Source organism: Gavia stellata, chromosome 12 (assembly GCF_030936135.1).
Source record: "Gavia stellata isolate bGavSte3 chromosome 12, bGavSte3.hap2, whole genome shotgun sequence".
Taxonomy (NCBI): domain Eukaryota; kingdom Metazoa; phylum Chordata; class Aves; order Gaviiformes; family Gaviidae; genus Gavia; species Gavia stellata.
Genome location: NC_082605.1, coordinates 3,202,742 through 3,273,461, shown reverse-complemented (window position 1 = coordinate 3,273,461; position 70,720 = coordinate 3,202,742). Strand labels below are relative to the sequence as shown.

The following is a 70,720-nucleotide window of genomic DNA, read 5'->3' as shown; positions in this document are numbered from 1 at the left end:
AGGTACTGTGATCTTGCTGAGGTCAGCATCACACCCAAGACTCAGAAAGGCTGACTGCAACGGATGAAGTCATAACGTTAGAGCTGAGTATGTGCTGATTGGTTTGCACAACTCCTCTCTAGGTTATGGAGTCAGGTAAATTTCAGACAGGAGGTTTTAGAATTAAAGAGTCAGTAGACTTAGATATAACGGTAGGATGGGGAAGTATGTGAAGCAGATACAAAGCTTAAAATTGCCTTTAGATGCAGGCAATGCATCTAAATGTTTTTTAGGACCTGTATTAGTAGAAAATGTACTTGAGCAATCTCTGTTTCAAATGAATGATTAGCATGGAGACACTTGTGTGAGCCGTTTGTTACACTCTTTAAAACCTTGTAGTTTAGCCTATGCTGTATCAATGATACACTTTTGAAAACTGGAAAGACAGAAATTTCCCTGTCTTCCTCACTTTGTCATCTCTCCCACTGGCTCCCCTATCTATCTAGAGGTAATCCAAAGAGGTATAGAGTACCATGTATTATTTACCAGTGTTTTCCTCTGGAAGACTCTGCGGTGGTGGGGAAGACTCTACCAAATTTTAATCATTTTCACACATTTTTCAAGATTAATTTCTTCCCCCACCTGGTTAGACACACTTACTTTACATTGGGACAACTTAATAAAACTGATTCAGCAATTTCCAAGGATGACCCTTGCTTAGAAGAAGTTCCGGTGACTTCTTTTCTGGTAACTCCAGTGCTCCCATGCTTCAGGGTTAAGATTTGCCTACAACTGTGGTCATTCCTCACTTCTGAGTGTCTCAAATATAGAACCTTTGACAATGAAGTATATAAACTTAGCCACCTCCTGTGAAAAGTTTTGTTTATATGTGACCCGCCTGGTGTCACACAGGTGATCTGTGACACAAACATGGATAGAATTCTGTTACCCAGGACAATGCTCAGTTCTCTGAGCCAAGAAATTGTCCTTTGCCTTTCCTGTAGTCTCCTGTCTCGTTGTGCATCTCCCAGCTTTTCCAACAAGGTTCCATTAACATGCAACCCCAATTCACTCCAAGGAGTCTGGGAAAAAATAGCATTGAATTATTTCACTAAAAGCTATTTTAATTCTGTCCACAAGATGCCTAAATTAAGGTTGTATAAGCAAAGTTAACTCTAGCATGTCCCAGCTTTGGCGTGCCCGGTCTGCAACCTTTTGCATGTATTCTAATAACTGGGTTTGTTTGCTGGATGACTTTTGTCTAGAAATTCACATGCATCATCAACATTCTGCAGTTACTGTTTCCTGCAGTCTCAGTGCTCAGATATGTGGGCCTGAAGAATTAACAATTATATTCACCAATACTAATGGACTGTCCAAAAGGCACTTTCCTGTCTTAGTAGAGGGAGGTTTCATTTCATTAAATGAAAATTTAATGGAAGAGCCGACTCAGACCTTCCCTTTATACATGTACAAGAGGAAGAGATTTCTGTGTCCACCAGATGAGGAATGATGAGCTGTTTGATTAACATGCCTCCCTGTTCTTTCTTCAAATTGAAAACCTGTCCAGACTTGCTGGAATCATTGCCTTTAGGGAGCACAGATTTTCAACTCCATGCAGAAACAGTCTGGCTATCAGTCGTGGTATTGCTAAGAGATTTCAGTCATCAGGACCATCTACAACACAACTCACAGATATATGAAGAGTGAGTTACAGTCGGCAATACAATGGAGGTCCTGCATTTCAATTCTCTCTTTCAAACCAAATGCATGGAGCTTTTAATAACTCACGTAGGCTGGCAGGAGTTTCATGAGCACAAACCTGTTCATCAAGTTGACTAATTAACGTATTTGTTTCTGAATGTTCCAGTGTCAACGTTAGTCACTGTATGAATGTTTGTAACAACAATAGGATCAGGCAACACCCAAGGTCATTCCCAACTCAAAATATGAAAATACATTCTTGATGTACTTTCCATTTGCTATCGCTTTTATCACTTTTCCCACTTTGAAGCTGACTGAGAGCTGCTTCCAGGAAAATGATCATGGCCCTAGCAGATAACGTGTTTCATCCTGGTACACACTAAAGAGAAAAACATGGTAATTTTTTAAAAGTAATGTCTCCTTTCTTCAAAGGCCGAAATCAGTTAATTCTATTTATTCTTAGGTTTACAGGAGTATCTGATTTTTCTCTTAATTTCACATACAACCTCCTTTTTCCTATCTTTTGCTAAATACCAGTATTGTGCCATTTTCAGGCTCACATGGGTAAAACATCTTTCTAGATGACTCGTTTTATTAGTATGAACAACCTTGGAGATGGATGTTTATGATATAATTATGCCTAGACTTTCAGTTGCCTGAATCTTAAAGGAAGAATTTTTTAAAATAAGACTTTAATATGAAGTGTACCTGTTAAAGATGGTGATAATAGTAATAATCTGAGGCTAAGATGACTTCTTGCATATTTAATTACTATAATATGATATGATCAAGTAGGATGCCGGTAAGGAAAGACAAACCATACTTTTGAGCAAAGAGAGGCTTTTTACTCCGTTTTATTGAATAATGAATGCTGCAAACAAATACCATTTCTGCACCATTTTCTTAGGTGACTCTATCTACTTTTATAGCGTTTATATAAATTATGAAACAGTCATCATATATAGTATATGTTATACCATCAACTTGGAATTAGAGATGTCTTGAAAACTAACTGTCTGAAGTTCTGAAATCCATATGCACAACTCGGTATCATTTGCCAAATAGACCAGTGATGCTTAAATTACTCAGGTAGTTGATTGAGAATCCCCTTTTGGAGTCTAAATAAACACTTTATTCCACCCATCTGTAGCTGACACTGAAAAAGAAACTTTGCTGACAGCTCACTTAAAAATTACATTATAGGTGGTGTATTCCTGCATTTTACTATTCTTGTAAACTCTTCCTAAAAGAACTAGAATTAAAATACTGGCCAAATTTAATGAACAGAACTTTTAAGCAGATCCTGTTTTCTACCCAAGAGACTATACTTCAGCAGTGATCCTGTTTATCTTCTTCCATTCCCAAGATGTTGTAAAGTTGGGCTAATAGTCGTGAACCACTGGGAAAAAAAATGCCTTAAAAGTGTGAAGTCTTATTGCTCATGTAGTGAGGTAAGAAATTCAAACAGCATTTCCACATGTTCTGAAAGACTTGGATTTATCCTGACTCCTCCATCAGCCTTAAGACTAAAATCTTCAAAAAATCACTTACTATTTTGCATTAAGAAGTCATCTAGTATTTAACCCATACTTCAGGCAGACCTGTTCCTGCTCTCTTCCAAATGGGTATCCCTTTTTATTAGGGACGATTTTCTTTCCCTCGCTATGAATGAGCTCTCCTTGAGCAGTAGACTGGAGAGTGACTCTTCACTTCTGTTCCTTATAATGCAGCTTGGCCAAGCTACAGAACATGCAAGAAGGAATATCTTTCTTTTTACTTGTTTGTTTCAGCCAGTTTGGGCTATAATGGTGCTTAATCCTGTAATTTTAATAATAGTATTTTTCCATTATGAGCCATGTAAGCCACTTTTCTGAAGTGAAGGACTAGAGATATGTTGTCCTGTTGTGACATTGACAAAGCAAGACAGGACTTTAGTTACAGATCACAACCTATGTGCAATACTTGGGACAAGAATCTTTTGCACTATGTGTGATTCTGAAGTCACACAAAACATGTAAGTGGGTTTTCCAGCCACTCCAAAGAGACCACACGGGAAGAAAAAACAGCAGGAGAGACAAAATGTCACTGCACACAACATTACAAAATAGAAATAGCAGCTTCTCCACAGGCCTGATGCTTGGAAACCTACCTCAGTTTCCACTGAATACAGGTTTAAGGAATTCCAGGAGGCTGATGAGATAAAACCTATGAAAACCTATGAACCTATAAACCTATGAAAATCCAGGACTGTCCTTCTCAATGTGCTATGTTGACACAGCCCCTGGTCTACAAAACACCATGCTGGCTGCACTAAGAGTCTCTTAGCTTTCACACATGCAGATACCCACTTAAGAGATGTCCAAACACCCTGAGATATGAAAGGCCAGAGTGATGGTCGTGTGCGTTCAACCTGTGAGTATCACAGGAACAGAACTGAAGCTCTTAACTGTGTCAAGTTTCATTTTATCGCATAGGAACCCTGCTTCTCCCCAAGCAATGAGGAGTGTATTGTGCAACATACGGCTCCTGTCTAGACTTTATTTGCTATACACTAGTACATCTCCACCAACCCTTCTGCACCCGTGTCCCTACACACACATCCAATGCCTAACTGTGACCCCAAACAGTTTTGAAGTTGAGTAGCAGAACTGAATGTATTTAGTGTGAGAAGGAAGGTCTTTTAAGAAGTGCACTGGGAAACATAATTTGAAAGGTCAAATGTTAAATGGAAGTCCTTTCTGCATTCATACCAGAGATGAGTTTACATAAAAGTATTAAGGTAAACTGTATGTTCCAGAGAGAGCTCTTCCTAGATTCCCTAAGGTAAATGTACCACAAGATTTTATGAATAATCAACTCGAAAAGCTGGAAAACAGAAGAAAATTATTTATTTATACAGAGCAGATCACACATATTGTGAATTACGAACTATGACTTTATATAGAAGACCATATGTGCTCACAAGTAAATCCTTTTCTGAAACTCAAGACTTAGGTAGCTATCCTCTAAGTTAAATTTTACACGTTAGTGAGAAGCAGCTCAGGAAATGAAGATAGTTCCTTCCCAAGTAATAGTCTTGCTTAAAACAGTGAAATGCACTTACAGGAAATGAAAACAGCACTGACCACAGTGCAAAAGTAGTGCAGAGCATATCCTGAGCTGAGCCTTTATGAGTAGCTTCCACAGGGCCTGGCTTATGAAGGTGGCTTTAATTCAGCATTACACTCTGAATTTAGGGATGCAGGGCCACTTGCCTGTGTTCTAACAGCCAGCAAAACCCAGGACCTCTATATGTTTTTGCAATGTCCGTTTGCATTTCGGGGACTGAAATCCTTAAAACAACTTGTGAATATCCCAACAGGAGAAGAGCAGAAGCTGGCTGTACATGTTGAGAAGAAGAAAAAGATGCTTCATGTTTTTAGGATGATGTCACTTAATAAAAGCTTGCATTGAAGCTGATGATTTTTTCTATTTGGTTGAAGCAAACAATTAGATCTGTAAACTTAGCTTTGTTGTTACAAACAGATGGAAGATTGTATTATTATACAATTATGAGGAGAATATTGTTTCATTCCTATCTAATTCATATGGAATTGACATGAAAAGAGCGGAAGTCAGGACAACTTTTCGATTCTTGGAGAAGTAAGGAGGGGGTCAGCAGAACTGCTGCCTTGGACTTCCGGAGGGCTGACTTCGGCCTGTTTAGGAGACTGGTTGATGGAGTCCCTTGGGAGGCAGTCCTGAAGGGCAAAGGAGTCCAGGAAGGCTGGACACTCTTCAAGAAGGAAATCTTAAAGGCGCAGGAGCAGGCCGTCCCCATGTGCCGGAAGACGAGCCGGTGGGGAAGAAGACCAGCCTGGCTGAACAGAAAGCTTTGGATGGAACTCAGGAAAAAAAGGAGAGTTTATGACCTTTGGAAGAAGGGGCAGGCAGCTCAGGAGGGCTGCAAGGATGTCGTGAGGTTGTGCAGGGAGAAAAGCAGAAGGGCCAAAGCCCGACTAGAACTTCATCTGGCTACTGCTGTAAAAGACAATGTTTCTATAAATACATTAGCGACAAAAGGAGGGCTAAGGAGAATCTCCATCCTTTACTGGATGCGGGGGCAAACATAGTGACAAAGGCTGAGGAAAAGGCTGAGGTACTTAATGCCTTCTTTGCCTCAGTCTTTAACAGTAAGAGCAGTTGTTCTCCAGGTACCCAGCCCCCTGAGCTGGAAGACAGGGATGGGGAGCAGAATGAAGACCCCATAATGCAAGGGGAAATGGTTAGCAACCTGCTACACCACTTAGACACACACAAGTCTATGGGGCCAGATGGGATCCACCCAAGGGACTGAGGGAGCTGGCGAAAGTGCTCACCAAGCCACTTTCCATCATTTACCAGCAGTCCTGGCTAACTGGGGAGGTCCCAGTCGACTGGAGGTTAGCCAATGTGACACCCACCTACAAAAGGGTCGGAAGGAGGATCCAGGGAACTACAGGCCTGTCAGCCTGACCTCGGTGCCAGGGAGGGTTACAGAGCAGATCATCCTGAGTGCCATTACATGGCACGTACAGGACAACCAGGTGATCAGGCCCAGTCAGCATGGGTTTATGAAAGGCAGGTCCTGCTTGACTAACCTGATCTTCTATGACAAGGTGACCCACTTAGCAGATGAGGGAAAGGCTGTGGATGTAGTCTACCTAGACTTCAGTAAAACCTTTGACAGTGTTTCACATAGCATTCTCCTGGACAAACTGGCTGCTTACAGCTTGGACGGGCATACTCTTCGCTGCGCAAAAAAAAACTGGCTGGACGGACGGGCCCGAAGGGTTGTGTTAAATCCAATTGGTGGCCGGTCCCAAGTGGTGCTCCCCAGGGCACCGTATCAGGGCCAGTGCTCTTCACTATCATTATCAATTATCTGGATGAGGGGATTGAGTGAACCCTCAGTAAGTTTGGCTGGAAAGCTGCCCTGCAGAAAAGGACCTGGGGGTGTTGGTCGACAGCCGGCTGAGTATGAGCGGGCAGTGTGCCCAGGTGGCCAAGAAGGCCAACAGCATCCTGGCCTGTATCAGAAATAGTGTGGCCAGCAGGAGCAGGGAGGTGATCGTGCCCCTGTACTTGGCTCTGGTGAGGCCGCACCTCGAATACTGTGTTCAGTTTTGGGCCCCTCACTACAAGAAGGACATTGAGGTGCTGGAGCGTGTCCAGAGAAGGGCGATGAAGCTGGTGAGGGGTCTGGAGCACAAGTCTTGTGAGGAGCGGCTGAGGGATCTGGGGTTGTTCAGTCTGGAGAAGAGGAGGCTGAGGGGAGACCTCATCGCTCTCTACAGCTGCCTGAAAGGGGGTTGTAGCGAGGTGGGTATTTTCTCAAGTAACAAGCGATAGGATGGGAGAAAACAGCCTCAAGTTGCGCCAGGGCAGGTTTAGACTGTATATTAGGAAAAATTTCTTCACCAAAAGGGTTGTCAGACACTGGAACAGACTGCCCAGGGAGGTGGTTGAATCACCATCCCTGGAGGTATTTAAAAGATGTGTGAATGTGGTGCTTAGGGACATGGTTTAGTGGTGGACTTGGCAGTGCAAGGCTAACGGCTGGACTTGATGATCTTACAGGTCTTTCCAACCTAAGCGATTCTATGATTCTAAGACTTTTTACCTGTAAATCTTCACCTTTAAAATTCCAAAGACAATATGTTTGCACTGTTGGTGAACCTCACAGTATCTGGGCTTTTTTTAACCTTTAACATTGCCTCACCTGTATTATTGCTCTAACTTCTAGCTTATGACATAATTAAAGTAACTCTATTAACTCAGCCCTGCAGAATATCTAACATACACATCTTTATCGTAACTTTTAATTCTGATATGTCTGCTCTGATGCTTTTTTCTACCTTCAAGCGAAGCATCTTTTTATGACCTTTTAACTCATCCTCAGCTTGTAGTTTCTCATGCAATTAAATTGAGACATGCCTATTTTTAGCACATAGAAATATTCTAGGAACTACAGAACTGTTTGTCGTCTCTGTTGGTAGAGCCTGATTGTTTTCATTTGTTAGTGGGTTGAAATTACCATGGAATTCAGTTATCTTTTTGTTGTTGGTACTATTCACATTTTTCAGATAATTTCTGCCTTGACTGTGAGTTTTTTACGCTGCTCCTTCCTGATGGGTATACCCCCTAACCTGGCTTTGCACAGCATTAAGCGAACATTTTTTTTTAATCATCTTTTGGTTATCAAAAGAGTATCTGTGATAATAATGTTTCTACTTCTACTTAATAGTTAATGAAGCTGAAAGGATGCTGTCATTTTTATATCCACATTTCAATAAGAGGTGGGATAACTTCACTTAGCTCGCTCTCATATATGCTGTGCACTATTTCAGGTAAAACACCACCCTGGAAAAAACAATAAAGCAGATAAATCTTGTAATATTAACACAAACATTTTTCCCATTAGATGTCTATCTTTCTACATAGAATTTATGTCTGAAAGGAATGCGGCTATAATATTTTCCATTAAATTATCATGCTGCTAAATCTTTCTTGGCAAAGATTGTGATAAGGTGAAACAACTCAATTGCTTGCTTGACAGATTATTCCAGTAATAATGTAGAGGGGAAAAAAAGTTCTACTCATTATTTCAGTAATGAGATGGGGGGGGGGAGTTTTAATCCCTTTTGCTTTGGCAGGCTGCAAACAGGACACCAAATGGGATATATTTAATAAATAAACACTGTGAAGTCTCTGATCCACCTACAGCCAAGTCCTTACTCAGCCTCCTCTTACTGAAATCATTTGGAGTCTAGTCAAATACGGATACAGAGCTCATTTCATTTTTGGATCCAAGCTGAGTATTGCTGCGTCCAAACTAGGTTAGGCACCCGATACTGGGGAGAGGTGGGAATGCGAAAGGACAAAGCAGCTTTGTTTTTCTACTTCTCTTCTAGGCTTTAGCTGTCTTGCAGTCAAGTCCAGTTAGAACAGTCTATTTTCTCTGCTTACAGTTGCCTCTTGAAAATTTAAAAAAGCTGTTCTAGCATCTGGATATCTCTGGGCTGCCGCTGCACTCCTGAAATACTATTTTTTGCCTAAGAATCTCTTTCTTCCCCAGAGTTAACTGGAATAGCCATGTGGGGATGCTCTCTAAACAAGGTAAAGTCTCTGGTGTCCAGTTACAGTTGCTTGACAGCAAACATACGCTGATACAAAATGGGCTGATTATGAATCTCAAATGTAGACTTGATAATCCATTCTACACAATTCAGTACGATTGCCCAGCAAAGAAAAGTTTTAGCTATTGGGTCTGATACTCCTCTGGAGTCACGGATCAGGAGGCACCCTGTTGAAGTAAACAGAATTGCACAAGCATTCAGCTGATATATATACATCATGGATGACTCAGACTCATGTAGTCTGCTCATGTTAAATTAATATTTTTAGTTGTATTTGGAATAAAACACTACATAGAGATCCTCTGTCACTGGTTCCTAGTCAGCAAAACTTAAATTTTGGAATCATTTGTGTAAATCACTGGAAGAAGTGAGAAAAGCATTTGAAAGCAAGCAAGCAAGCAAGCACCCAGGGCTGCAGATTGACTGCAGCAGATGCCTGAGGGTCAGACAGCTGATAATATACTTCAGTGTGCTTCAGTGCATTCCCTGGTGCAATCAAAGGTACCTCTTGACCTTGGCTTTACATTGTAACATTTTACCCTTAGGGCACTGCACAAAAATAGAGGCAGAAGCACTACAAAATCTGACCCTTTAGTTGAATATTCTATTTTAGAAGGATACCAGAACTCCATCAAGACTGTGTACACATAAACATCTACTATTATTATCATGGTATAGTGCCTAAGCTACTTCACACTTCAGGTTATATAGGTCATTCTTCAATCTGTTTTATGTTTGTGGTCTTACTGCCATCCTTCAGCGAGGACTGCTCCATCACGCACGAAATAGTTCTTTTCAGTGTCACACAAACCATCAAATATTAGTGCAGTTTTTAACACTCTAGTCAGCTTAACAGAAGTAACAATTGGCTTAATGGTACAATTGCTGGTGTGATAAAAGGAAATGATAGCTTGAAGATGGAAATGATGCAAAATGTTGAAGTATACTGAGCAGCTGGGAGCCAACATGTTATTCCATAAAAGTAAAACTTTTACTTTTAAAAGAACAGCAAAAAGACATTTGGGTGTTTTTTTCATGTCAAAGAACATGCTTTGGAGAATATTTATTGAGACATTTTCTCACTGTATCTCAGTCTGGTACACTGGCCATTTGTTATGTTGGATATGACTTCATGGTGCCTTCATATGCAGCTTGTATCTTCCCATTTTCATGTGACACCAACCAGCTGCTGCAGGCATTTGCCCTAACTGAGTCCTGAAGACTTCTGCCCTTCTTCATACCATGTAAGCTCTAAGTTTTTATTCCACGGGGCGTTCTGAATAACCAATTTCATGTAATTTATAAACTTCATTGGACACGTAAAAAACCTGTCTGTCTAATAAGTCATTTGTATCATCACTGAAAAATCAATGCAGTCACTCACTTAAAATACATTAAATCTTAAAGGCACAGCAGAGTCACTAAGCACAGTTAATAATGTCAGGGCCATGAGTGTACTAGTAGACTTCAGTTGCTTCGACCAGCTTTTCCTGGTGCTTCCACCCACACCCCTGCCCATGGGCTCATCTCAGCCCTGGGCCCTCGGCCCCAGCCTGAGCTGCGCGGTAGGGGTGCTGGTCTCCAGCTCCATGTACAGCTGTGCTACAGCCATGTCTATGCCTGGCCATGGACCTCCCTGATCGGAGCCTGGTCTTCCTGGCTTGATCTCAGCCCTGCCTTGCCACCATGGATGTGCCTGGCCATCACCAGACTGCATCTGACTCTGTTTACTGCTACTGGTCCTGACCCTGATCTGCAAATTGACTTCCTGGCATCACCTCAGACCTACCTCCTCATTAAGAGCTTGTCTGATGATCCGGACTCCTGGTTGACCCCAGCTGCCATCCCTGGGCTTGCCCTGCCTGGGTGCTGTGAGGCTGGGCCCTGCCACCTTGGTATCATGTTTGGGTCCTGGCTCCTTGCCCTTTGGGGAGCAGATGGCCCTCACTGGTCCCTGCCAAATAATACATGCATTGCTGTGTATATTTGTATATCTCTAAAAAAGTATTTCGAGAGCGTATAGTAGTTTTTCAGACATGTTTAAGGGTTTATTTCTCTTTAGAGAAATAGAAGGATGATTGTGTAGCTGGACCACTCAGTTAGCAAATGAAATTCTTTTTGCTTGACTCTAAATGGGGGTATCTGTGCAACAGTCATCAGCTAACTAATCATTCTTGTATTATTATATACATTAAATAAGTAATTATTTGAAATCTCATCAGCTGATTATAATAAATCAAAATGAACTAAGCATCTGGAATCAGTCAGTATGATTGCTTCTCTTCAACCAGAATAATTTTACCCCAGAAGACTGTATGTAGCTAATTTAGAATAGATGTACTCTCCAAAAAAACGGATATATAAGCCTGTGAAATAATTCAGCCATGAAGCTTGAATATAAATATGAGTATTTTATAAAAGAAGCAGGCAGATCTTTCCTGGTATCTGTTGCATCATCCAGGGGATTATGCCTTCTGTATTTCAGAAGTCTCTTAAGATCACCACTGAAGCTTCCTGAACCATCATTTATATGGACAAGGATTAATCAGAGTCAGTCTTTCCTTTCTCAATATGCCAGCTGATTTCACTGGGTGTTTTATCCAGCCTCTTTTCAAAACAGTTGACCATGACTTTTTAAAAGAAATTATAAATATAGAGAGCTGACTAAAGACTCACTTTGTTTCTTTCAGCAACAAATGATTCTCTTTTTGCAGAAGTAATCTTGATGGACGTTGCTGACCCACTGGGCTTAAACCAGGTAAAATACATTTCCCTTATGCAATACTGTAATACAGAATGTCACAAGGAGTCTATTGATCTTAGAGGGATAATGTCATTTGCCGATCTTTAAAGACAAATACTTCCCCCCTTTGTTATTCTTCTACCATTGGAATTTAATTTACTGCAGAGGCTAGGGCAAAGCATTCAGGGGCAGAACTGTGCAAAGATGGGTGTGTATTCCTGTTCTGCTATGGTCTCCTGTTAGAGGAAATGAATGATTGGGGATGGGGAAGGAATGGGCGACAGCTATCGCTTGTCCTGAAACTGCTGCTGACAAGTTGTTTTCAACTAAACCATACTCCAAAAGCAGTTTCTCTTTTGCAAACTTATGATCCATAGCAATTATTTTAGGTCTCCTTGGTTTTGAAAAATCCCACAGACGAAATGCAGTAAGATTTACTTTAACAATAAAAATATGTGGCTGAGAAGCAATGACACTTGCCGAGCAACTGAAATGGTTTTCTGCCCACATGTCCAACTACTCAGAGGAAAACAATGCGAGAACAGTGGTTGCAAAATGTGATTTGTTGTTTTATTTGGTCTTAAAATGATTTGGCTCTTCATCCAACACTTCTAAGAACTGTCTGCATTGAGAAAGATATATTGTTGAAACAATAGATTACCTTCAACTATTACTGTACTTGAGCTCCTTTGAGCACTGTTATTCATAAATTGTTCTTGAGGTTTGGAATTTTTGGGGCAGAGCTAGCACAACGGAGAAGTCTGGAACTGACATAAAATTGTCTTTTCCTTGAACATAAGAAATGTAAAGACTTTGTACTTCTACCTTGTTTTCTGTCTACTTTTTTTCCTGCAGGAAGTACTAACTAAGCCAGGAACAGATGTCATGCCTCTCACTTTTGTTCTTTAACTGCAAGACTATCCTTTGCTTAAATATCAAAGAGAAACCTGCAAAACAAGAATTGCAAGCTTTATTAAGATACAACAAGCCAAATTAATTCTTGAGGTAAGTACACAAACCAAACAAACGCTGTTAGAAGACTCTCTTTGTTATCTGCTGGGGGAAAATTTCATCCACTATAATGAAACATAGCTAAAAATATCCTATATTATAAGAAAAGAACACTGGAACTGTATTTGAGGCAGTACACTTAGAGAGGATGATTAATTGATTTGTCACCAGCAGTAACACTTCTTGAGTAATGCATTTTCACTCACAGTTGCACCCTATTTCCATTTCTACTAAGGGAGAGTCCAGGATACGATTTGAAGTTCCTTCAAATAAAATAAACAGGTTTGATTTGTTCAGGGGAATTTACTGGCTGTATCAGTCACAAAAACTTTCGATGACAGTAAGTCTACAGATTGCCACCAAGAGTAAGCTTGGAGTTTTCCTAGCCTCATGGACAGTACCAGAAGTACAACCAGCAAAACGCAAGAAAAAGTTAGAAAAGTTGTATTACAATTGTTTCGTCACTCTGAAATTCCCAAGTTACAAAGATTCATACAACAGCCAGGTTCTAGTACTTTAAAAAAAGTAAAGATTTGATGAAAAAATTGAAGCTATATTCTTTTCTTTCTGCATTATTTTAGTGACACGGATCTGTTGTTTGGTTGGCTTTTTTAATGCAGCATAGGCACACTCGTGAGTTAGAAGCTCTGAGCACTTCCTTAGCTACACACATTATTTTTCTTCCCTTTATCACCTGAAAAGAGTAGTAATTAAAACTAAGACTACTTGTGAACAGGATTGTAATGTATCCAAGGCAACCAAAGGCCATGAAAATTATGCTGAACTATGACAGTAGAGATGAAAAAAGTAATTACTGGGAAGAAATGTTGTTATGAGTTCAAAGCTTATTGGCAATGTTGATGTTTTTACAGTGCTGTAAAACAAATACCAGAATGAGAGCTGGCAAAAGTTTTAGTGAGACACTGCAGTGTAACATGCAGAGATAGGCCCGAAAGGCTCGTCCCCTTTTCGAACCTCGATGCTGATGCAATCCAGCCTGCTTTAGTTCTGTAGAAAATAGGGCATATTATAAAACACACAACACAGACGTGCAAATACAGCACGCAAAATACAAATAAAACCAAGTAAAGGCCATCTTAAATGAACTGCACTTAACAACAGGGGGGAAAAGACATACATTGTTACTCATATTCTAATAAAAGAAACCTAACTATAGTGCTATAATATTAGATTTACAGCTCGAGGAAAGGTCAATCCAAAGTGTCTCCACGATCAGCCTCGCACCGACGTTTTACTCCTGAGTCCCAGGGCCCGGTGGGGCTTTCTCGCTCTTTTAACCGACGGACAGGAAGGGAAAGACATTTCAGCACAACGTTGAAATGGCGGAATTTTAAACAAAACAATGATGACCGAATGAGTGGAGTAATTGTGGGTCTTGATGGTGTATTGTACTTCCTAGGACATTCACACAGGAGTGGGTTTGGTGCAATGCTTAGTCGCTAATTCATTTACAAAGTTCCTAGGCAAAAAGGGAGAGGCTTTATGTAAAAATCCTCATCGCTGAGTACTAAACTAAGTAGTAATATTATTTATGGGATTTGTGTAAGACATAGATTCTAAGAGAGTAAATTTTGGTCGGTAATTCAATTCAAAAAGCATTTTCCTTCTTGTGTCTTTTGGCCGCAATACGTGAGAACATCAGCCGCCCTGTTAACTGGCGTCCTCATCAGCACTAGGGCAGTCACCGGCGCCTGGTAAAAACTGACGGCCGTTTGGTGACAGACACCACCAAACTCCGGCGCGGCCGGTCCCCGCGTCCACCATTTCCTAGTGCTACCGGCAGGCCGGCAGCCAACCCCTCCTGTCAAGATGGCGGCCGCCTCCCCGCGCCACTGCCGTAGGGAGACGAGGCCGCCGCCGCCGGCGGGGCGCAGCCCGGCGCTTAGCGCGGGCTCCCTGCCCCGGCCCCGCCGTGCCCCAGGGCTGCCCCGGCAGCCGACGCAGCACCGCCGGGTTCGGCGGCAGGGCTGCCGCCTGGGGAGCGGGGAGGAGGCGGGGAAAGCCCCGCGTCGGTGGGTGAAGAAGGCGGCTCGGGGACAGGGGGGTGGCGGCGAGTCCGACGCAAGTCTCGGTGGGGCGTGCGGAGCCACGCGGGTTATTACCGCGGGGCAAAGCCGAGGCCAGGGACATGCGGGCCGCCCGGTTCGGCGTGGGGAGCGAAGGCGGGAGAGGAGCGAGGGTGCGGGGACGAGCTCATCTCCTCGGACTAAGATGGAGGCGGGGCGGGCAGGCAAACCCCGCGCAGCTCCCGCCGGTCGGCCAGTACAGGGGCGCGCCGTTCCGCTTGATTCCGCCCGGGGCTGAGCTGCTTCCCCCAGGGCGGCAAGCCCCCAGCAGCGCCCGCCCCGCCGGGACTGTAACCCGGGTGGCGGAGCGGCTTCGAAGGCGGGGGCAGCGGCGGCGCCCGGCCGCCGTCCTCCCCTCTGCTGCATCACCGGGGCAGCCCGGAGTCCCCTCCCGCCCGAGGCGTCAGGCGGGCGGCGAAGCTCTCTGAGCGCCCGGCACGGCTGGGGGGGGGCGCGCGGGGAGGAGGCCGGAGCTGCCCGGGCGGTGAGTCACAGCGCGAAGGGCAGGGAGGTGCCGCAGAGCCTGACAGGAGCCGCTCCATCCTGCGGCGCCCTGGGAACAGCCACCAGCCAGTCCCCCCGGCCCCGGCCCCGGCCCCGGCCCCGGCCCCGCAGCCAGCGCGTCCCCGCCGCTGACGCCCCGCGCACCGCCCGCCCCGGCGCGGCACAAGCAGCCAGGCCGGCGGGGAGCCCGGGGAGGCGGGCCCCTCCCACATTTCGACTGCGATGGTTGGGTGTCCCCGTCCGCAGCCCCCATTGGCCCCCTGGAAAAGCGGTTTGCGCCCATTGGCTGAAAGGTGGACTCCAGTGAGCCGTGCGCAGAGTAGTAGGGAGGGGCGGGGTGATCCGGGAGGAGAGCGCGTGGGGCCGTGTGCAAACCGCGTGTGGCGCAGCCAGAAGGGACCCGGGAGCAGGCGGGCAGAGCGGGAGCAGCGCGGCCTACTGTCGTCCGGGCGGGCTACTGCCGCAGCGGGGTCGAGAGTCCGCAGGTAACCGCCGGCTCTGCCTCGGCGGCGCGGGGAGCTGCTGGGGCCGAGGGCGGGGAGCGAAGGCAGAGCGCGGAGGGATGATGGCGCTGGCGCACTCCGGCCTAGTGCGCGGGAAAGTGGCGGCCGCCGGCCCGCCCGGGCTGGGGCCCGGTTCCCTGGCCCGGGCGTGGGGTGGCGGGGGGTGGATGTGGAGCGCTGAGGGGGGGAGCGGGGCGCCGCAGGCCCCGCGAAGGCGGGCGGTGGCGGCGGGTGAGTCAGGCTCTGGCGGGTTCCGGGAGGCGCTGAGGGAGCCTGCGCTGCTCTGGGGGAAGGGAGGCCGGAGCGCTGGGGCGGGGGTGGGTTGTCCCGGCCCGCTCGGTCGCGCTGGGAGCGGTCTCCTGCCGAGCCCGCGGCCCGGCGGCGGCGCTGGGCCTCTTGGCCGGGGGCCGGCGGCGGCTGCGGCGACGTGTCCCGCTGGCTAGGCCCGCGGCGCGGGGGCGGAGGGCGGCGTGGTGGCGGGGGTCCCGCTTCACGGGGCCGGCCCGGCGGTGCGGGAGGGGACAGCCGCCCTGTCCGGCCGTAGTGCGCGGGTTGGGGTGTGCGACAGACTTCCCCGTGGGTGAGCGGCTGCAGGAGGTCCGGGGAGGAGAAGACCTTGTGAGACCGGGGACGGGGTGGACGGTAGCTGAAATAAAATTGTTTGTTCTTGTTTGTCTTTTTTTAATTTTTCTTTTAAACCTCCGCCGGACTCCTCTTCGCCGTGGCTGAGCGGGGAGGCTGGCGGAGCGGCGGCGGCGGGGCCGGGGCCCACCACGTGGCTGCCCCACGTGTGAGGCTCTGCCGGAGACAAGAGGGTCGAGGTGTTGCAACTATTTGTCTCCGACCACAGGCATGGATGGTGGCCTGCTCCAAATCCAAATGTGACCTATAAATGGATAGGAAAAATAGCCTGTGACATCTACAGATCACGGACTAGTGGAGCAGCCTTTTATTTAAGTTCCTGTCAGACGTAGTTCTCAAGTAACCGCTGTTACTCATTTAGTATCCAGAATTGTCGTAAGGAATTATTAAGCTTAATAGTGGGTTTTATTTTCACTTCAGTACTTGGTAAGATCCCATTGCCACGCAGTCTTACGGTTGCCTAGTCCATGTTTTCTTCCTCAGTGCAAACTTGCCTAGAGAAGCAATCCTGCATCTGTCTTCGAAGCGAAGGGGTTGAATGAGTTCACCAGGGCTGTGCAGCAACCTCGCGAGTTACAGGCTTAACCTACCAGTTTTTTTAAACTGACTTTGTTAATGTCTGGACTGAATTTTATGTTAAAAAGTTCGCATGTTGCTGATGATGTTTACTTCTCTTTAAGTTTAAAACTTTGTACAGATAGCAGTAAAAAATAGAAGAGGAAGATGGTAGAATGTGCATATTTGGTAGATAATCTATGGTTTCTCCCACTCAATATTAACTAGTACAGATAGGCAGAAAGTGCTACAGAGTCACCTTTTTGATGAACTTTTGCTCTCCTTCTGATTTGCGTCAACAAAGCTATCCAAGAATTACTAGTCTAATCAAAGCCATGTCTTTTTGACCTGGTTTCTGGCCCCCTCAGCAGGGATCCAAGTTCTTGAGTTTTAGTTAATGTTCAGCATTCTTGGATCAGCTTGGCTGTGGAATGCATTGAGGGGACCCAAATGGAGTGTAGGGCTTGGCTTTCCACTGCTGCAGGTTTTCTTGATGTTTCAAACTACTTCCTTTTACAATTAGGGTATTGTTACCTGGTGGTCAGAATACTTAATTTTCTATCTTTTCTAGAGAGAAAAAGCCGGAGACGGGAGCATCACTAACTCTCTCTGTAGCATGTTTTCAGGTTACTGATGTGGAAATTCAGCCAGCTGAATACTGAGTAGCTTTGGTGACGTTCACATGTCCTGTGTTCAAGAATTGTCAAAATGTGCTGCTTGGGGAAATAAAACTCCTCAGGGGTAGCATTTTTCTTTAAATGAGTAATATTTTGACTTCTCTTTTGAAACTAAATGCGAGGAGTTCTGTTAGCAGTCCTTTCTGCCTTTCCATTTCTTTATCTTACAGGAAAGCAAAGCTATGCTTCCTATTACATAGGGGTTTCGCCATGTTCAGGCTGTCTCTGGGCTGGCTTGTCGAATTCAGGTGTGGTGTTGTAGGTTGGTCATCAACAGCTTAGAAAGAAACTGCTGACTTCTCAATGTTTGCCTCTTTGATATAGCTGACTTGCCAAAGAGCTCTTAAGTATGTTGGCTTTAGCAGTGGTTTTTGTCTAGTCTGCCCTTTGATTGAAGGAGTGAAGTCCTATTAATAACAAATTGAAGTGATACTTGTAGATCAAAAGAAGCACCTGGTAAGTATAATGAAGATAACTGCCCCCCTTATTGGGCTGTTGAATTCTAAGGAACTGCTAGTATCCAGAAGAACCGTGAGTAATCTTAGAGGTGAAGTTCAGCTTCCTTTCTACTATGAGGAGCCCAAGTTTGTTTTAACACACAGAAGTAAAACTAACTTCTTCCTCAGAGGGCATCTAGGCTAAAAGCCATAAAATGAGGAGCATTGCAGTGGAGCTTAGCGGTAGTTCTTCCCATAATCAGGTCTAAGATGGGCTGCTAAAACAGACTTGGATATTCTTGAATCTTGTGTGTGAAGACTGGAGATGAATAGCACCTCCCCTGTTTAAAAGGGTTTGAATATGTATTAACTGTAAAATCACAGAAAGACATGGTCTTCCACTTTGAAGAAACTTCAAAGTTTCTCGTATTGCTAGAAGAATCACAAACTTTGTCATTTTGAAGTTTGGTGGTAAAGTTGCACTCAAAAGCTTCAAATCTGACTTAGGAAACCACCGTGTGGCACCTCTCGCTTGGATCTTTGCACTGTTATCAGCCCATGATCTTTAGCAGTAGACCGATCATACAGAACAAAGTCTATAATTCATTCTTAATGTTTTGGTGAATAGCAGCAAGGTGATTTATTTCAGCTTCAAATTACAGTTACGGAGCTCTGTAGAAGGTAGTCATTTACTTGAATTTCTCTCTTTAGTAGAAATGTTAAGGTTTGAGGCAACTAGACTTGTGTTTCTTCACCAGTTTTGGCATCTAATCTGAGGCAGTGGCTTAGGATATCTTGCAGAATTTGACCTGCCTCAGAAATGCTAGATGAGGCCATAGTTCTAATTTGTTTTCCATTGTTACTGTTCCTGCCCTGGTGAGGTAAAAATCTAGTTCTGGGATGGGGGGGAGGTGGGGCAAGCTGCTTTGTAGAACACATTTGAGCTGCAGAAAACACTGATAGATGTGACTGAGTGAAAACTTTCCAAGAAGACTTAAACAAGTAGCCTTCTTGCAGAAGGCTTACTTAAGGTGGCCTTGATAGATAAAAGGAACTGCTGGAAACTTGCCTGTGATGACAAAATGGAGGAGTATTGACTAATAGAGGAGAACTTGAACTTGGGTAGTTTTTACTGTACTCATGTTTGGGGTTTTTTTCTCATGGAAATAACTGAAAAATGTAATGGTGTCTAAACTGCTTGGAGGCTATCCATTTAAGGACTTGTCTTCTGAACCAGCCTTTTCTGGATATTGCTCCTTAAAGGTGGCTGTTTGGTTTATCTGAAAACTAAATCCTTATATTGGTTTTTAAAACAGTTTACCAGTGGGGAATTTTGTCCTGTGTAAGGCTTCTTAGAATATGGGGCCAGTAAAACCCGTGTCAGCTGCATCCACCTCTAGCTGGTGAACTTGTATTCAGTTTCAGATCCTTTACAAGAAGAATGCAGAAGTTAAACATTAAAATACTGGTGAGAAAAAATTCCAGGCAAACTGTTTGCTAATTTCATATACTTAAGGTATCTGAAGATGGAGCAGCGTGCTTTGTAATCATACTTCTATAGCAGCTGTAACCTTCAAATATCTCTCACTTCAGGGGAGAAAGGGGCCTCTGAAGGTAAAGGGTTTTAAATTAATTTCTTAAATAGTCTTGAAGGATAGTTGTACAGAGACCATTGCTTGGCTTTAGATTTCTTACTCAGTTTGCATAATCTTAGTTTGCCAATTTGCTATATAGCAGAGGAAAAGAAACTCGTGTTTTCCTCTAGAAGGAGCAGTTAAAAAGGAAGCAACTTTGAATCAGATGTAAAACTTCTCTTTTGAGATTTCTTTGGGGCAGTGAGGAGTGAGCTTTTGTCCATAATGCAGATCCTGACCCTAACTGGCAGAGTGACAGACTAGATATGGGCTGACAGATTAATCTTAGTGTAAAAACTTTTCCACTGTGTATCTAAAGCAGGTCTAGCTCCCCTATTAAACATTTGTCTTTTGCCATGTGTTAACCTAACTGATTATGGTAGGTTCTTCGTAGGGGTAACTGCTGGCAATATTCAATCCTGTCACTTCATGCTGTAGTCTCAAGTTAATGGTTTGGAATGGAAGTCTGGTAGCTATTAGTATCTCTAAAGTTGTATTGCAGTTCTGTTACAGCAGTTGGCGTACTATTTTGCTCTTTTAAACAGGTCTTACATTGCTGTTCTATGATGTTCTAATGTGAAGACTTTAAGAGAGTTGCAGGTTGAGTGGAGACTATATCTTGGTATGTAATTCAGAGACTCCATCTTGTCCCTCTTGAAACTAACAGCAGCATCAACTATTGTGCCTGAGCCCAGCTCCTGCAGTTGGCTTTGCTTGTGTTTTTCCTGTTCTGCAGTGTCAACATGGTTGCTATGAAAACAGGCATAAACAATAGCACACTGAGTGCCAGCTGCTGCCACCATAGTAGACAGCTCTTCACCCTTGGGTGTCCTAATAAGACGGTTTGAAATCTTGAACGCTGAGATGAAGCAGAGAAGACTGGGTTATGTGTAAAATCCAAGTATATCTCTTAAGCGCTCAGACAGCGGTTGTTTTATTCTTGTTGACATCTGAGATCTTCTTGCATCCTTTCCTTGCAAAACTTCACTTTAAGAGCAAATACTGTCATCTGGTCCAGCTGGAAGGTAGATGTGGGATTACAGAAGTAGCATATTAAAGTTTATATCTCTTGTACTTTGAATTCTCAGGCTTCTACTGTGGTTGGAAGGATGGATGGTCACTTCTGTGCTGAAGGTGATTGGAGAGAGAGGAACTGTTTTGAGGGAGGAGTGACTAAAAAGCCACAGTAAATTTCTTCAACATTAGAGTAATTTAAAAGTAACTCTTAAGTAAGAATTCGTGTTTAGATATATGCTCTCCATTTAAGAGCTAAATGTCAGGATGCTAATTCTGGTTCCGTCTTGAGGTCACGTGTTGTTGTTACTGCTTCTGTAGTGGCTTTCTTCAGGATGCAACTCGTGAACGTTTCTGGTAATCTGGAATGCTGGATGGTTTGGAGGGGAGGGAAGCATTCTGTAATGTAAATTGTAGGGTTACAGGAGGATTATCTTGATGGGGGATCAGGTAAACTGACCAAACATACCAGATAATGATTCTACTTCTGTTGGGTTAAGAATAATGAATTGGGAGAGAGCATGTGGAGTGTTTAAACTTTAGCAGACTTCATCAAAACAAAGCTTGACATGCATATTTTTAAACTGGTGTACTTTAAACTTGTTGTCAAGCACGCCTTAGAAAAGTCTCCAATTTAAATGTTTAACTTCCTTGTTCTTCTAGTTCTAGAAGTCTTGCGTAACTATTTTACAGCTTAGGGGAGTTATGGTGCTGTGACCGCAGTCTGTTTAACCTACCCCATCCTAACCACTGCTTCAGTGGCCTGTAGCAGACTGACTTTCCTGCTCAATGAAATGCATACCTCTATTCCCCAATATGGGCAAAAGAAGTGGTTTATATTGTCTCTGACAGGCATGCCTATCTGATGTTTCCCTAGCATTCTAAGGATGTTTTCCAAGTTAGCCTTCTAGATATCTGGCGAGCGTCTGGTGTCTTTCAGGGAAGCCAAATGTCTCAAACATCTTCTTTTATGTAAACCTGGGGGTGAAGTATGCATCCTGAGCTATAGGTTAATATATTGAAGTTGTAATTCTTGTTTTCAAAGTTTAACTGCTATTTAAGTCATAAAAGAACTTAAGTCTTCAAATGTTAAGCTAATATACTCTTTAAAGCTTTAGGTTTAGTACTGCCTATTCTTACAATTAGCTTCCAGAACGAAGATTGATTAGTCAATAAATGTAGTAGCTGCCAGCCAGACACTTCAAGAGAAAGTGTAACGCTTACAGGAAGAAATAATTTGTAGATATAACTACTGGCTTTTGAGCTTAACTCTGAGGAATAAGGAAGAAGGTGTGTTACTGAAAGAGAGAAGAACAGTGGGGCTGGTAAGACAATAGATAAAGGGGTCTAGTACTTTTTTCCTCACTCCTAAGCATTTTGTAAGTTTTTGAAGTGAAGATTGGCTACAAAAACTAATTAGAGGAAAAGATAGATAGTACACTGTTTCTTTTGGCTATTCAAAGCTGCCTTACTCCAGGCAAAGCAGAGACAAACTTTTATTTCCTGCAGTGGTTTTAATAGTCATGATCAGCTATTGTACAAGAAAGTGTTGAGTTAGCCAGAAGTCCTGCCTGGTTTTCATTGCCTTTGAGGGTGGGAAACCTCTAAATCTCTTATTTTTATGTAGCCTTTGGTTGGGGGAGTGGAAGGTGTTCTAAAAATGTCTCTCTTCCTCAGGTGGGCAATCTGCAGCCATGAGCAGCAACGAATGCTTCAAGTGTGGACGTACTGGCCACTGGGCTCGGGAGTGCCCTACTGGAATTGGCCGTGGTCGTGGGATGAGAAGCCGTGGCAGAGGTGATTGATAGCTGTGGTTTTCAGTTTATTTGTACAGTAAGATCTCTAGCTGACTGTTCTGAATAGTGTGTAAAACTGGCTTTGTTAGTCTGAAGTGAAGAAGTCGGGACACAAATTGGTAATAAATTTTGCTGATTCTTATCTCTGCATAAGAATGTACCGGGGCCTCTGAGAGCGAAGTTAATGTGTCAATTCAGTTGGCAGTGTTCTTGATTAACTCCTAAGAATATTCTGAACTTAATCCTTAAGCCTTTTTTCTTCTGTTACCCATTTCAAGCAGGCTTCCAGTTCATGTCTTCATCTCTCCCGGACATCTGTTACCGCTGTGGTGAGTCTGGCCATCTTGCCAAGGACTGTGATCTTCAGGAGGATGGTAAGTATCACTAAATATTCTAGCTCTTCAATCACATGGACAGAGATCTGTGGTTGAAGAGAAGGATACAGTACACTGATCATAATTCACTGGGAACAAGCTGTACTTGTCCTTCCTTAGAAGCATGCTACACCTCACTCTACCAAGGTTTTATAGTCTTGTTTGGTATGTTTTTCTTATTGTGGAAGCCTGCTATAACTGCGGTAGAGGTGGCCATATTGCGAAGGACTGCAAGGAGCCGAAGAGGGAGAGAGAGCAGTGCTGCTACAACTGTGGCAAACCCGGCCATCTGGCTCGTGACTGTGACCATGCAGATGAGCAGAAGTGCTATTCTTGTGGAGAGTTTGGACACATTCAAAAAGACTGCACCAAAGTGAAATGCTATAGGTAAGAACTGACAAGAGACAACTGCGAAATGTACCTTAAATGACAGATGCATTCTCTATCTTAATTTCGGTCAGGAAATGGAGCTTAAACTTTGACCAGGTAGCTTGTTTCTTTAAAAAGTTAGCTACTGTTCTTCAAAACTAAGACTTAAACACCTGTTAGCAAAGTCAAGTAACAGATTCAATGATGCGCATCCATCCCTAGATGGCCAGAACAACGCAGATGTTAAATCACTTAAGCTGTACAGGAGAAAGGGCCGAATCTTTCTGCAGAAGGTAACAGGAAATACTTGCCTACAGCACAAACTTAAACCAGAGTTGGGTACCCTGTATCTTATGCTGGCACTAACAAGCTCCAGCTGTACAAATCAGCTGACTGGCACAGCCAGCCCCAGCAGGAATATACTTAAGATGTCTCGGTTATAGGAACCGCACATAGAAGCAAATGTTAAATCAGTCTGAAATGCCAGTTTCAAAATGCTGTCTGGTTTTTGAATGCAGGCCTATACTAGAAATGGCGTGTTCTAAGTGCAGTATTCTTCACCCCCACCAAGGTTCCCTTCTGTGGAGGAAGGAGAGGGAACGTGGTGCATTTTGAGTTAAAACTCTTAAAACAAGGCTAAACTGCAGACAGAAGCATCAGAGCAGGCAAAACCTGACACGCAGTAAAAAAAAAAAAAAACAAACACCCCTCCCCCCCGAACTTCCGTATTTGATGTACGGTGGTTTTGGCATATATGGTGATTAATGTGAGTTGATAAGTTGGGGAACAGTTCCTTGCTCTGGTGAAGACAGAAACTTGTCTCATGTCAAAGAGTTTTGGAACACTGAAGCAGAAGTCTTGAATGCAAACCTAGTGCTGCATGAAATTTAAGTAGATAATGTACTTGACAGAATGGGATTGCTTTGAGTAACTGTTCTGGATGGTTTTGATAAAATCATTTGCTTTTTCCAGGTGTGGTGAAACTGGCCATGTAGCCATCAACTGCAGCAAGACCAGTGAAGTCAACTGCTATCGCTGCGGCGAGTCAGGGCACCTTGCACGGGAATGCACAATTGAAGCTACAGCCTAATTATTTTCCTTTGTCGCCCCTCCTTTTTCTGATTGATGGTTGTATTATTTTTCTCTGAATCCTCTTCACTGGCCAAAGGTTGGCAGATAGAGGCTACTCCCAGGCCAGTGAGCTTTACTTGCCGTGTAAAAGGAGGAAAGGGGTGGAAAAATCAACTTTCTGCATTTAACTACAAAAATGTTTATGTTTAGTTTGGTAGAGGTGTTATGTATAATGCTTTGTTAAAGAACCCCCTTTCCGTGCCACTGGTGAATAGGGATTGATGAGTGGGAAGAGTTGAGTCAGACCAGCAAACCCTCTCTGGGTTACATGGAAGTGATCCTATGCAGGAGGAAAGAAATTCTGGAAGTGTCTAAACTTCCTCATAACTTTAATTTTATTACAATGGCCTTGGATTGTCTGACCTCAGTAGCTGTTAACACCAAGTAATATCTGTATCAGGCCCTACCTAGAGCATATAGCTGAGTGGGAGTAAACAAACAAGATGCACATGCCTGTTAATGGCCATGAGAGAGAGAGAGAGAAATCAGGAATAAACTTAAAAGTAACAGTAATTCAGTCAGTGAATGTTCATGTTGGAGATACAGAACGTAATGGGAAGCTTTTGAATAAATACTTCAAAGTGAATCTGAAACCCAGACATCAGTGCTCAAGCATATACAATTTGGAGCTATTCAGGAGTTGCAAATAAATGCATTTTCACAGAAATCAAGATGTTATTTTTGTATACTATATCACTTAGACAACTGAGTTTCATTTGCTTGTAATCAGTTTTTAAAGTAAGATGGTAAAAGCAATTGAAGTCCTAGAACATAGAAAATGTAATTTTAAACTACTATCAATAAAGCTGGAGGAGGAAGGGGAGTTTGGCTAAAGTTCCTTTTGTTTATTTTTGGTTTTCATGTACACAGTGCAAAATAACATATTAAAAAGGGGTATGTGGAGGTGTAAAAAGTTTAGTTTGGACTTTTTTCTTTTGTACTGTCTTTTGTTAAGTTTCCATCCGGTAGCATCAAACTGTGAATACATTCCGTATGTGGGCCGCCTTCCAGACTATTGCGTATCTGCATATGTTCATGTGAGTGGATTGCGTGGTCTCAGAATGGGCTTGTTCCATCTATGCTGATGCAGTTAAAGCATTTCTTTAAAAATCGTTGAAGGCACAAGAGTTGTTGAAGGCACAGCGAGTTCCAAATCTGGAGTAGTTTAATGGTCTACTAGCAGTACTTCAGGCTTCACGGATGTCAGTACACTAAGAACTATCACTTAAAACATTTAGTATTACAGGCGCTTCATGTTACCGTGCATTGTTCTGTGGGGCTTGACAAAGGTTTAGTAAACAGTTATAAAGTTACACAGATGAAAAGGAAGCTGATGCAGAGTGTATCTTGAGCACATCCACCCGAGAAATGAATAAAGTCATCCTAATGTGCAAGAAAAACAAGGGCAGGAGTACTTGAGTGATCAGTGCTTCACCATAAGGCACAACTGTGGAAGGCATGTCTTTAACATCTGGTGTTCAAGGCAGCTAATGACAGCTTCAGCTGGAGTACCTCCTGAGCTTTTCTGTCGTCAGGAGCTCCGGCAGATCATGTGGAATCTGTCCTGTTATGATCAGGAATAGGGTACTGTAGTCACTTCGTCTTTGCATCTTTACACACACAAACTAAAGGCTTTCCTTGCTTTCAAGTCCCAAAGTGGTTTTCATAGGCTATGTATGCTATAGTGGTGAAAAAGCTGCCTGTGATGATGGGGTGGTTGTACGTGGGTCTCTCTAAAGAAAGAGAAGCACCAGACTGATAATCTACAGCTATGCTAAGGTAAAACGGAGTTGGTGCTCTTATTTGTCTTCTAGGTCTGTGTCACAATTAACCAGCTAAATGTGACATTAACGTTTTCAGCTATTTTAGAAGCAAGGCTGTGAAACACGATGCAGTCATGCAGTAATGCCCCTCAAGGTTGGGGTCTTCAGGAACAGCTCAAGCCTGTGGCTTTCAGCCGACTGTTGTGCACAGGTGGGGCTTAGAGAAGAGCAGTAGGAACTCCGCAGTTGATCACCTGGAAGATCCCGATGAGGAGTCTTACCCGGGAGTGTTTGAAACTGTAAAAGCAGGCATATTACCTGATAATCTTTGGGTTGTTTGAGGTAATCTGATACCTAAATTGTGCATGTCCAAGAAAATGCGACTCATAGCTGCCGTGTCACATCAGGTAAACTGATCAGATTGTTGCTGCTTTGCAGTAGGCTGCTGTAGCAATCCGGAGTTCCTTAACGCTTAATGAAATAAAGATTTACAAAGAATGGAAGTTTTTCTGCCTGGGTTTGATGTTCAAAGCCTGTGGAAAACATTGAGCCACAGTTCAGGGAGAAAAAGAAGATTCTCAGTATTGAGTACCGGGTGGCTGGGGCCCAGAGGAGGTGGCTGGCAGTAGCCAACCTGAGCAGGTTTTAGAAAGGCAAAGACAGAAGGAAACATGCTGTTGGAACAAGTCTCTATTTGAAGTACTTAAAGAGGGAATGTTTTTGTACTGCTTTGCCTAAGCAGAAAAAAATCCCGAGTACTTGCTTCTGCCTGGTCAGTGTGACATAAAGATGTAGAGGGCAGGTCCTGCAGAGTGCAAAACCAAAATGAGATGGTGACTGCTGCTGCAGTCGGTCGGGATTGTTTGGCAGGATGCCTTTCGTCCAACCTGTTTGCTGAAGAGAAGAGCAAAGCCTTTCAGCCCTTGCGGACCTAAGGGCTGGGGAAGAGGGTATTGCCTGAGTTGTGTGGGTTTTCTGAGTGGTGTGTTTTTTATTTTTTCTTTTTGATAGCTGCTGTTAGAGCGTGAATGTTCTTTTGAGCCCTAAACACAGTTGCCAAAACCCTCGTAAAATCCACACTTGTGTTGTCTTGGGGTCGCGTGGATAGCCTAGTCATAGCATGTTCTTCTTCAGCCTTGCAGTAGGTTAGCATGGATTAAATGTGTCTTTAAATATAATTATCTTAGTCAAACTGTAATAAAGCTCGAAGCTCTGTGATTAGAGATGTGAAAGTCTGGGCCTTAACCTGTAGCTAAAAAAATGCTGTGTCAAAGACCTGCAGTGCTGATGTCTTCTGTAGTCTACTTTTCCATTCCTCTAGAACTTGGCGATTAAGCTTGGTTATGGAGATCCTGCAGCTACTGCTTCTTAGTACTCTGATGCTGAACTGCTTTATTATCACCAAATAATTTGTGTGTGTCTGAAAAGTAGCAGTATTCTCTGAGAATTTTTTTTTTTTTTTTAACAAAGAAAATGGGATTTGAAAGCTGAGAAATACAAACGGGGATGTAACTTCAAAAAGGAGAAAATCACTCCAGCGGAGGTATCTCCTCCTAGTCACGTTTCTGTAGAGAACAGTTTAGAGTATCGGTGCTGCTAATTCACGTGCCGGTTGTTCCAAAGTTAACAAGGCAAATGAGATTTCAGGAATTGTGCGGACTTGGAAAAACCAAACCGAATGTTTTATTTGTTTCGTGTTAATCTTTTTGACTAACAGCGAAGCATCTCCTTGTTCATTTTGAAGACCGATGCCCTGACAAACTCCAGTGTAGTGGTTTTCATGGATCTGGTGGATTATATGGATCAGGAAGGTAGAGAGAAATGTGTAATAGATTATTTTCTAGAGACAGGGCGCTCTGAAGGGCTAGCATTTTCTGGAAAGGGAAATTTTATTTTACTAAATTATTGGGGGTGATTGAATAAATCCTGATTGAAAACCAGTCTTCCCAGTGTGGTTTTTGGACCAACTGCAGAGGGTTGATGTAATTGCTCCACCGACACGGAGATGCACGGTCTGTGGACAGTGGAATAGAGGCGCCTTTGGTCAGTAGGCTGTGGAAGAAGTCCGGACAACAGCAGAATCTACATTTAAAAATAACAAGGCACAGAAATCTGCGGTCTGTGAGTATAGAGTTACTTGTAAAAATTGTGGTTTGTGAACAGCAGTACACATGTACATACAAAATAATGCCAGGTAACGGATTTGAGTTCTTGGTGTACCAAGCGGCACAGAAGGACCATGGGATTTCCAGCCCTGTGTAGGTGGCCAAGAAGGCAACCAGCATCCCGGCCTGTATCAGGAACAGTGTGGCCAGCGGGAGTAGGGAGGTGATCGTGCCCCTGTACTCGGCACTGGTGAGGCCGCACCTCGAATGCTGTGTTCAGTTTTGGGCCCCTCACTCCAAGAAGGACATTGAGGTGCTGGAGCGTGTCCAGAGAAGGGCGACGGAGCTGGTGAGGGGTCTGGAGCACAAGTCTGATGAGGAGCGGCTGAGGGAGCTGGGATTGTTCAGTCTGGAGAAGAGGAGGCTGAGGGGAGACCTTCTCGCTCTCTACAACTGCCTGAAAGGGGGTTGTGGTGAGGTGGGTGTTGGTCTCTTCTCCCAAGTGACAAGTGACAGGACAAGAGGAAATGGCCTCAAGTTGTGCCAGGGGATATTCAGACTGGATGTTAGGAAAAATGTCTTTCCTGAGAGAGTGGTGAAGCACTGGCAGAGGCTGCCCAGGGAGGTGGTGGAGTCCCCATCCCTGGAGGTGTTCAAGGAGCGTGTGGACGTGGCACTGTGGGACATGGTTTAGTGGGCACGGTGGGGTTGGGGTGATGGTTGGACTTGATGATCTTACAGGTCTTTTCCAACCTCAGTGACTCCGTGACTCCGGTCGGGAACACGCCGGGGCAGGAAGTTCGCCGTAACCCGGGGGCAGCGGGCACTGCCCTCCCCCGCGCTGGCGGGGCCGGGCCGGGCCGGGCCGGGCCCGCCGCCCGTCGGCCCAGCTGCGCGGCGGCCGTGCTGCACCCGCCTGCCCCGCGCGCGGGGACCCGCCTGAAGGCCTCAACCCGGGCGGCGCCTTCGCCTCCCGCGGGCGGGAGGGGGCGGGCGGCGGCGGCGCTGCTCGCCGGGGAGTCTTCGCTTGTGCGTCCCCCACCGTTAGCGTATGGCGGGGTCTCGTCCGGGCCGCGCCGAGTCTGCAGCGAGAAAATACAAAGACGCGCGGAACGGCGGAGCTCCCCGCGGGACAGCGCGCACCGCCGGGCCCCGAGTCCGCGGGGCGGGGAAGGGCCGCGCGGTGGCGCGCGCCGAGGGCTCCCGCACCCCCTGCCGGGCGCCCCGCGCATGCGCGGCTGAGGGGGGGGGGGCATCTTCGCGTCGCCTCGGGCGGAACACGCACGCGCAGTAGGGCGAGGCGAGCAGCAGCCCGCCGCGCAGCCCGTTGGTGCGCGTGCGCAGTGCGGGCCGGATTCAGTGCCGGGGTGACGGCGCGTCTCCTTCCGGGGCCTCCCCGGCGCGGTTGGCGGCGGTCTCTGGCGGAGCGGCGCGGGGCCGAGGGCTCTGGTTGCCGCCATGGTGAGTGCGGGGCCCCGGCCTCGGGCCTTCCGCCGGTGCGCCCGCGTTCCCCTCTGGTGCTTTTGCCCGGTGACGGCAGCTCCGTGGAGAGCGGGCCTGCCGTGCGGCCGGTCGCTCCTGCGCCGGGCCGGGTGTCCCTCCGCCGCCCCGGCCGGGCTGGCGGCTGGGCCTGGGGAGGATGAGGAGCGAGGAGGGGCCCTGGTGTCCGTTCCCTCCTTCCAGGCGCTTAGAAGCGAAGGGCGCCTCGGCGGGTCCTGGGCGGTGAGGCGCTGCCGGGCGCCGTCACTAACACCGCGTCTCTTTTTTCTCTTTCAGGCTCGAAACGCGGAAAAGGCCATGTAAGTACGGCGGCGGGGGGCGGCCGGGGCTCCCCGGCTGGGGCGGGCCGCTGCCCGTGCTCATACCCCCTGAGCGGGCACTTCAGAACAAGCACCACTTGCTTTGGCGTTAGGGTAGAGGCCTTCCAGCCCTGCGGGTTCCGGAGAGTGATCTGTGTTACCTCGAGTTTCTTCTGAAGCAGCACCATCACGCTGCTGCGTTACATCACGCACATCTGCGACCCTGGCTGTATGTCAGAGACGTCTGTGGCTCACACCCACAGAGCCACACTTGCCCAGTGGGACTCGCTGTTCAGCCTTTTTTAAAGCACTGGGAGTTTAATAACGCTTTTTGGTACTTAGCTGCACGTGCCACGCTGGTCTGGAGGCAGTAGGAGTAGGAGGGATGCGCGGTGTCTGAACGCAGGTGGTGGGTGGTGTGGAGCATGCATAGCTGTGCTGCGCTAACCCGTGCAGGAGGGAAGCTGCAGCAAGGGCTGGATGGGAAATGCAGTGGAATATGTTCTCATGATCCTTTATGGGTTTAGGCAGCTCCCGTTTTTTGGAACAGAGGAGCCAGGCTAGATAGGAATCTGTCAGCATTAGTTTGAGTAGAATTCTTCTTGCTTGGGAGTGGCTTGGGCTAAACCAGTGGGTTTTAACGTATTTATTTTTGTATTGGCTTTCTCAAGTACTTTTGAAAAATGTTTGCAGGCCGCATATTTAGAACTACTAGATCAGAGGCTTTTTAAATATATTTGTCTCATGTTTGTTCTTTTCCCTGAAATACTTTCTGAGCTTGTAATAGTAACTCAGAGAGAGGCTGAAGAGCCTACAGCTGCCTGATGCCTTGCGAGGTGCTCTCTTACAGGGATCCCATCCAGTGCATCTGGGATACTGGACTGGATGGTGTGATTTTTATTCTGGAAATGCCTCTGCATTAGCAGATGGAGCCTAGATAATTGGCTTAGGTGCAGGGTATAGGTATGCTGTTAGAAGGTATTAAATGCTCTCAATTGTTTTGTGCTTTCTAACGTAACTATTAAATGTCTAGTGAATAAAAAACCCTATGTATTAAACAACTCTAGTCTGTGTAGTCTCTGCTCCGTTGTGAGAGACTCAGAATATTTTGGTGATGTTAATAAACTTCATTACTAACTGCTACTTTCCTTTGTGAAGCTTTTTTTTCTCTTGAATTATTTGTTTGCTAGTTGATGTCTCCCCTGCTAAGATATGTAAACTTTATGCTTGTACTTATAACTTGTTGACATCCTTTTGCTGCTGATATCTAATATGCTGGCACATGCTAAACAGAAAAATTAATTAGCTGCTTACCAGGCTTTATATTTATCTAAGAAATTAACCACTGAGAATTTGTAGTGTTGAAGAAGTCGCTAGCTGGGAAGAGCTAGTCAATGAACGTGTTCAAGCTTTTGTTTTCTACAGACTGTAATTAAGTCCATAATAAACATCCAGAGCAAAACTTGTTCCTGTGGAATGTAGATTTGTAAAAGTAAATCTGCTTCCTTTCTTGTCTTTAGGACGGCCTTGGCAAGATTTCGTCAAGCTCAGCTTGAGGAAGGAAAAGTTAAGGTATGATGTAAAAACCTAAAGCTTTGTTAGCTCTAATCAAGAGTGGAACGCGAGCCGTGTACAGAGCTGCGTGACAGTTGCCGGAAGGGTCGTATGCCAGATACAGGTATCCTGTAGGAGCATGACATTAGTCACCTGGAGAGCACTTGAAGGAGGGACTGTATTTCACAGTGGTGCAAAACAGGAATGGCAAATAGAATGTTCTTAACTAAATAACCTGTTTAAAAATTTACGGATATGCATGTTACAGAGGTATGTTGGCTTGGCTGTCGAGAAGAAAGTGAAAATTGAACATCACTTAATTTTTTTTATGTCATGTAGGTAGAATATGTAGTAGTTTAAAACAAACAAAAAAAAAATCCAAACTACAGTAATGCTATAAATAGAGGCAGCATGCTGGGCAGAAAATGAAAATTATTTTTGAGACTGAAGTTATCTCCTCCTGCAACTACTTAGGCAAATTGACGCCCATACACTTATTTTTACTGACAGCAGTCACAAGGTTTGGTCGGATTTCTTCCCAGAAGAGGTAGAGAAATCCTCCTCTTAATCTTATTCATGGGTAATATTCTGACAAAACAGTAACCACAAAACAGAGGGCCTTCAGGATCGTTGTGAGCTCGAGGCTTGCATGAGACATAACATTGACATGTTATTAACCCAACACATAATAGCTGTGCATCTGTTCATAATTGTCTTCACTGTTGTGCAGCTTTTTTTTTTCATTGGTGTAAGACTGACAAAAAAATGGACTTAGCAACTTGGTAATTTAAAAAAACCCCACCACTATAATGAAAGAAATAGCATCCCTAAAGCCACACAGAGCCTTAGTGGCTCATTCTCAACTATCTCTGGATATTCCTGTGCATTTTTCACTGAATGGTAACTCAAATTGTAACAATATTTATGTGGGGATCAGAGTGTTCTCAATAACTTTTTTGGACAGGTTTATAATTTTTAATTTTGGCTAACCGACAAAGGAATTCTGGAAACTAACTGAGGTGTCCTATGTTTGCACCTTAAGAAATGAAGTTACACAAGTGCGAGGAATGTGAAAAACTGAAGTGGAAAATAACAGTTTGGGGAAGCTGTAGTGGAAAAGATTCTGTGAACAGCAGCCAGAGAATAAGATGGAATAGAGATTCTGGTATATTCTTTGAAGGAAGGCTTTTTAATACATAAAAGGTAGAGCTGTGGAAGTACTGTAGGGAAAGGGACAAAATAACTGCACACAGAGTCCTAAAGGTAAGATGAAGTATTTAGTTTGGGTAAGCGAGTCAACGGAATGTGAAGAAGGTTGGGAAAAAGGTGTTTTGGATAAACTGTAGTTGGGAGAATATAAAACAAAAAGCATCTTGGAAAAAAATTACAGTATTTAGGTAGTAGCAATTGAGAAAGAAAGGCCTAAACTTAATAGCTGCTTGGAAAACAGTGGGTTTTACTTAGATGCTGGTATATTGAAAATGACGTTGTAATTCAGCTGTCCCAAATGGAACATTATTTGCGTTGGCGAGGATTGTGGAGTGTCTTGAATAAGGTGAATTTAAGTAGATGGTTATATTCTGTGATAGTTTAATTTGGCAGGGCTGTAAATCGTCATTGTTTTCCACTTGATAAAAATTGGTGGGAGCAGAAGACCCTGGAGCTTGGTTGCATAGTTTGGGATTAATCAAGCAATAAAGTTTCCATGAAATGCTGTGAATATATTGATGCTAGGTTAAAACTTCATGGTTTGTGGCTTTCTGTCAAACAGGAACGAAGACCTTTCCTTGCATCAGAGTGTAATGAATTACCTAAAGCTGAGAAATGGAGGCGACAGGTAATGTCAAGCTATGGATTTTTCCAATTCTATAGCAGGTAGAACTTTAGCACTTCCTATTTAGACAGCGTGCTTACAGATGTTTTTCAGACTTCTTCAGTATGCTGACAAAGCACAGAATAATTTAGATTGAAGATCATACAATTCACCACGGTGTTCAAAGCAGGTCCTACCACATCACGTTGGCCAGGGCCATGTCCAACTGAGTTTTGAGTATCTTCAGGGATTTGGGGCTTTTTGGGGCCCCTGTTCCAGTGTTTGATTACCTTCTTAATGATTTTTTTCCCCTTGAATTTAATCACAATTTCTGCAGTTCCAACTTGTGTTTGTTGCTATTGTCCTACTGTCATGCACCTCTCAAACACTCTGGCTCTGTCTTCTTTATACCCTCTGATAGGTAGTTGAAGACAGCAATAGGTTATTCCCTTGTCTTCTCTTAAGGCAGATCAAACCCAGTTCTCTCTCAGCCTTTCTCTGTACTTGACGTGTGCCTGCCCTCATCACATGTACTGCTGTAAAAATGTTTCCTTGGTTTTTAAGCCTCTGAAGTACTATATTTGTGTCTGAATAAAATCTGTGTTGATATTTGAAATTGATAGGCCCAGGTCCCTTTTCTAGATCAAAAAGCCAACTTAAAAGTTGGATCTTTCTAGGTTTTCTAGCCTTTTTTTTTTTTTCAGAAATTCACTTCTGTGTTCTTATTTAACTAGATCATTGGGGAAATTTCCAAGAAAGTGGCACAGATTCAAAATGGTAAGATTTTTCTAATTACGGTTTATTTCTTTGACTCTGCACTTCTAAGCAGTTACCGTAAAAATCACATTTCATGTGAACTATACTGTTTCCATTGCATAAATTCTGAAATTACTCTGGTGCTTCTAGTGAGCTGCTTAATGTATTGCCTTTTTCCCTCTAACAGCTGGATTAGGTGAATTCAGAATTCGGGACCTGAATGATGAAATAAACAAACTTCTGAGGGAGAAAGGACACTGGGAATTCAGAATAAAGGAGCTAGGAGGTCCTGATTATGCTGTAAGTGTAGATTATTTTGTACTCCATGGTGGTTCTGCTTACAAGTAAAGTGACTAATGAGAAAAATCTGCGCAACGTTTAGTTAACTACGTATTACTTGGCCAATGTTTATTAGAGAGGAACTTGATTCAGCCCCTAAAAATGTTAGGTTGTGTTAAAAGAAATACTTGTTTCCATGATGAGCAAATCAGACTTTTCATTTGAGACACCGGTTCAAGGGGTCTTACCTTCCCGTTAAGAGTTTGCGGCAATGATCTGATTTTACCCATCGTTAGGTGTTGGTTTTTTATGCTGTATGAGTCTGTAGAAGAGTTTTCACTTGGCTCACCTAGTTACTGCTGAAAACGTAATAATGAGACTAGCTCTCACCAAAACATCAAATATATGCTTATTGTTAGACTTAGTAGTGCTTGTTTATCTGATACCTGAATCTACTAGTACAGAGAGTAAAACAGGTTTGGATATTTTGTCAAAGTGAATCAAGTATGAGCGCTCTATGGTTTGCGTGGCCGTTTTAACTGTGATTTTTGTGGTTAAAAGTAGAGAATATGTATAAAAATGAGCTTTTAGGGCATTTTACTTGTGGGGTTGTTTACACTGGTACGGCATATCCCCTTTCTCAATCTGTTAATCTATTAAGATGCTCAGGAAAACAGGAAATACAAGAGGTTGGAGGAATAAAATTTAAAACAATTAACTCTCTTTATTTTTCAGCGGATTGGACCAAAAATGTTAGATCATGAAGGGAAGGAAGTTCCAGGAAACAGAGGTTACAAATATTTTGGAGCCGCAAAGGATTTGCCAGGAGTTAGAGAACTTTTTGAAAAGGAGCGTAAGTAAATAACAACTCTTCCCAGACCTGAATCTACAGTCTCAAATAAAATGTCTGCTGTAGTATGTGGGGAATGCTAGTAACAGCGTATCCTGGCCTATGCCTTAGATCAGCTAAATGAAACTCTGAATGTAAGTAATTAACTAAATATTATTTATTAGGGAAAAGAACACTTTTGGCTGTTTGCAATTTAAAGAAATGTGGAAAAGAGTAAACTCTGTTTTCTGTGGGGAGATCAAAATAGTAAGGACTGATGTTCTATAAAAACCTTCCAGCATAACAGGTTGACTTTAATGATAAGTTCTAAATAGTACTCTGAGTTCAGAATTTGAAAAAAAGAAAAAAGAAAAAAAAGGAAGTTGGTTTGAACATAATTTTAAAAGCAGGAATCGGCTTTCACAATAGGAAAAACTAGATGTAAGTGGTGAAAACTTTATATATTGATTTGTCGTAGAGTAAGTGGGAATTACTTGGACCTGAAAGTGAGGCAGACCTACTCTTTCTTATCACCTCTTTCTTATTTGCCACCTGCAAAGAAGAATTATGGGAAGTACTACATAATCTGAGGGAGCTTGGGACAGTTTTTTTTAGTTGCTTTTGTTTCCGGTCTTGCTCAATACTGGGACTCCGGTACAGGGGGGAAAATGACCGCGTGCATGACCGAGTGTAGAATTGCCACAGGGTGGGAACTGTGCAATATGAAGCATCGGGTCACGTATTCAAACGGTTTTGTGCAGGCCAGAGTAAAATATCAGTACTTGTTAGTATTAATGCTTATAATGTTAGTATTAATGCTTAGAAATACTGAAGGGGTGGGTGCCAGGAGGATGGGGCCAGTCTCTTTTCAGTGGTGCCCAGTGACAGGACGAGAGGTAACAGGCACAAACTTGGTCCTAGGAAGTTCCATCTAAACATGGGGAGGAACCTCTTTCCTTTGAAGGTGGCAGAGCACTGGAACAAGCTGCCCGGAGAGGTTGTGGAGTCTCCTTCTCTGGAGATATTCAGCACTCGCCTGGACACATTCCTGTGCAATCTGCTCTGGGTGACCCTGCTCTGGGGGGGGTTGGACTAGATGATCTCCAGAGGTCCCTTCCAACCCCCGTCATTCTGTGAGTCTGTGATGCTTCTGATATTGGCAGCAGTTCAGATCATCCATTGGTAGTTGATAGGTTGCTGTGAGGTTGATAAGATCCAGGAATGCACAGCAAGCTATCAAGATGGATCTGGATGAATGACAGTCGTGTGTTCTTTCAGCCCTCCCACCGCCTCGGAAAACTCGAGCTGAGCTTATGAAAGCCATTGATGCAGAATACTATGGCTACAGGGATGAAGATGATGGTATTCTGGAGCCACTGGAACAAGAGCATGAAAGGAAAGGTATGTGAAATTCAAAACCTGCATAAATGGGCACACGAAGGGGTGATGATGGACTCTGAAGTTAAGATACCTTCCCCCCCCCGTGAGTGTTGTCTTGTGCTTAGCTGTCAGATTTCATCTGTCACGTAGGTATCCAAATCACTGTTGTGTAAAGCATTTCAGGGGTGAGGCAGTGTGCTTTGGAGTTTGCTTTCATCTTTAGTACTGTAAATGATTTAATATTGTCAGCAAGTGATTCACTGTTGAAGCAAAATCTCCTTTTTCCCCCCTGCCTTTTTCATGCTTAAGAATGTAAGAGTAGGTTGCAGCAGGGAGATCTATGGAACTCAAGTGGTTATCTCCCTCCTTTATGAAAACTGACCATATCATCTGTTTCCTGTCTCACCTTATTATTTATCCATAAACATAGCTGTTTAGTTTTCTTGGAGATTAAAGGAGACCTTCTGGAACCCCTGAAGTTTAGGTGGGCTATATTAATTTATCCGCATCATCTATCTCGGAACTTCAACACATTTGTGAATCTTTTTTCCTTTGAAACCCATACTTTCTCAATAGATAGTATTTATCCATGTGTTTGCCTGCTTAGTTCTCTAGTTTTGTTTCTACTGACTTGCCTGGTAAAAACATCAGGATTATGAGTCTAATTTCTGAAACCCTCTTTAAAATTCAGCGCTGTGTACCATCTTCTGGTATTTATGTAGCTTTAAGCAAGAGGCCACCCACCACCTTTAAGAGCTTAGCTGTTTTCTAAATAGTTCTTTCAGTGTTTCTGGTGAACGTTGTCTGATCCTGTCAATTTGTTGCTGTTTGCATAGTTTGTTTGTTTTATAATCTCTTCTTCTGAAGCTTCAACTGCAGGTAGATCCTCAGTGTTCTGTAGGAAATGTCCTGGTATAGGAACCCTTGGCAGGCTTTTCCACAGAACACAGCAGATAAACCAAACAGGTTTTGCTTAATAGTGCTTCTTTTTGTATACAATTATTTCTCTGGAATTAGAGAGAAAAACTTCAGACAAAACTGCAGGAAGTGACTTGTTAAATGATTGTAAGTTGTTGAGCTTGTAACTGTTATCTGTACTTTAGTATCTCTTGGCGTGGTCATCCACTTCTTATATTTATCCCTTTTGCATGTGTGAGATCGTCATAGTATTGTGTGTTAGAGATCATGCCTTGTCAGTTAGGTTATAGGACAGGGAGGAAGAGGGGAATAAAGGAAATATTTTGCTTATCTGTGTCCTGCGGCACAGCTTAGAGCCTTAAACCAGGTGAGCAGTAGCTGGCTGGCAGACAGTTGATAGCGTAAAAAGGGAAGTTGTGTGGTGCGGCACTCCCAGAAAGGCATCCCACTCTGTGTTCATCTTGCACACCTTGCTATTTGCAGATAGAAGAGGTAGCTCGTCTGGATTCATACGGTTGTTTAAGAAGATTATCATCTTTGGTGCCACTTGAAATAACAAGGCTAGAGATGCTAACAGAACCAATAGGTGTACTATTAATGTACAATTAATGTACTATTAATGCACAATAGCGAAGATTCTCTTAGGGTCACTTGCTGTCTAGGCTCTTGTAGTTTTTACCTTGTTATCAGATGAGTTAAATTGTTGTGAAGAAAAGTATTGAAAAAAATTCTTGGTTTGGGGCACCTTTTCTGTTATGAAACCACATAAAAATGCAGCTGTGTGTCACTTGTTAGATTTTGCTTTCCCAGGGAGATTATTTTAATGTTTAATCCTTGAGAGCCAAGGGGAGTGACTGCTGGCTTCCATAGTTGTAGGCATTTCGTACTGCCTAGTTGCATTAATCTTGCAGCTCCCTGGGATTTTTATGTACTGGCGATGTCGCTGATGAAGCTTCTTAAAACTTGTTTTAGCGCTTTTACTAGCACTCTGCTGTGTAGTAGAGATACAGCAGCCTAACAGCGCCTATTAGCAGTGAGTTACAGAATTGGAATCATGCTACAAAATAAGAGAAATACACTATGAGATGAAAAGAAAGAGACTTATGTGGGTGGTCACTCTAAGGAGCGTAATCATGTTCAATTACATGGTGATCAACGTTCCTATAGCTGTTGACATGCTGCAGTGCTGTAAGACCCATTTAGCCGGGTCGTGTGACCCCCTGGTATTCAGTTCAGAAAGTAGGTTGATATTTATCCATGACATTTAGAGTCTAAAATGTGCCCAAATTAAGGCATTAGCAAGCGCCACACTTCCACAATGCTAGCATTGGGTTTTCCTCAGACTACGTTGATACATTTTTATTAGATACTACATCAAGGTTCCACAGTAAGCGTGTTTTACCAATGTAGAGGATTGAAGCAAGAAGTTTTAGTCTGTTGGAAAAGCTTTGGAAATAGGAGACAAATCAAGGGAGCTCTAACTTCAGTTCCTGCAGAACTGCTGTTGAGAAACTGGGGCTACAGCTGGACCACGGCGCTTTAACTTGCTCTCAGATACGCTTGACGTTTTCCTTTGCTAACCAGTTATAGCAGAAGCAGTGGAAAAATGGAAAATGGAGAGAGAAGCACGACTTGCAAGAGGGGAAGAGGAGGAGGAGGAGGAATTAAATATCTATGCTGTCAACGATGATGAGGTATGTGATGGCTAAGGTGATGTAACATTTCATGTGTCTTCTATGCTGCCTTCTTGGAAGTAGAGTTATTTTGCCTAGAATCTGTCTGCTGCGGCGTCCTGCCCTTCTTTCGGCCTAACTTACAATACAATTGTCCCTGTTCAGTAACAATCAGTAGTTGATGAGTGCACTTGGTCTAAGTTTAGAGAGTGATGGAAGCTGGCAGCTAGGGAAGACTTCTTACTCAAGTGAGAAACAGCTAACAGCTGAGACCTTGCGATTTAACTGTCACTGCCTGGAGTGCTGGTATTTGTAAGGTAGCGTGTTGTTAACTGAACACTGATCCGTCTTGCTTCTAAGTACAAGCTACATCAGTGACAGGACAAGTAGTTTTGCGTACAGTGTAATTTCACACTGTCAATGCATAGCAAAACCAAGGGTTGCCAGGGTCTTGTTTATAGGTGAATCCTGATACAGCAAGGCTTTGCTGATGCTGTGGTCACTGCTGTGACATGGCTCTTGCTTCTTTATTCTCCCTGCTCCCAACACCAGTAAGGGAAGAGAGGGACGTTGCGTGTGCTCTTAAGACCTGTAAAAGGGGTACAGGAAACGAGTCCTTATTTTGCAGTCCATACCTAAGTGGGTTTATCACAAGAATAAAAAGGAGATAGTCCATAAGATAAAACTGGTGGTTCCTTCAGTACCCTGTTTTATTTGTATTATCTCATAATGCATAAGCCGAGCTCGCGGGTGTGAGAAGGAAGCAGTACAGAGCTATACAGCAAAGTGGTACATATATTTTTAAGGTACTTGCTTGCTTCTTGGTTAGCTGGCTCCTCTTTTGTTTATAGCTTTGCTATGGCAGCCAGAAAGATATGGAAGAGGAGGGAATATAGCTTTACGTTCATGCCCATGCCACAGTAGAGGAAAAGCCCTGTGAAGAATGAAAGCAACAATCCTGAATATGTCAAGGAGCAGGATCTGAACGTGATGCTCATCATATTCCTGTGGTGTTTGGTCCCATTCACCTAGTTCTTGTGTTTGTAGCGTCAATAACTGTCTATCTGGTTCCTTCTGGCAGAGCAAGTAAAAAAGGTGGTGTTGATGACCCCTTCAGAAAGTAAACTTGATGTGGCTTAATTTTTTTTTTAGTCTGATGAGGAAGGTGGCAAGGAAAAAGAAGGTGAAGAAGGCCAACAGAAATTTATCGCACATGTTCCAGTGCCATCTCAACAGGAGGTAAGACATAAGAAAACTAAATTGCAGAGATGCACTCTTGGAGATAGAGATCTTAACTTGTGGCAGGTCATCACTAAAAACGTCCTCGATTTGTTATTTCTGTGACTTGACTCTCCAGCTGTTTAATCCTCTTGCAAATGCTGTGGAACTGGCCAGAAGTATGATACCATTGCTGTAACGCTTTTCATCTGAGAATTTCCAAAACCTTCATGAGTATTACATAAATTAGAAAGTGTTGTGGTGTTCTGATCAAGATAACCCTGGTTGCCTGCTAGATCTTCACTGTGCTTTTCTGCTGACAGTCTTTTAATTTAATGGGATGATTTCTGAATTGCAGGGTTTGCTCTCATAAGTTTTCTAAAATTATTTTGGTGGCATGACCTTGAATTGACTATTGTATTTTGAAACTGCTCTAGGATATATATTACCTTGACATTGACAGGTTATTTGAAATATAACTCAGGCAAGAAGGTTCTGGAGTTACGTATCTTTTGGTAGGTATGCCATTACATCACACAGATAGCACGTGGCAGTTTGTCCCCTGCTGTCATCTTGTCAGATAACAATGCTGTATTCTGCTGTGAAGTCATGATCTTGTACAGTCAACAAAATATACATGTAATGGCTTGTCAAAACTGCAGGAGAGAAATAATGATTAAAAACACTGCTCTCTGGCCAATGGTATTCTTTTAAGGAAGAGAGCATGAGTTAGAGTCAAAACTGAATTCCTCATACATAACCACTGACTCACATAGAAATCTCTTCTAATTTGACAGTAGTCAGTGTAATCTTTTCAAAGATTAAAGTGGGAAATCACTCCCTACCTTATGCCTATGGGAATATGCCTTCTAGATTCTAAACTACAAAAAGCTAAGGTTCAGAACATTTATTTTTGAGAGATGCTGTGCGCAATTTGGACAAATATAAAGTCATTACTGAGATGAAAACAAGTCTTGACCGTTACTATTAGTAGATCTTTACACGCTTGTTAGAGAATCGTGTATTGCTGGCACTTCCAGACAAAATTAGGCAAGAGGTTCGTATCTGTTGCTACTGTGAAAGGCACACTTGCTAAACTGTTACTTCAGGCGTGTGGACTAGTGTGGCATAACTCCACTTGTCTGCATTTGTTAAAGTTGTGTCCGAGACAATTGTTTGAAACAAAATTCAAGTGACTGTACTGAGAGTAAAATAAAATTGCAGCTAAGGTCCCAATTCAAAAGGGTAGGAGCAGAGATCCAAAATGGAGGTATCTATTTTACTGCTGCTTTTGACTTCCACGAGCTTCAGTTGAGTAAAAAAAGATACTCCTGACTCATCTTAGTTAAGTACTTTTATACTAGTACACACCTCTAACATCCACAGTCTGTTTCCTGTGGTTTTAATTCCTCCTGTCTTAATAGCTGAGCGTGCTACTTTTTGGCATCTCAACTAGGCTGAATATCATCCTATTTTTATATTTGCAGATTGAGGAAGCTCTTGTACGGAGAAAGAAGATGGAGCTTCTTCAGAAGTATGCCAGTGAAACCCTGATGGCACAGAGCGAAGAAGCAAAAACGCTTTTAGGATTGTAACATTGCACCAGTATGTCCTGTTTTTTATATAATCCATCTTAAAACAACAGGTTCAAATATTCTGGTAGCAATCACTTTTAGCTCTGAAAGCCCCTTTGGATGTTAAGAGTAAACTGATGAAGTGTTACGGTGTGTTCCGTAGAAGGAAAACCATCATTTTGGTTTATCCACTAGGATGACATGCACTTCAGTGCTGAGAAAGATCAAACCTAGGTTAACTTGTCTCTGCATCTTCAGTAGCTGTTTTCAATCCTTCCACTTTGTAAAACACTCTGTGCAGTGGTGCCTCTTACAGGTAGAACCACAAACCCAGTGACTCCTTAAATCCTGAAGGAAAACTGACTGATGTTACTGCTATTCTGTCTGCCCTATCCTGACTGTAAGTGTACCCATCTTTCTCACGTTGGTTTTTGCTGACCTGAGTCCAGAAGTAACTTAGTCTTTTATGCCTGGTTAGTTTACCAGAGTAGCCTAGAACCTGGTTAGAGGCACCTTAATGGCAGATCTTATGAGTGGCTTTCAAGTCGATTTGGTTCTTTACGTAACACATGCGGTATGTCTAAAAGCTGTTACCCTTCTTGTGGCTTGTAACTGTGCCTGGGTGGATTGCTTAAATGCTGGATATTTCAGCAACTATTGTAAATACTTCCAACTTTGCAATACCTTGTTCAGTTATTTTTAGTAAAACTTATTTACAACCTGATGTCTTGTTTCATTCTAGCTCAAAGGATTGTGGTGTTTCCCTAATTGTAGCCAAAGAGCAGGGGGGACATGACACCAACGGAAAAACTAGAGCAGACAAACGGGCTTGCCAAAAAGGCGTTTAGAGTTAAAGCTCTGTTGTGAACAGCCCTTTGGCAACTATGCTTCTGCTAGACTGTATGTTTTTTTCTGTCTTTTTTTCTTTTTTTGTTCAGTACAACCGTTTTTCTTCTAGGGGAGCAGTGCTTGGAAGAAGAATGCCAGTCTTGCTGTAGATTTGCTAAACTATATGCTGGAAATAACCAAACTAGATTTAGGGGGCGGGAAACCAGACTAGTGTTTTTATGGCATGATATAATCTGGGAGTTTGATAATACTGATGGTTGATGCCTTCTGTGACGATATGAATCTGTAACATAGAAAACAGAAGGGTCAAGATAGATCAGGGACAGAGTGATAATGACAGAAGGCATAAAAAATAAACAGACAGAATGAGAGAAAATCGAGGCAGGATTGTAATTGCATTCACGTTCAAAGGAGTAGCTACCAGCCCTGAGCGAGACCAATATAACGAGGTAGATAGAGAAGTCTTTAAGGCGGTGCTGATCTCTGCTGACCACCACAGAAATGGAATAAATGTACAAAAACGCGATATGGAACAGTGCAACGCAAACTGTGGCTGCTGCTTGAGCCCCCGTACTAAATACGCACTCTGTAGCTCTGAGTGCTAAGCGTTTTCAAGCCGAATGCTCTTTTTGGCTGCATCGGAGCCAACAAATTGCAGAGTAATTGTTTGCCAGCAGTGGCCTATAGCAAAATGCCTATGTTCTGGTTGCTGTACAGGCTGTTAAACTGCTGGTGGGGTTAGGGCTGGGAAGCTTCTGTAGCCAAAGCCGGGAAACCGATCTTGTTGTTTGTTGCGGAGACTGAAACGGTGCATAGGCTCTGCATTAACTCGTACTTTGAGTGTGCAGCTGTACAGGGACACGTGTGTGTCGTCCGGCTTACAGCTCATATCATCTGTATAATGCCTCAGCCTTGAACACGTCTAGGTTATAAAATAAACATCATTTTATACGTGCTAACACGTAGCTTGTTCTCTTACAGAATCATAGAATCATTTAGGTTGGAAAAGATCTTTAAGATCATCAAGTCCAACCATTAACCTAACACTTAAGTCCACCACTAAGCTGTGTCCCGAAGTGGCTCTTGTCTGCCTTAGAGTGCTGTGCTGTGCTGTGCGTGATCCTGGCTTGAGCTTTGAGGGGATAACCTCCCGAACTGTTCTCTTCTCTGCATCAGTTTTGGCTTGCTTTTGTGTTTTAGAAATGCCTTTGCTTCTGTTTCATTTAATGCCAACCACATCAGCGGTGCAAATTGAAAGACACCTGCCTTAATTTCTGTCTCGGTGAGTGCAGTGCAGTCACTGGAGGATCGATTTCTCCCCGGAGTCTGAGAGAGGGTGGTGAGGAATATTTGTTGGCAGTACTAGGAAATAAGTGGATTGACCTAATCTGTATTAGCAGATGAGCAGGATAAACAGGGAGAGCTTTCAGAGTATCCATTAACGAATGATGTTTTGCGCTTGTTTTCTCACTTTCAAGTCTAGTTGCTGGGAGATGCCTTTGTGGTACAGATCCCACATCTAAGGTGCCGCTGTGTTTGTGTATAGACATGATGGGCCCAGGCCAATTGGATGAAGTTCAATAAGGCCGAGTGCCGGGTCCTGCACTTGGGTCACAACAACCCCATGCAACGCTACAGGATTGGGGATGAGTGGCTGGAAAGCTGCCTGGCAGAAAAGGGCCTGGGGGTGTTGGTAGACAGCCGGCTGAATATGAGCCAGCAGTGTGCCCAGGTGGCCAAGAAGGCCAACGGCATCCTGGCTTGTATCAGAAAGAGTGTGGCCAGCAGGAGCAGGGAGGTGATCGTGCCTCTGTACTCGGCGCTGGTGAGGCCGCACCTCGAATGCTGTGTTCAGTTTTGGGCCCCTCACTCCAAGAAGGACATTGAGGTGCTGGAGCGCGTCCAGAGAAGGGCGACGAAGCTGGTGAGGGGTCTGGAGCACAAGTCTTATGAGGAGCGGCTGAGGGAACTGGGGTTGTTCAGTCTGGAGAAGAGGAGGCTGAGGGGAGACCTCATCGCTCTCTACAACTGCCTGAAAGGAGGTGGCAGAGAGGTGGGTGTTGGTCTCTTCTCCCAGGTGACAAGTGACAGGACAAGAGGAAATGGCCTCAAGTTGTGCCAGGGGAGGTTCAGGCTGGATATTAGGAAAAAGTTCTTTCCTGAGAGAGTGGTGAAACATTGGAACAGGCTGCCCAGGGAGGTGGTGGAGTCACCATCCCTGGAGGTGTTCAAGGAACGTGTGGATATGGCATTGTAGGATGTGGCTTGATGGGCATGGTGCTGTGTGGTGTGGGTGGGTTGTTTTGGTGTGGGTTGTGGTGTGGTTTGTGGGTGGTTTTTGGTTTGTTTGTTTGTTTGCTTGTTGGGTTTTTTTGTTGGACTTGATGATCATACAGGTCTTTTCCAACCTTAGTGATTCTGTGGATGTGCTTTTTTTCTACAAAGCATTGATCCCGGAGAACCAGAAAGAATATCTGGTACGTCACTACAGAAGAATTTAGTTACTGCTGTGGTAGAAGCTTTGCGCTGCTCTCTTTTCCTCTGCTGCTGAGGCGCTGCCGCCTCCTGGTGAGTCGGGGAGCGAGGGCAGCCGCGCTCTCGGGGGGCTCGGGGCCTTGCGGAGCCGGCCCCTCTGGGCTGCTCCCCACAGGTCGCCCGGGCACGGCGGGGCGAAGCGGTGGCACAAACCCCGCGGGAGGTGCTCCAGGCTTTGCGCTGCGAGCTGCTGTTAGCTCTGCGAGGGCGGGAACGTTTCCTTCTGCCGTCACGGCCCGTGGCTTGCCTTTGACGTTGCTTGCTGACGTCGTGCGACGAGCGCAGCGGCAGGGCGGCCTTAGCGCGGCGTGTTGGGGGCGGGGCGGTACGTCAGCGGCGTGGGCGGGGCCGCGGTTTGAAGCCGGGGCGGTGGCGGGAGAGGCCGCTCGCTGGGCGCTGCCGCCGCTCGCCCCCCCCCCCCCGCCGCGGCCGTTATGCGGCGGGCGCTGCCCCCGCTCCGCGCTCTGCTCGGGGCCGGCGCTGCGGGGCGGCCGCCCTGGCTCCCGGCGCTCAGCGGGCTCTGCGGCGCGCCGGTGGGCCTCCCGGCGGCTGAGGGCGGCGGCGGCAGCGGGGTAAGCGAGGGGCCCGGGGCGGGGAGGGGGCGCAGGCCGCCGGCCGGCCGTTGTGCCCGGCGAGCGGGCAGGAGCGGGTGGGCGGTGCCGGTCGCTTCAAGGCGAGCCCGGGGCGAAACCGAAACGGCCTGGGGCGGCGGCTGGCGAACCCGGCCTCGGCGGGGCGCGGCCTCCCGCCGCCCGAGCGTGTGGCGAGGCGCGGCGGCGGCGGTTCCCGTCTGCCCGGGGCTTTCCCTGCCCGGAGGGATCGGCTCTCTCCCGACCCGCCCGGGCCTTGGGAGGCGGTTACGGGGGTCTCCCGGGCAGTGCCCGCCCCTGCCAAGGGCCGCCTTTGGCTTCGCCCCGCTACGAGAGAGGGAGAACGGCCGGTGGTTGCGAGCGCGGCCGGAGCGCGGGGCTCCCCCCCGGCGCCGTGGTTGTGGCAGCGCTGCAGGTCCCTTGGCGCGGCGGGAGTAGTCCCTCGTGGTCACAAGGAAAAAAAACAGCTGTTAATTTCGTTATTTCCCTCTTGGAGATAGGCTGAACTCCCTTCTTAGTGCTTTTGTTCTCTGTGTGCTTAGCAAAACATTCTTTTTCTTCTTTTTTTTTTTTTTTTTTTTGCTACGGTGTTGTTCGCTGTAAACCTCACATTTGTCACCTACGTTATTTACAGGTAGCAAAATCAATGCGAAGAACTGTGTTTGCTACAAAACTATTACAATATAGTTTCAGTAATTCCACATAGCAGTTTACAAAGCCCGAGGTGACTCCTGTACGTTTATCAGCAAGCCTGCAACGTCACTTGTGTAGCAGCTGGGTTATTTCCGACGTAGCATTCCTCAAACTGCTGCAGACGACTTGGAGACGATGGTTGCAGGGTTTTTAGTTTTTAAATACAGGGCTGATGATTACATAGGGGAGAAAGGAGAGGGCTTCATGGGGACTACTTGGCTGTAAAACTGAACAAGGCCCAACTGCCGGATTGAAATCGGTCATATTGCAATACGTTTGAAGTGTTGACTTTATTAAATTGGGCTCTCTCGGGGAATGTACTCTAACTCATGGGTTTTCAAATGCTGTTTGTGTATCATGATTTTAGGAAAGGCAGCAGTGAGAGGCAGCACGTCAAGGAGCGTGTCTGTAGCTACGTCACCTTTCACGTGGCGGTGTCTGTCTCTGTGCTGTACCCAGCTGCAGGAGAAATGTAGCAGATGAATAATTGATGGGGAACAAAGTGCTGCTTAAATAGGCAAAACGCCCTTCTCCCTGCATGGGAAGAGCAGCCGGCTGGGTTGCTGTCAGTATGTGCCCCGAGGCAGCTTGAAGAGCAAAGGCTGTTCCGCCTCTGTTGGCCAGAGCCATTTCTACGCCTGTTCTCCCCATCATGCTCTGTCTCAGCGCTTAATCTCTCACTCTTTTTCATCAAACGATGAAAGAGGGGATTACAAATCCCGAGAGTCCTCGATTCTGTTTTAGGCTTGGGAGAGAACTGAAGTTTGGATTATAGACCCCTTTTTGGTCCATCCTTTTCCAACCTGATGCAATACGGGTTTCATTGCTCGACAGTTCCCTCTCTGGCTCCGCTTCTTAGGCTTATCACCCAGCTCATCTTTCTTACCCCCCGCTAGCCTCGCTCTCCTTTTCTGGGCTCATGAAGTCCAGCTCTTCGCTTCTTCAAAGGCAGGCAATGAGATAAATTTTAGTAACTCAAACAGCATCTTTGTTTAAGGAGGTGCTAACTTTACCGGTAGGCATTAGTCTGCTATATATAAAACTAAGAATCAACTGAAGCGACTTATAAGGAGCACAACAGATATCTAGCTGTAGTCGAACCTGTTGTGCCACAGAAAAGTACAAGTGACAGCAGGGACAGTTTTAGTATCTAAACATCTTGTAAGGGAGGAGCCAAGTACAATATTTGCATTCAAGACCTACTTGCTGCTGGAAAATGTACTTTGTTTGTGTTGTTAGTAGTTTACTTTGTTAGTGTTCTGTGCGTTGAAATGACCTGTGAAATGGAGTGGGGTTAAATCAAGCAGAAGTGTGACTGGTTGCACAGCAGCATGTATTTTGTACCTCTTTGTATCCGTTTAACTCAATTTGTCCCGATCTTCTGTAACATCCTGGAAGCAAGGTAGAAGTCATGCGGCTGTATGCATAAGGAAAAGGGAGCTGTAGTGCTCCTTTTTTCAGCGTAGGTATTGTAGTGTGTGAATATGTCTATAAGGCACGTTAAAATGTGCACAGTTAAAGATCCATTCCTTCTCTGGGGAGGCGTCTGTTTTCATTGGGTTTTAGCTGTTGGAAGCTTTATCCAACGGGCGTAAGGGCGGGCATAACTAATGTGCTCTTTCTTTTCAATTCCTTCTTACAGCTCGAGATACTGCCAACCTTTGGTTTTCTTTTTGACATTGACGGCGTGCTGGTACGAGGACAGACTCCAATTCCTGCTGCAAGAACAGCCTTTCAAAAGCTAGTTAATTCTCAGGGACAATTCTTGGTGCCTGTAGTATTTGTCACCAATGCAGGGAATTGCCTTCGCCAGAAAAAAGCTGATCAGTTGTCTCATCTCCTGGGAGTTCCAGTGAGTAGCTTTAAATCCTATTTGTTTAGCTATTTACTTATGGTGAATGTATCAGGTGTGTTCTTTTCCATTAAATGCTGCTCAGTTAATCAGTTTTGGTTTTCCCTTAAGCCCCCTGAAATGCTTCGCTGGAGGTATTATAAAAGCAAAAAACACTGTCCAAAGCTAATGGTATTTCTATTGGTAAAGGTACAGATTTTTCCAATGGTTAAAGCTAATGGTAATGGTATTTCTTTGCAACACTATTATTGTGGGAATAAATCTTGCCTTAAAACGTGTGCGCCAGTGATGTGAAACTCTGCTCTAGCAAGCTGAATGTCTTCTGTGATAATGTGCTAGACGAGAGCGTCCTGCCTCTTCTTGATACAAGTGGTAAAACTTTATTCCCCCCCCAATCTGTGGGGGCTGCAGGCAGTAGGACTTCTCCATTGTTGGAGACTGTTTGGGCGTTACTAAGATAAAGCCGCGGAGTCAGTTCTGCAGTGACTTTTGTTTCAGTAAGGGCCAGCAGACCTGGGCGTATCTGTACCAACAAAATCCTGTGTGTCCTGGGTAAAATGACATCTCAATTATTTTTGGTTTTTTTAGATCTGTAAAGGTGATAAGGAGCGATTCATAATAGCATCCTTCCAAGACAATAGTTTTACTGGTTTTTATACCTATTGAAGGAATGGGATGTGTAAACTAAAAGATGAAGGTCTTGTGATACGATTAAATCAATGCTGCGGTCTAGCAAAGGGACCACAAATGGAACTAGAGCAGTTCTGATTCTTCTTCCCTGTTTGTTTCTAAATTAATCTGGTGATCCTGTAAAACTAGGAGAGAGAACCTGGTGTTGGTGTGGAATAGAGTAATTGTGGAAGCTGAAAGGGGTGTGTGTGACAATTTATCAGTAACCTGTATTTTTTTCCTGGCGTGTTATCGATATATCGTCTGTGAAACTTAGGAGAAAAGGATATGGTAGGGTTGTAGGTAGACATGTATGATTGTTCTGTAATTCATAGAATTTATCACACTCGTTGATTAAATCTACATATAACTAACTTATCTGAAAAACAACAGACTCCTTTTGTTTTTAAATCCCAAACAGATTTCACAAGATCAGGTGATGATGTCACACAGTCCTCTGCGGATGTTCAAACGTTATCATGAAAAATGTGTTCTTGTGTCTGGACAAGGACCACTTCTTGATATTGCTCAAGAGTATCTTTTAAACAGAAAGTTGGGGGTTTTTTAAAGTATTTTCCTTAATCAAGTTCAGGGTATCCTGTGGATTAAGTGAAGACGAAATATTTCAATGCTACAAATCCAGTAATAAGCAATGGTAGTTCTTACTATGGTGTCAAATTTATGTTTTGAAAATGGTTGGTTGTTGATACTTGCTTTGCTTCGTTCTATCTGTTTTTAATGAGGAAGGAAAAAAAGAGAAGAAACTATCTATCTGACCTATATGTGAATGACACCGTAGCACAACGGGTTTGTGTTCTCTTGAGGATGACAGCGTGGCATTCTATCTATTGCTTATCACATCTGACTTTTAGCTCCGTGGCTCAAGATCTGCTTGTAAGCCTGTGGCCAGGCCAGGTCACATCGTTTTTGTAACCAACATCTAGAGTAGAACTATACTTGAAAATATTCTGCTGCTTCTATACTAACTGCCAAAAAGAACTTGAATTTTGTTGCTATAACAGTGGTATCAAAGCTTCAAACTGTAATTTAATGACCTTAACTTTTGCATAATCTTCGCTCGTGCTTCCAGTAACTCCCTTCTGTGCTTCTTCCTTTATTGGGATTTTAATTAAAGTTGGGGTAAATAAGTCGTAAAAAACGTATATGCAACTTTTAAGCATAAGCTTTATTTCAAACACAAAGATGAGAAAAAGTTACTGAAGGAACATTCCAGTTAACTGTCAAAATGTGTTAAGCATGGCTAAGAGAAAAGTATATTATGAGACTGAATACAAAAAGGGTGTTTCTGTTAGATAGCATTGTTATATGGGATAATCTTACTTTAAAATAACTTTACAAATGGCCTGTGGTGTTAATTCCAATACAAGATCAGGTGGCTTAGTTTGTATAACTGATGTATTTAAATAGCTCTTGTTTTCATTTGCATTGTCAGAAGTCATCTTAGTATTGCGAGTAGCATCACAACTGCTTTTTACATAAATGAGCAGTTTTAGTTTGATTACCTATTGTTACCTAAGTTTAAATTAATGGGTTATGTCAGCATTTAAAAGCACTGCTGTGCAAATCAGGAGGTTGTTTTCTCCCTTTTTGGTCCTTTCCTTTTTCGATGTCTTTCAGTATTTATCTTAACTACTTGTAGAGCATAATTAAACCTGCTTGGTCGGTCCACCATTTTGCAAGAGGCTGAGCTTTATGGTGTTTGTTTATCTAGCAATACCTTTGCAGCTATAATGGCCTAAGGAAAGCCCAGTTTGTAAGGACAGTTGGTTTGGTTTTTTTTTTCCCCCTTGACTAGCTCATATTTCTTTCCTGTAATAATTACACAAGATGTTGTCTTGCTGCCAGATAAACTGCTTGTGCTTATGTAAAGATGATCTTGGAGTATTGCAGGTGTAGTGTGGCTTCTTGCTTTTCATCTCTTATTTTGAGCAATATTTATGTCTAATTTCTGTCTTAAGATTTCAGACACACAGGTCTCCCATTTATAAATGATGGGATGATCATCTTTTTACCTCACAGAAGAAGTAGTGAGTCTTTGATATGTTGCTTTCATTCCTAAAAAATTTGCTTTACCAGATAAACTACATAGGTTAAAATTGTTAAAATGGAATTACTGGTTTTTAAAATCTTTTAATACAAGCAATTCTGTATCCTTAACTGGTAGTGAGTCTTTGATATGTTGCTTTCATTCCTAAAAAATTTGCTTTACCAGATAAACTACATAGGTTAAAATTGTTAAAATGGAATTACTGGTTTTTAAAATCTTTTAATACAAGCAATTCTGTATCCTTAACTGGTATTTTCCCAGCCTTGGTTTCTGTCAACCTATTACTATTGAAACATTGCGGGAGAAACGCCCTCTGCTAGATGTAGTTGACCATGACAGAAGACCTAACGTTCTGGTGAGTGAGCATTTTTGTTTTAAAATTCTTTGTTTGCTCGTTATGTGACATTCTGTAATAGAGGTCAATATTTAAACTACTGAGCTAATGCTGCTGTTCTTGCATTGTATTTTGACTTTGCTTTCTGCTTCTTTATTGTTTTATTACAGCATTTTCAAGAACAACTTTATAGAATTTGTTCTAGCAGTAACAATTCTTTAACATAATCTTTGATTTTGTAACTTACTGTTGTGGGAAAACTTGTAATTTAGTACAGATACCTAATTCAAAATCTGTCTTGGAAAGCTTACTAGCTTCCTCAGATGTGTGGGAGATAAAATAAGCTTTTTCCTTCAGTATAGGATTGTCTTGGTATTGTTTCTAGGCTGTGAGGTTGCTTTGATTGTACATTAATGCTTTGCAGATAACTAATTTCTCTCCAGAGGACTCCCTTTCTCATTTATACCATTACTTAAATATATATTTAAATGTAGATATATATTTAACATTAACAGTATGCGCAGTATGGTTTCAACTGAATTGTGCAGAATTTCAAAAAGAAGTGAATACATAGTAAACACATACATCTATTGTACATATTTAGGGTCAGTATACAGAGTGGATTTGTCAAGAAATTCTTTGTGGTTCATAGAACCCATAACTCGGTTATAGCAGCTTTTGCCTTGCTTCTCAACCACGTGGATGTAGAAATTCAAGAAACTTAACATATTTGTCACCACAGGGAGTAAATCATGACGTGCAAACTCTTACTTGTTTAGCAAATATATTATGTGTCATAAAATGTATTTTTCTTTCTTACCAGTGTTGAAGTAATACACTTCAAAAATTATTTTTCAAACGTCTTGTTAACACTAGAGGCCTCTACTCTTGCGGAAGAATAAACATCCACACTTTCATACACAAGTAAATTAAACAGCTGAAACTTCATAGCTTGCCAGAGGAAGTTGAATAGATGTAGGAGGCTGGAAAACGTAGAACGCACTAACTTGTCTGCTGTCCATTTGCCACGAGATTCACTTCAGAATTGAAATACAAGTTTCTAAGTAAACTGATGTCAGGTGTATACCAAAATAGAGAGTACGTCTCCTGTCAGTGTTGCAGAAGGCAACTGTGGGAGCTATACTTGAATTTATTCTGTTAAAAATAGTAGTAGATGTTTAATCTTGTAGAAAACTTGTACTTTTTTCTTATTGCAGTACCCCTCTGCTGTGGAGCTTCCCAAGATTGAGGGTCAGTTATCTTTACTTCACTTGCAACTATCCATTAATAGATGCAGTATCTTTATTGTACTTTTCTTTATAACTAGAATTTATTTTTAGATTGCTGGGCATTTCAGAAAGTTGGCTGAGGCAATTCTAAAATTCCCTTGTTAATGACATCTGTCATTCATTTGGAATGTCTCACATGTGATAAAGCTGGGTTTTTTTAACGTGTGCAGTTTTCAGCCATGTGTGTTTGAAGTTCCAGAAGGTAGGTGAGGTCTGCTTTCCTCTTCATCTTCCTTTAACAGGCTATTGTTGCCTTCCTTTCAAAAATGAGGAATGACTTGACACATGTTCTGAAATAATCGGTCTTGTTCGTACAGTAGTCAGGATAGTCCCTTCAGAGTTCTAGTAGGAGAAGCATCTTGTTTCAGCATACTGTACTCGCCCTTCTGTCATCTGAAGTACAGGAAAGTAGAAACTGGACTTTAGGATTTAAAAAAATCCACATCAGATCATTGCTGGAGACCAAAAAAATGTCTAAAAACAACATTCAAATTTTGTTTTAAGATTAACAAAGTAACATCTTTGATGGATTATTTAAATATTGTCTGTAAACATAGTATTCACAAAGGTATGGAAGACCTAAAAATACAATTTAGAAGTTAGTATTTTTTGCTGCTATGGAGAAACTTAGCCAATTAAAAAAAAAAAATTCTTAAACCTGTAGATTTTGCAGTGGGGTCTTGTTACTTCTGAGATTTTCTGTGAATGGATGGTATATTAAAACCCTAAGTTAATGTGACTATTACGTTAGTTCGTGGTTAAATCAAATTGCTTGTTCAGTTTCTTTAGACCAAGTTTTAGTGTCAGAAATTTGGTGCCCTTTTAACTAATTCCATAACTCTATTTTGTAATTCTTGTTCTCATAGCTGTTGTTTTGTTTGGGGAGCCAGTCAGATGGGAAACCAACCTCCAGCTGATAATAGATGTTTTGCTGACAAGTGGCTATCCTGGAAATCCATATCACCATGAAAATTACCCTCACATTCCTGTACTTGCTTGTAACATGGATCTGATGTGGGTAGCTGAAGCACAGTCTCCAAGGTAAGTGCAATTGTAGCACGTGTGTGTATATCGTGATATAGTTGGGGTTTCCTCGTGTCTTCAGTAAAATTCGGAGTCAATACTTTTATACAAAAGGCTTGCTATAGCTTCACAGTAGGTCTCAGCTTTGAATTCGTCATCTCTAATGCAAAGCACTTTCAGCAAATGCTGCCTTATTACTCTCTACATTATTGCATTCAGGAAATCAGTTGCTCAAGATAAAAACTGCTTTTAAGCCCTAAACGTTTTTGTTTCCCCACTTCCAGAAGAGGAGGGAAAGACAGGTTTTTGCCTGAGGGCCTCAGAGTTTTAGTTCAAAGGAAAAAATGAAAAAATTATCAAGGCCTTGGTTTCATTTCATTAGGTCCTTCTTTGGTATTTCTCTTTTCCACCCTACAGTTTCTGGTGGGGTAAAGAATTGACCCTGCTCGTTGAAAGCAGAGGGTGTTTTTGAGTGGAGGACAATACAGTGAGCGCTTTAAGGAATATACCGAAACCCAAGCAGAACCCACAGAACAAGGTGGCACGATCTCTGATAGTGGTTTTGTTTGATTTGGGTTTCAGTAGAAGGTAGTTTTTTAATAGTTCTGTTTCCCCTCCCTTCCCCCCAGTCCAAAATTTGAACATGCGCTGAAATAGAAATTGTTGTTACTGTGACTGGATTGCTGCCTGGATCTTGGATCCAAGATCATGTCAGATATCCTTACTTGGATGCAAAGACCATCTCTTATTAGCACGTTGGCAAAAGACATACCTGTGATAGTTTCAGGTTAGAGTAAGGCAATCAGTGTATCTATAGTGAATAAGATACGTAGTTTCAGTTGTGTCCTTTGGGAAAGATGCAGTAGAAAGGTTGTTTTTTCCTTTGACAGTATGACATGTTTGCATCTGTCAGTGCTGTTACCTTCACTATTGGAATATAATGCCGTGACTAAGTTGTTCTAAGCTGTTGCTAATAATTACTGGAAATAATTTTATGCTTATTTATTGGTATTTCATAATACAAAGGGTGGAGAGAGGGAGTGAAGGGTTAACTCAGAATTCAGAAAAGCTAATTCTGTACCACATTTAAAAGTGCTACAGCTGCTTCCGTCTTTGTAGCTTTTTTCCTTAAAAGACTGTTTTGATTTCTGGGCCACTAAAGATCTAATTTATTAGTGCGCCTCATATATCTCTGCTGGCTTCTAATGCTCATTATATTGGTGTTTTGGTTTTCTTTTTAGGCTGTAGATACCTAGTTTGACCAGTGTGTGTATTAGAAATTACCTAGCAGCTCTTCTTAAGAACTATGTGTTATTTATTGTATATAGAATTGTTGTATGGCAACCTTCTAGTCGTATTTTGTGTTTTTGATAATTCCATATTTCTCAAGGGCTACGTATTAGTTCATCCCTAAGATCACACCCTGACTTCAGTAATGAAGTAAAACTGCTTTTTTCATCATGAGATCACATCTTCTAAATTGCTCATTTACTGGCTTGGCTGATGACCCATCAGCACTGTTTCCACCTTGATCAAAATAACTGAGTTATCAAAAGCATGCTGTAAAATAAGAGTTTGTTCCCTGATCCTCCTTTGCATCTATTTTTTTAGAGAAACCCATGAAGTTTTTTTATTTCCATATTTTGTTACACTCTTGTGTTTAAGCAGAGATCAATTTTCCTTCTGTCTGATTCTAACTTTCCTTTTCCGTTTCTCCTCTTTGTTAATTTAGCTGATTCTGTTAGGTCACTGCAGAGAGTAGATCACAAGCTAGGCATTATTTCAAGAAGCCTCACTTTTGTAACTAGGGTATTTACTTAAATGCAAGTAACACTAACACAAACCATTGCTACATTTTAAAAATAGATTACATCTGTTGTGCTCTCCCAATAATGTGTTTTTATTGTGGTCTTTATTGTTCAACTAATCAGCACTTAATTTTCAGTGAAACAGCTGTGGAAATGTTGCATGCAAACTGAGGGAAATCTGATAGTTACAGGCTATGATTTATTCCTAAAAGATCATGAAATAAAAAAGCCTTGGTTTTTTTATCTGTACTTAATATAATTTGATTTGTCTTTATATCTGTGTAGGTTTGGGCATGGAACATTCATGGTTTGTTTGGAAAACATTTACAAGAAGATCACTGGCAAAGATCTGAAATATGAGGCCTTAATGGGCAAACCTAGCAAACTGACCTACCAGTACGCGGAATACCTCATCAGGGCTCAGGCAGCAGAAAGACGATGGAAGCAACCTATTCAAACTCTTTATGCTGTCGGGTAAGATATCGTTAAGTCCAACAAGGTCATCAGGAAATTACTTGCAACATAAATACCAGCAGAAAAAAATACACAACTCTTACTACTTTTGTTTCTCATGCTGTTGGGACCCCCTAACGTTCTTGGTGCTATGGTGTACTTTTTGTAATGTTTTCGAGCCTCGCTGTTTCTAATCTTGAAAAGTAATACTACTTTGCTCTTTCTAGGTGTAATTTCTGTAGAAGCACAGAAGGTGGTTTATATGCAACTAAGATTTCTCCTGTTTTTTTTTTTAATTATTATTTCTGTAATAGGGTGTGTAATAGGGTGTGTAAATCTAACAAAAAGGATTTGTGTGGGTGTTTGTTATGTTAGGTTTACTGGTATAACACCAACAATCTTTGAGTAAGTGACAGTCATTAGACAATGTAAGAGCTAGAATTTGTGAGGTTGTTAAGCTCGGTCATATGCTACTGTGAGTGCTGTCACATCATAGAATCCTTTTCATAGAAAGAGATAAAGCTGTATTGTATTAAAGACTGTTCCAGAATCTCCAATATGTTTGGAAATATAATAAGCTCATTCATGGGCTGCTAATACCTATCCTTGATTTCCCCTCCCCCTGCCCCATTTCAGGATGGAGAGCTATTCACTTTCATCATGTGTCCTGCTTAATGAAAATGCTGTAATAAAATAGCTATAGGATTGGATTTCTTTCCATCTGCATTCTTCCACATAAAATTATGTAAAGTATAAAATAAACTGTTAAATCGAAACTGTAAAGATGTCTTTCATACATTGAAATTTGACAACTAAAATTGCACTGCTGACTAAACTTTCTTCTTTTACTTCCAGAGACAATCTCATGACTGATGTCTATGGTGCTAACCTTTACAATCGCTATCTTGAAGAGAACTCCAGGAAAGGTTCAAAATCACGGATTCAGGCCAAAGTTGCTGGTGGCAGGGGATCTGCCACTCTCTCTCAGGATGACGAAATAGACAACAGTTGGGAGAATGAATTAGCATCTGCAGCTGCTGCCCGCTGTAGGTCTGTTCTTGTTTGTACTGGGGTTTACAACCCTCACACGGAGGTACCCGTGGATACCAGGGAGAGCGTAACTGAAACGGTGTTCCACGGCCACAGAGATTTTAGATTTGATCCTGGTTTAGTAGAACCAGATCATATTGTACCAGATGTTGATGCTGCTGTAGACCTGGTCTTCCAGCTGGAGAACTTTGCACCTAATTGAGATGACGTGATTTCTTAAGGACTACTCAGTGCTATGCTTTTCTTCCCAAAAAACAAACTGTGCTTTAAAATCATGCCACAAACTGCTGCTTTCTAAAATGTTTAACTTTTAAATTAATACAATCTTGTAGTAAGTATACTTATTAATAATATACTTAATGTAAGTATATTAACTATCAATAATGCTTTTTAAAGTATTTTGAAATGTTATTTCTTGCTTTAGTTGCCCTTTATTGTACTTCTATTCATTATGTTAGATATTTAAATTGCAGTTTTTCATAATCGCTTACGTATGTTACTGGTACTTAATTTCCCACATGACAGTACATTCTTTTGTTTGCTGGAAGATTTAGCTTCTAGGTCTTGGGGATCTTGAGGATATCTGATGGGGGGGTGCTGGGGTCATTCACACAATTACATATTGGCTGGTACAGAGCACAACACGTATTACTGCTTGGTATTCTGCAAGTAATAAGCACCCTTTCAAATTAGAGCGGAGTTCATCTCTTCTGCTGCTTTCTACTTGCTCATGTATAACCCTGCAGCCTTTCTTTTTATCTGCTTTGCCATGTGCCTGGAGCTGCCGTTGCTTCTCTCTACTCTGACCTGTAGAGCCTTAATAAAAATGCCCACGTGAGATGGAGAAGGCTGACTAGTTAACACCATTTTTGGAACTCCAGCTAAGCTGAACACAGTCCTGTAAGGAAAGCGTCTAACATTGGGTGTCCTGTGTGGCATAATACTTGGCCTTTTTGTCTTTGCCTTTTTATCTGCACTTTTTTGAGGAATTTAGAGTTTTAGAAAGCTTTAGCAATTATGTTTCAGGCATTTCTGTCAGTTGGACTTTTCCACTGAATGAATGACTACTGTTTGGGCAAAAAGTGCCTAGTAATTTACTTGAAGCTTCATACCACTGTGGTAATTAACCGGCCTTTAGTATAATATATTTCATCTTGTGTCAATGTTATATGTTGTATGGTTCATGGATTTTATAGCTGCTCATTTGGAAAAAAAGAAAAAAAGTTAATTTATTTTATTTTATTTTTGTAAAATACTTTTAAACGTTTTCATCCAAAGCTGTCTTTGAAAATATTTTTGTGTTAATTTGTTGTAACACAGTACAGTGTACTTGTGACATAAGCTTGGAAAACATAAGCCAATTAAGTGTGTTTAAAAACAGTCCACTTACACACAAATATCACTTAACATCACCTTGGGGGCTAGTCAGGTTTTTATGGTTGGTTTGGTTTTGGGTTTTTTTTTTTTTTCAAATTAGAAATTGTGGAAACAAAAATCTGTGGGTCTTCAGTTTTCCCAAGTTCTTGTAGAACTAGCAGAACGCAAGCTTAAAAGGATTGATAGACAGATGGTGGCATAAAGTGAAATGATTTCCTGGCCAACTCCTTCACTGCTTATCCTGAAATCAAAATCTGAAAACTCATGTCATGAAGAGAACATTGCTGCTATGAAGTCAGATTTTTTTTTTGTTGTGTTTTCTCCTTTTGCGAACCACTGTAATCCCCCTTTCTACTGTATCAGGATTGTCGATCCATTCACTTGTCATGTTTCGTAAGTAGCTTTCAGCGTATCTTGCTGGATCCAGTTTAAGGACACTGCTCTAAACAGTGTCTTTCGTGTTTCTTCTCTGGGAAAGTATTACAGCAGCACATTCTTGCCTTTTTAAATTAGTACAATAAACAGATATGTACCTCTTTCTTTAGCACTTTTCTGTAATGCGCCAATTATTTGCAAAGTATGCCAAATCTCTCTCAGTAAAGATTGTAGTTTTGTAAAATGTCAGGGTGACTGAAGCTGCGTTGTTTCAATACTGAAGCATGTTGCAGAGCTCTTTAGCTATTATCAGAAGCGGTTTCAGGCTGTCAGTGAAGCAAGGAATAAAAACGTGAAAGTTGAAGAAGAACAGAAGATGGTCAATTTGTTTCTTCTTTTTTTTTCCCCAGAATATGCATGAACACTTGAAAAGGTTCATGAAGGAACTGTGTATATACTTTTTAAACTTCATCCTTTCTGGAAACATTAACTTAGAATGCATATGTAGAAAAAAAATACTGTTTGGCTGCTAAGCAGGCTGCTACTGAAAGGAAGATAGGTTTTTAGTCTATATCCCTCTTAGACCATTTAGGCTATGCCTGCGTTGCAGGGATGTGAATGTTGCCTGATGAGTCTGCTTGAGTTACCTTTAATGTGAATCTTCGTATGAATGTATGACTCAGTCCCAGTAGTGGACTAGGGTGCCACTGGATTTGGAGCTGTATCAGCACAAAACAAAAACCAGGCAGTTTTTGCCACAGATGGTGGACAAAGGTGATTAATATATATGGGTATTACTATAAAACACAAAAGAGAGATGTTAGCATAGTAGACACTTGTTGTAGTATACCAGTGATCTAGGCAAATATTTTGGTGACATATGAAAAATAAATTTTTAAGGAAGGATTTGAAGGAGTATAGGGAGTTACTGTTGAAGATGTTTACCTGGAGCTTTTGCCAAAGCTGAAGGACCTCGCAGCATCCACACAACTTCACTGCAGTGCTGAGCTAGCTACACTGGAATTAGATTGTGTATTCCCTAATTAGTACTGCAATCGCACAGCACAGATCTAGCTCTACAGCCTGAAAGCAAACTGCTTCCTCAGTGTGCTGGTGACACGTTCCAATGTTTACGTGCACCGAGCACTTACACTGCGGTGAGAATTTTGAAATACTACTGGTGTTAGTGGTATAGCAAACTCCTTGCCAGAGGTCCTTACACTTTGCAAAATGAGTAGAAAAGCATACGTGCCTCCCTCAGGCAGTCCCAGTCCAGTTTACACTTTTACTTACATTTCTGGTGAAAATATTTGTGCCAAGATGCTAGTATGTGACTCAGGCAAACTTTCCATTCCACCTGCTTTACTGAATTAATACTGAATTCCAGCGAAAGACTTGTCATCTTTATCTTTTTATTAATGTGGCCCCTCAAAAAGCAGACATTGTTCATTATATTATTATTTCATGTCTTACAGATGAAGATGCTACACTGACAGACTTCTAAGTCTTTGAATTTTGTGCCTCCTAATCACTCAGGAAGTGGTACAGATGAGAATTTTTTTGAAAAGAAGCATCATAAAACATTGCATCAGTTACCACTGTAATTTCTAACATTTCCTGCTATGGCACTTCAAAGTGAAATTTAGTGATTCTTTGTTAGTAACAAGCTAAGATGTGGAAATGCTTTGAAGAAATTTCAATCTCTAGTACTGGAAAGGTGTTTTTTTCAGAGTTTTTAAGGAAAACTGAGTTTAGTAAAATGTTCTTTCTAATTATTCAGCTAAGAGTGAGATGAATGAATATTATATTAGGTAAGAAAAAGACTAAGACCCTGGCTTAACTTTTGTTTTCCCTTCCTTGAATATCCTCTTACCTGGATTTTTACTTACTTCTTTAATGTGTTTTCAGCTTTGACATTTACCTCTTTGTAACAGACAGTATTTCCCACGTGTTGAGTGTACTTCAGTCATAACATAGGTAAGCTACTGGATGCTACAATACTTCCTTCAAGTTTAAAATGTACTAATGAAACACCTAAGCGACCAGGATGTGCAGAAATAGATCACTGAAATAACTTTTAAAAAATACTTCTGAGGATCTTGCTGAAGTTTCTTGTAAGTAGAATTTGCCCTTTGTTTGTGTAGTAGTGTTTTTATTCTTGATACCTGTTGTTCCATTAAAAAAAACCCCTCAAAAACAACCTTTCAAAAATATATCCTATACTTATTTTTGCTAATACAAAATGGACACTATTTTAAACTTCAGTATCACGTTTTTCTTTAGAAGCATTTTTCAATTAAAGTTAGAGGAATGTATGAGACATCTGAAAATTTGTTTTTCTTAAAATATATCTCCTCTTTTGATAGAAAAAAACCCCACTTGCATTTAACATTAAATTTATCATGTCAAAACTTGAATACTCTTAAATGTAATGAAAAGAATAATCTATTCTGTAGTGCTTCTTACATTTCTAAAATCAGTCTACTACACCTATTGATACTACTTGTTATGGAATAATCTTTTCAAATTGCAGATTTTTTTAGTAAAAGATCATATCCAGGCAGCTTGTCTTACCATTGTGAATGACTCTCATATTTCGGTTGCAGTGTTTTTAGTAGGTTACTTCTTTCCATAAACTGCTTGATAATTTTTTTTCTGGGACAACCTTCCTTATGTTGCTATGTCTTCCATTCTTCAGCAACACATTCTTCAGTGATGATACGCTGCGATATGAAGTAATCAAATCGTATCTAGAAAAATTAAACTTAAAAATATTTCAGCAGCAGTAGGAGATGAAACGCAGCCTCTGCAATGCGGTGGGATTGGCAGACAACTATTGGTAAGAATATTGAAAAAGATCCTCTAAAGTCAGTGTTTTCACTGAGCTTGAAAGATGTTCTTGCTGGCTGTCGGGGTAGTGTTTAAATGTGGTATACAATTTTTAGAGCTCTGTTGGAGTGCGTTGGGCTTCATCCAGCGGGAATCCAGCTGATGTGCTTGGCGACCGCTCTGCAGAGCGAGCGGAGGTGACCCAAATGTTCCCATCAAAAGACACCTTGATCCAGCTAAAACAGTAATGCAGATGTACCCATACAGGACCGCATGCTTTGGCAGAGTTGAGGTATTTAAATCCAGAATCTACTAAATTCTGGAAGAATGCAGAAGAACGCACGTGGGATTTGGGCTGGGCTTTGGGGGGTGCAAAGATGCCTGCTTTCACACATGGCCTGGGTTCGCTTCTCCACTACCACCTGTAGTTTTTGAAGGGGATTATTTGTCGTTTTGGTGAATTAACCTGCTCTTTTGGCAGAAGACAGTGAAATGCTTGAAGTAGAAGACAGCTCTAATTAATCTCCAGATGAATGTCTGGTTCTCTGAGAAGATACCCGTGGCTTGCCTCCGAAAAAGCTTCAAAAATGTGTTTGTCCAGGCCCATCTCTCATGAACGTGAGCAGGTATTAGTAGGTAATTACCTTTGGTTTTCAAACAAATAAACTGTTCTTCAAAGCGGCACAGGCCTTTCAATAGCCTCATCAGCATGAGTAGAAATCACACTTTTCTCGAAGGTATTTAGTTCAGCAAAGTCCTGGTGTAATCCACGTCCAGGTGGGAGCTTGTTTCACCCTTGGGAAACTACCCCCGGCCCGGCAGCGTGACCGCCCGGGACTCACCTCCCGAACTCCATAGGCGGGAGACTGGAGACTCCGTTGTCTGAAATACAGAAGTATGGGGCGTCTCAGTAAGAACCGCATTTATTTGGGAAGCGAAGGGCGGTAGATAGATACCTCCTCTGACGGAGGCTGCGATGGTTTTGCCATGGGATTCTCCAGGTGTAGGGGAGGGCTGGCGGATTTCCCGCTCAGCTCCTGAGGGGCGGCCGCGGGGGGCGCTCTCCGCCATCTTGGCTTTACCTCAGCGCGGCTGCCCGCTGAGGCGCGGTGCTGGGCGGGGGAGAGAAAGACGTCGGAGCATTGCCACCCTCTCCTGCCTCTTTTTTTTTTTCTTTTTTTTTTTTCTTTTCCCCCTTTTCTAACCCACGCCCCCACCCCAATCATAGAGGTAGTAAAATGCAAAGCTGTTGTCCCCGCGCGGTTCTCCGAGGCTGAGGGTATTTCAGGTTCTCCAACTCTGTGGACTGAACTCCAGCATGGTAAGTGGTAGTATGTGCTTGGCAGACCCTCAAAAAGCCAAAATATTAAAAAATAGCAGGTGAGAGTGTTCGTTCATAATTTTAGCTTCCTCTCTTTTGCACCCTTTTGTGGTTTCAAGCAAGTGCAAAGCACTGGGTAAGCTTTTCCTGTCAGCAACTGAGAAACTGCCCCAGGAGTTGCAGAGATGAGCTTTGAGTTTGGTGCTCTTGAAACCCCTCCCAACTGCTGGGAAAGATATGTTTACCCCCCAGTTTTGCTGTAGATGGTTTCAAATGAATTGGAAATATACAGTTTTAGTAGGAGCTATGTTTTATGTTTAGAGTTCGTGTGCTTTATAAAACTGACAGTTGTTTGGGCTTTCTTCAGCAAGAAAATAAACAACTGTGGCATGAAAGTGACACAGTGAAGGTTGCTTCTGTAAAATGTGGAAAGGATGCACAGTTGAAAGGCCCTGGAGCATTTGGGTTTTGTTCTATCGGTGGATAGATGGACTCACAGAGCGACGGGTATTGTACCATGGCCATGCTTTCTCAGCTCTGGATTTCCAGAACTTCAGTGTCAGCTCTTTGTCAGCTTTTTCTTGTTCAAAAAGTGTTTCTAGGTGATGGATGGAAAGGAGGAATGCTAACAGAATGATTCACAGAAACATTCTGCTAAACTTTGACTTTTCCAATGTGGGTTAATTTTGTTCCCAACAGCTAGGATTGAATCTCAATTGAGTCAATTAATTGTTCACAGTGCAGCTCCGAGCACAATATCTGCACGTAGTGGCACCAAGACATCCACCTTTGTAATGATTGAATATAGTTTTGTAGGAAGTGCAAATACATTTTAAATTAATGTACATGTATATATTGCTTTAAGTTACACTAACTGCACAGTCAGCTGAAAGTAATGTGAACTAGCCCAGACCTCTGGTTGACTTAACTTTCCACATACCCTGTCTTCTGTGCGCTGGTTAAAAGCAAGAATGCCATGTTGTTATGTCGTATGTGTGTGATTAAGACCACCTGAGACTCAGCTGGTCTTAATTGTCACCATCCCTGGAGGTATTTAAAAGACCTGTGGATGAGGTGCTTAGGGATATGGTTTAGTGGTGGACTTAGCGGGGTTAGGTTTACGGTTGGACTTGATGATCTTAAAGATCTTTTCCAACCTAAATGATTCTATGATTAATGAAAAGTTCTCCTCCTTGCATTTTGCTGGTCTTGTATGCCAAACTCGGAATCCAGTATCAGAATCTAAGACCATGCTAAACGTGTCTTACAGTTTAACACTCAGCTAGGTTTACTGGAGATTTATCTACTGACCTCTTTCTGAAGCAGAAGCAGCACCTGTTGTATAGGTAAGAATACTTCTCAGACTAAGAAATGGATTTGCAATAGGATTTGGGTCTGGTGTCTTGTTTTATGGAAGTGTATCTGTGAATATGCTTTCTGCTAGTTTAACAGCGAAGTTCCTGACCATAGATGGGGAGAAAAAAAAATTCAATTAACTTAGACTATGAAAAAATAAGTGTAATTATTGGCAGGTGCAAGCTACATAATGAAGGCCAGTTTACCTCACTGGCAAGAAAAGAAGAGTGGTTGTGATGTGTGTAGATCTCCTCCGGTATCCAAACTATTCCACATTCCTAGAGAATTCAAGGAAGAGTTCCTAGAAATGCAATTGAGAAGTCCCTTTAAAGTGTTTGCCATATGCACTTACAGTAAGCCAGCTAAACAGTTGTCATGGTTGTTTTCCACAATAAATTCAAGTTACTGAAAGAGACCTGTTAACTATACGTGTTTTAATTTGCCACGCACACTTACAAATGATCAGGCAGCAGAGATCAGAGCAAGGTTTTGGGGTTTTTTCAGTGTGTGGGTTTTTCTCCCTCTGCATAAGCTTTTATGACTGTTTTAGCCTGTTCCCATTTTCAAGGGTGCACAAGGGTGTCCTGGGGAGATTCTGGCCACCCATTGGTGGCCACCCATCTTGCTCCCTCATCAGTCGGAGTTGCGTGTTCTGCATGCCATATAGTGCTCTGGAAGATGACCTGGGAAGCAGCTATGAAACTAGTTAGTTTTATCGACACAGGTGTGTGTCCTTTCTGCTCTGGAAATACTGTGAGAGCTTATTAGCAGCAAGACAGGCAGGTTCCAAGGTTCATACAGGGTGACATATGACTAGCTCATCATTGGCATATGCTGTCAAAGCATGGGCTTGCTTTTGAAGGCCATGCGTTTTACAGGGTTTAGAGAGAACTGTTCTACATGTTATATTCCACGACTGTATTACAATAATGGTATTTACATAAATGAAACCCAGTTTTGTATCAGCTGTTACATTTTGTCTCGTACTGCAGCCTTGGGATTCACAACTTGCCTTTCCCTTCGTATTTTTTGGGTTGTTTTTTTCCCCACACAGGTTTAGAAACTATACTATAGATGTGCAGAACACGTGTGAAGTACATGAAAAAATAAAGGTCAATACCTACAAAGAGTAGGTACATGTTAAGCATTATGACACTTGCATTATTTCTCTCTTACACTGATTCTCTACAGCAGTGTGCACACCAGTGACATGTATAGTTACATCCAGAATTAACCAATGAATGCAGCTATACCCAGCACTCTGAGGAACCAGCTTTAGAGCATGGCCATGGCATTGAAAACTACCGATTGCTGTTTTGGCGTCTGAGGCTGTGCTTGAAGTAGTAGACTGAACACAGAACCAAGTAATTCAATATTTGGCTTCTGCGGATCAAAAATGCTAACCTACTGACGTTAGAATTAAAGAGCCAAGCAAAAAGAAAAGGGTGTTGCTTTGTTTAATTTGCAGCCATTAAATAAAATCCAGGATCTAAATGTTCCCTTGGGAAGGTACAGTTGTAACTATGTTGTTTACACTTAATTGTAAGCACTGAAAAAGTTATTTGCTCTTCTCCAGCATTGAGAACTTCAGTTTTCATTCTTAATCTTCTGGCCAGTTATGTTGGAGAGCTTACTAATTTGAAACAATTTAATGTGCGTGCATTTATGTAAGTAATGGGCAGTTGTAGGGATAAGAGGAATAGAGTTAAGTACTGTTTGTTTAATAAAGAGTACATTAGATTTATCTTGTGTAAAAGTAAAGCTCATACAGCACTGTAGAATAGGATACATAATTTCTTAAAACTTGTTGTTGTTTCTGATAATAAACCACAGCAAGGTACATGCATAAAATAACAACAAAAGATGTTAATTGCCAAATGTTTACTTTAATTAAACCTTTTTAATGATACACAGTACAATGTATCCACTACTTTGCTAAAATTCACAACAAAAAGCAGGCTTCATACATTTAAAAATATTTTTCATAATAAATTCATAAATAGATGAAGGTAAAGTATAAAAAATTACTGTAGTATGCAAGCTTGCTCCCTTGTCTCCTCATATTCCAAATGATCTAGTCAGTATTGTGATAAGAAAGTTTAAAAGCAAAGTAGTTACTGATGATTAGAAATGTACAGCCTGCATCTCTTGAAGAAACCTTGAAAAACAGCAACAGATTTGTCCTAGAAAATGCAGAATAATTTTAACACTGTTACCATCCAAATCCCTCAAATAATTTTGGAATGCAGTGAATGAATTCAATATGAATTAGAGATTTTTATTTTCTCCCCAGCAGACATGTGAGCCAGACTCACTTGAATGCTATCTGGTCTCTGGAGTTGTGGGTTTTATATCTGTCAGATACCAGTGAGCGAGGCACAAAAGGGGGAAAAGCTGGTTGACAGCACTTTGACACTCACTGTCAAAAATCTTAGCATTTCTCCTTACAGACTTACTTATAAAATAGAAATCTTTAAAAACTGTTGGAAATAACTAAATTCTCCTTCTGCTCAGTCTCTGTCTGTGTCTACTTTTTGTCTGCCAAGCAAGACAGTTGTCTGATCTCATCCATTGGCTTCCCCTGCTCTTGAAACGGCATGTGTATGTAGGAGCATTCCAACACTTTATCTTGAATCCCTTGTATGACACCACCAAACTATATTAGCAAAGTTATTCTCCTTATCAATATTATCACTCTCTTAAGAAAATGTATACAGCATTTTATTTTGTCAAGTATCAAACTGCTATTCACGCTTAGAATAATCTATTTTAATACCATTTATAAAGGGGGAAAAATGCTTGCTTACGCACAGCATTGAAATAGGGAATGAACATGAAAAATACAGAATAATCGGGATGCTCTGCCTTTCACATGAGTGTATTTTTTTTTTTTTCTGATAACTATTTCCCTTTAGTGCAAAACCAGTTCCATACAAGTTTTGTGCTTTTTGCAATGGTAACTAGGTGCTTTTGAAGACATTGGTAAGCATCTGTCTGCAGCTTTAATGTCTCTGAAAATTCAGCTCTTAACTCACTTTTAAAAAGTACCTTCAAATTGTCAAGACAAGTTTGCATGCCGTGCTCAAAGGACAATCTTTCATACCCTTATTTTAACATACAGTAGTTTAGATGATACCCAAAATCACTCTCTCACATCTGCATATGAGTCTATATTGCTCGGAGAATTTATTGCAGAAAAAAAGGGTGTTGATCATGGCATGTTCTACAGCACAGTGCAGTGTAATAGGCTGTTACTTAACGGTTACTGAAAAGACACTGGCTTATGGAAGTAGACAGATTGTGTTGGTCAGGTGCTTTAAAAAAGACCATTTCTAAGGAAATGCAGTCTTCTGTTTAATGTTTTCCTCTGCTTTTACCTGGAGAAGATAATCTTTGTCTCCTAAGGTTTTTCTGTATTGATTGAACACTTAGAAATCGCAACTGCTAGCTTGCCACAATTTTGGTCACATGTAAGGTACTTTCTCTAAGCTAAAACTTACAGAAACTTGGATCCTTTTAGGTAGCTGTTACCTTTGAATAGTGTGTACTATAAGATGTCTGAGTGAGTTTATGGGGGAATTGAGGTTTAAACTCCTACAGAGTAGTCCATGATAAGGTATATGTTCTTATGAAAGCTTAAAATAGGTGACTGCTGTTCTTAGTATCCTAGTCTAAGCTTTACAATTAAAAGATATAAATGTAGAATGTTTTTAATGTTATGTTTATGACTAAATGAAAATAGTTAACTTGTAGAATTTAGCAAATTTTGAATGGGCTATGTAAGCCTTAGACAGAAGTGGCTTAAACAGAAGCAGCTTTGTGAAGCTGCTGTACCTACCTAATACCTTACCCTGACCTACACTACCTACTCAGATGAATGATCGCAAAGCTGGGCTTGACTGATTTCAGAGTACAGTGTATTATATACACACATTACAGATACTAAGTAACTGCCACAGGAGCAGGAGATTGATAGTTATACATGTGCAAAAACCTGCTGGTTATAGTCTATCTGGGGGCCCTTTAGCGCTTTGTGATAGGAAGATTAATCCTCAGTTTTCTGTTATATTTGAGGCTGAAAGAAAGTAGAAATCAGTATCAGCTGTTCAGTTGGATAATCGAATTGGAAATAACTCAATTGAAGTCTAAAAATATCTTGCAAAAGAAACATGGAAAGTGACCTTTTTAATGTGATAAAGTCAGCCTCAATAAATTCTTATCAATGTACGATCTTGGATCTTCTGAAGGTTTTCAAATGGTGTCCTGGAGGAGAGACACATACTTTTTACCTCATAATGGAAGGAAGAGGTTCTAAATACAGCTTTAAGCCAATTTAACAGCTCTCCAAATGTTAAACTATTCTGTTACTATACATTTAACTAGTTTAGCAGTCCACTCTTGTTCAGTATAGACAGCAGTCAAATTTCTGTTGTACAAAAAGCGAACAGGAAAACCTGTAACTATTTGTCTAGTGTATTATTTTACCTTTGCAAAGAAAAGTATTTTCTTTGAACTGAGTAAGCATTGATTAAATCTAACACATTTAATCGGACTAAATAGAAAATCTTCCCTGACTGTTGCTCAGGCTTCACTTCTCATTCTTGTGAAGTTATTCTGTTCGCTTGTTTTCCACTGGCCACTGACTCATATGGGAAAACAAGACAGTAGTTGATGCAGTCTGTCTTCAGTGACGCCTAAAGTTACGAATGTAATACAGGTGACTGACTTTATCAGTATTCAAGTAATAGAAACCCTTGTTAAAAAAGACACAGTGGAAAAAAAAATCACAAGCCTTTTGTGCTTCAAAGAATTATTTTTAAAGTGCATTTTAACATTTTTCAGTCCTATTAAAAAAATGCTATCAAAGATCAAGATAGGAGAATATGCTGGCTATTTTTATCTAACCTCTGGCAACAATTCCATGGACAGCAAACATACATTTGGGTTGGTTTGTTTTGATTTTGTAACTCTGCTCTTTTCCAAGTAAACTAAAATGAAATGATAAAAAAAGGTGCAGAGCGCTAAACTTGCGCTGGAAATCAGAACATCTAGTTGCTGAATAGGTTGGGGTTTTTTTTCTAAAGGACGCAATGGGGATTGCATTTAAATGCTTCCATCTGAGATTTTTTGCTGCTTCAGGTAGCTCTATAACCCAATTCAATAGAGTTAAAAGAAATCTAACATTACCTGGCCTGTAAAAACCAAGATACCCAGGAGGCTGGTTCTCTAACTGAAACCTCACTGGGATGATCAGCACCAAAAGATAGTACAAAAATAAAACTGTGACAGTATTCCCCAAATCTATGAATCTCTTTTTACAGCATGGAAAAGAATTGTCAAATCTGAGAACAGCCCAATCATAAAGGACTCTGCTCTGTGACTCTGAAGTCACTGTACTTCATATAATTGTAATAAAATGTAACTATTAATCTACATGGGTTAACAATGTGGCATCTTTTATTGCCAAATTTGTAAATGTAGACTGCCTTTTAGTTGATGAAACAACCTAGTATCATTTGAGAAAGGATAATTAAGCGGTTGGGGTGATTAGCCTAAACTTTGGGATTTACTTCCTTTCAATTCCACCAAGAACTATACATGTCCTTGGATCTGTTGCTCTTTAATTGCCTCATTTCTTGTACCACAAAGGTGGGAATACGTGGTCATCATCAGCTACTGGGGCAAAGCGAGTCACATAAGAAGTACCTCTTCACAAAAGAGAACATACTTGCTCAAATTTCCTTGGATTTTTCCCTGTTAACTGCTTGCACACTCTGCCCATAACCTGGTTTGTTTCTGTGAAGGCTCCAGAGAATGGGTGACAGGGGTTAAACTGAGCACTCTCCAATGTTGGAAGATACCAAAAGGAGAGTAACTTTATTTTTCAGTTTCACAAAGCATGTTATTCTCACTTAATTTTTCCTCTAGCACGCTGTTTACACAAAATAATGCAATAGGGTAAACTTCAGTGGTCTGTTAATATATAAATGTTTTAGAAACAGGATAGGTAAACAATTTCTATTAATGAAATAACATATAAATTCATCTTGATTTAAAGAAACTCTCATTATAACATTGAGTAAAACAATCCCATGAAGAGAAACTAATAATGTTATCGCCTCTCAGTTCCCTCAGGATTGGCATGAGATGGCAAAAGACATTCAAACGGTCAACTGGCTGGGACTATGAGATTAAGTAACAGAAGTGTAAATCTTAGTGGGACAATATATACTGGGGCAAATCAAGGAAAGGCTTTAATGTTATTTACAGG

The 70,720-nt window shown here is 42.3% G+C and overlaps 3 protein-coding genes across 4 annotated transcripts; all 3 read left to right on the top strand.

The window, feature by feature from the left end:
- The first annotated feature begins 15,575 nt into the window (after positions 1-15,575).
- Positions 15,576-25,220, top strand: CNBP (CCHC-type zinc finger nucleic acid binding protein). 2 transcript variants are annotated; one of them, XM_059823129.1, is made up of 5 exons: positions 15,576-15,670; positions 22,325-22,444; positions 22,725-22,817; positions 23,006-23,204; positions 24,159-25,220. In XM_059823129.1, exons 2-5 carry the CDS (start codon positions 22,342-22,344, stop codon positions 24,274-24,276), a joined length of 513 nt encoding a protein of 170 aa, XP_059679112.1. In that variant the 5' UTR covers positions 15,576-15,670; positions 22,325-22,341; the 3' UTR covers positions 24,277-25,220. The 2 variants fall into 2 exon arrangements, with proteins under 2 accessions (XP_059679112.1, XP_059679111.1); XM_059823128.1 differs by having other exon boundaries at positions 22,722-22,817.
- Positions 25,221-29,600: 4,380 nt separating this feature from the next.
- ISY1 (ISY1 splicing factor homolog) lies at positions 29,601-42,696 on the top strand. Its single transcript, XM_059823254.1, has 11 exons — positions 29,601-29,646; positions 29,962-29,984; positions 31,505-31,556; positions 33,310-33,375; positions 34,086-34,128; positions 34,295-34,407; positions 35,122-35,239; positions 36,494-36,616; positions 39,098-39,207; positions 40,339-40,425; positions 41,892-42,696. The coding sequence occupies exons 1-11, from the start codon at positions 29,644-29,646 to the stop codon at positions 41,997-41,999; spliced, it is 846 nt and encodes a 281-aa protein (XP_059679237.1). The 5' UTR covers positions 29,601-29,643; the 3' UTR covers positions 42,000-42,696.
- Positions 42,697-45,796: 3,100 nt separating this feature from the next.
- On the top strand, positions 45,797-57,406 carry LOC104258125 (haloacid dehalogenase-like hydrolase domain-containing 5). The gene is made up of 8 exons (XM_059823346.1): positions 45,797-45,934; positions 48,288-48,497; positions 49,588-49,700; positions 51,496-51,589; positions 52,786-52,819; positions 53,724-53,898; positions 55,974-56,162; positions 56,997-57,406. Exons 1-8 carry the CDS (start codon positions 45,797-45,799, stop codon positions 57,391-57,393), a joined length of 1,350 nt encoding a protein of 449 aa, XP_059679329.1. The 3' UTR covers positions 57,394-57,406.
- The last annotated feature ends 13,314 nt before the right edge of the window (positions 57,407-70,720 follow it).

Bases quoted from the DNA above. Each gene is read 5' to 3' on its own strand.
- CNBP (XM_059823128.1), top strand. From the start codon at position 22,342: ATGAGCAGCAACGAATGCTTCAAGTGTGGACGTACTGGCCACTGGGCT. The intron at 22,445-22,721 runs GTGATTGATAGC...ACCCATTTCAAG, and splicing joins GATGAGAAGCCGTGGCAGAG to CAGGCTTCCAGTTCATGTCT. The intron at 23,205-24,158 runs GTAAGAACTGAC...TGCTTTTTCCAG, and splicing joins ACCAAAGTGAAATGCTATAG to GTGTGGTGAAACTGGCCATG.
- ISY1 (XM_059823254.1), top strand. The intron at 33,376-34,085 runs GTAATGTCAAGC...TTATTTAACTAG, and splicing joins CTGAGAAATGGAGGCGACAG to ATCATTGGGGAAATTTCCAA. The intron at 36,617-39,097 runs GTATGTGAAATT...TTTGCTAACCAG, and splicing joins ACAAGAGCATGAAAGGAAAG to TTATAGCAGAAGCAGTGGAA.
- LOC104258125 (XM_059823346.1), top strand. From the start codon at position 45,797: ATGCGGCGGGCGCTGCCCCCGCTCCGCGCTCTGCTCGGGGCCGGCGCT. The intron at 49,701-51,495 runs GTATCTTTTAAA...GTATTTTCCCAG, and splicing joins CTTCTTGATATTGCTCAAGA to CCTTGGTTTCTGTCAACCTA. The intron at 51,590-52,785 runs GTGAGTGAGCAT...TTCTTATTGCAG, and splicing joins ACAGAAGACCTAACGTTCTG to TACCCCTCTGCTGTGGAGCT.